This window comes from Chenopodium album, chromosome 10 (genome assembly GCF_948465745.1).
Source record: "Chenopodium album chromosome 10, dcCheAlbu1.1, whole genome shotgun sequence".
Taxonomy (NCBI): domain Eukaryota; kingdom Viridiplantae; phylum Streptophyta; class Magnoliopsida; order Caryophyllales; family Amaranthaceae; genus Chenopodium; species Chenopodium album.
Window position 1 is genome coordinate 41,643,486 of NC_137843.1, and position 72,089 is coordinate 41,715,574.

The window sequence follows — 72,089 nt, forward strand, 5'->3', positions numbered from 1 at the left end:
AGTAATTCCCTATTCTTAACAATAAGGCCGGGAGACTTTTAGGTTCATCATGCTATTGCTTTAGGTTTACATACGACTACATTGATCTTACTAAAAGGTGCTTTAGATGCACACGGTTCAAAGTTAATGCCAGATAAAAAGGATTTAGGTTATAGTTTTCCTTGTGATGGTCCCGGACGAGGAGGTACTTGTGATATTTCGGCTTGGGACGCATTTTATTTGGCAGTTTTCTGGATGTTAAATACCATTGGGTGGGTTACCTTTTATTGGCATTGGAAGCACATCACGTTATGGCAGGGTAATGTTTCACAATTAAATGAATCTTCCACTTATTTGATGGGATGGTTAAGAGATTATCTATGGTTAGACTCCTCACAACTTATAAATGGATATAATCCATTTGGTTTGAATAGTTTATCGGTTTGGGCGTGGATGTTCTTATTTGGGCATCTTGTTTGGGCTACGGGATTTATGTTCTTAATTTCGTGGCATGGATATTGGCAGCAGTTGATTGAAACTTTAGCATGGGCTCATGAACGCACACCTTTGGCCAATTTGATTCGATGGAGAGATAAACCAGTGGCTCTTTCCATTATACAAGCAAGATTAGTTAGATTAGCTCACTTTTCCGTAGGTTATATATTCACATATGCGGCTTTCTTGATTGCCTCTACATCGGGTAAATTTGGTTAATTTTTGTGTTGTCTTCACGAGAATATCATTTCTTTGGATGGAGAAGGCAAACCCCTTTCTTATACACTTTTACATCTAGGATCCGACTTGTATCATTGATACTAATAGGAACTGAACCATTATGGCAAGGAAAAGTTTGATTCAGCACGGGAGAAGAAGAGGAAGAATTTGGAACAAAAATATCATTTGATTCATCGATCCTCAAAAGAAGAAATAAGCAAAGTAGCATCATTGAGTGATAAATGGGAAATTCATGGAAAGTTACATTCTCTACCACGTAATAGTGCACCTACACGTCTCCATCGACGTTGTTTTTTGACCGGAAGACCGAGAGCTAACTATCGAGACTTTGGGTTATCAGGACATATCCTTCGTGAAATGGTTCATACATGTTTGTTGCCAAGGGCAACAAGATTGAGTTGGTAAGCATAATAAAATATTTTCATTTCTATGATCATCATCGATTGTAGATAGACCCTTTACCATTCTGTACAAATGGGGTATTCTATTTGTACAGATAAGGTAGAGGGCACATTCCTTTTTTATTTGTCCATTCGTTCCCAACTTTTTTTTGACGCGGGGTAGAGCAGTTTGGTAGCTCGCAAGGCTCATAACCTTGAGGTCACGGGTTCAAATCCTGTCTCCGCAAAATTTGAATTTTGTCCAAAATTTTAGGTTTGAATCTGTTAACTAGTAAATTAACTAAATAAAATACTACTAAATAAATATTGAAATTCATATTTATTCGGTTTTTTTTTTGGGGAAGTGAGAAAATAAAAGAATGCGAAGGATAGAATCACTACACTATCGGGATCGACTATAACTATAACCAAATTCTTTATCATAGTAAATAAATTTACTTTCCCTTGAGCGGATAGCGGGAATCGAACCCGCATCTTCTCCTTGGCAAAGAGAAATTTTACCATTCAACTATATCCGCATTTTTTCCTTCTTGAGAAGGAATATGTCCCTGCATATACATAGATATATAATATATGTCTCGATGATATTTGTGTAGAGTTGGACCAGATACTCTCTTTAGGTCGATTCCGATTAAATTCTTAATTTCTTTATTTATTTGATTCACTTCATTGAATTTGAAGAAATTTTGGTTTGACCCCTCCCTCTAATTTTGTTGTTTTCGTTATTTGTTTTGTTTGCCTTTTGGGGAACTTTTTAATTTTTTTGTTATATTGATTAAATTTTACTATGTCTCACAACCCGAAAGAATTCAAATTCGGGGGAGGGGTCATTTTTGGATCTGGAACAAATAGGTTCAAGAGATTAGAGAATTAAGCATACCCACCAGAAAGACTAATCCAATCCATAATGATGAACCGGAAAATACAAAATTTTTGTTACTTGACCAACCGTCGGGAGAAGCAAATACAACGGGTACGCTAATTAATAAGATTGATGAAGTAGCAATTAATGCAAAAACAGCCAATTGAAAAGCTATAGTCATACGTATAATCCTCCAAGCTATCAACAAACAAACTATATACCATTTGATCCCTTTATCAGTCATTGTACTATAAAGTAATAAATGTATCACGGAGGGATTTTAGACTATTACCACGAATTCATTGATTCTATATAATATCACTTATTACCGCTTTATTCAAAGATGGAACTGCTGGGAAATTATTAATTAATAATTAAATACTTAAATGGGCATGATAGATCATTTATATATAATATACAGATAACTGGATCACCCTATCAACTTACACCTAAAATTTTTCGACAATTTTGGATGGTATCAGCTCATAGAACCATGTTCTATTCGGAGGAATAAGAATAAAATAGAAATTGACTTATGTTGGAGAGATGGTTGAGTGGTTGATAGCTCCGATCTTGAAAACCGGCATAGTTCTTTGTTCAGAACTATCGAGGGTTCGAATCCCTCTCTCTCCTTTTGTTCATTCAATAGAATTGTTTCCTTCTTTTATTTGTTTTGCTTGGTCTGTTAAAAAAAAGAGAATGGCTCGGCTAGGTGAGATAGCTGAGCCAGAAAAAAAAAGAAATTAAATTACATTGAAATGAGTTGAAAAAAAAACAAGAAAAAAGGAATACTTTTTACGTATGACCTGATCCCTATATGTAATATGTATGATGGAAGCCAATTGATTTATACCTTAAAACGTTGAATTTCTTGTCTCAATTAAGGGGGGTTATTGAAAGAACAGGTTCAAAATCACGATCAATTCCTTTAAAAATCCTGCTGCAGCTGCACGAGCCCTCCCCGCATGCCACAAATGACCTACGAATTGGAAAAATCCTAAAACAAAATGAGAAGTAGCTAACCAACTTCTAGGATAGCATAATTGACTGCATTGATCTCGGTAGCCACCCCACCCACAGAATTTAAAGAACCTAAAGGAGCAAGAGTCATCTATTTTACGGAACGGCGTTCTTGCTAAGGTTGTATGTCTTTTTTCAGCCGACTCAAGTCCAAACCATTTGGACCTCTTAGGGGTTCTAACCAGGGAGCGCGCAAATCCCAATACCTCATAGTTTCTCCCCCAAATATAACTTCTCTAGTCGGAGAACGCATTATATACTTACCTAAACTAGTAGGTCCTTGAGCGGATCCCACGTTAGCCCCAAGACGTTGGTCTCTAACTAAAAAAGTAAATGCTTGAGCTTGAGAAACTTCTGGTCTAGTAGGTCTGTAAAACTCACTAGGATAAAGCAATATTATTGAACCAGACAAAGCAATGAAACCAAAGACAGATAAAGCACCCAAACTATAAGACAAATAAGCCTCTCTAGACCAGACAAGTGCACAGCGAGCCCATGCAAAAGGTTTAGTTAAGATATGCCAGATTCCACTAAGTATATAAATGAAACCTATCCATACATGCCCCCCCAATTATATCTTCCGAATCGTCCACACTAACAATCCACCCTTCTCCTCCAAAAGGCGATTTTAGTAAATAACTGTAGGGAATATTTCAAGCATCCCACACTTGAGCCCCACTGTGATCATACACTTAAGTATGGTGGCGTCCAAAGGGAAGGAAGCTAGAGTAAAAGAGTCGCCAACAAGTTTTAGGAACTTGTAAACCGTTCACAAGGTGAAGGTTACACCCCTTCACGATCCGTGAGATCGCTAACTCCATAGTGGTCTGGAACCATGACTGGATATTCGGGGATGAAGGTACAAATCAAACCTAAAAGAGATTGAACCTGCCCTGAATAGGCCTCTACTTTATTCTTCTCATATTCATGTGCGCTTTCTGAGTAACATACAATCAATAGGTTAACCCTAAACCTGTTTAATCTATGTTGGTTGAATATTAATGCACAAGCAAACCTATTATTGGTGATCACTTGAATTATAATCATATTAGCCTAAACAAGATTATTAATTATCTTATTAAGCGTGATTACAAGTACAAATTCCCTTTAATCCTACAAGAGAGGGCGTGATCAAGCAATAAAAATAATAATATGTATATCAAGCAACATAATAACAATCATCAATCATAATAATCTCAATAAAGTATAATAATATTAGCAAGATCCTAGGCATGATACTAAAAAGATTAATAACAAATCCTAGCATGTCACTAAACAATAAAAATTAAAGCTTTATCCCTAACATGATACTAAAACATGATATAAGGAAAGAATAAGAAGCATCATAGAAACATACATGATATTAGAAATATTAGTTATTACCCTAAACATGATACTAGGAATCATAAAGACATCCTAACATGATACTAGGAATCAAAACAATCAAAGCATGATTTCTATATCAAAATAATAACAATTAAATTACTTAATTGGATGCCTCGTATCTCTTTCTAATAACAAAATACACACGTTAGTAACTTCAAGGAAAATAATAAATCAAACAATTAAATTTAATAATTGAAATAGAGATTTGGGACCAAACCCTCAGAAATTATCAGCCTTTCACGTCTAGGGCGAAGACAACTTCGAACTTGGCTAGGTGTGTCTAGAACTTGTGAATGTGGAATTTTGTAGGAGGGGAAGGTTTAGAAAAAGAATAGAGAGAGAAATAATAGAATTAGATGGTTGTTAATAATTGTTGGTGAATGAAAACGAGGAGATACGACCCCTATTTATAGAAAAATAGTCCGAAAACAATAGAAAATACTTCAAGTTCTATACGGAATAAAACTGGCATCTATCGCCTGGCGCTGGTCGAAAGGTACCAGCGCCAGGCGACAGACATTAGTGCCAGGAGACAGATGTTAGCGCCAGGCGACAGGCTTGTCGTCTTGCGCTGAGCCAGAAATAAGACGCGCTTTGCACGCGGAATCCTCTTCTTAATATGATTAAGCAGCAAATTCCACGTTTATCAAATTAAAATCAGGTTTATCATAAAACACTTATTTTATTCCAAATAAGACTCTTTAAAATAATAATTATCAATCCTAATTCCATTAGAATTTAAAAGAACCTTCTAGATTATTCTAGAAAATTAAAATCAATCCTAATAACTTTAGGAATAATAATTAATAGGCCCTCCTCTAGATCATTGGGCCGCATATAAAATTCATTTCGGGCCCAATTTAGTATTTAGGCCATAACTTCCTCATTATTCATCTAAATTGGGCTTATAATATATCGTTGGAAAGCTCTTTTCGAGCCCGATCCAACTACACTATTATTAGACCCTTATCATGGACCAAACTAAACTGGACTGACTATTTTCATAAATAGAGTATATAAAAAGAAATATTTTCAAAAACAGAAAGAAAGATATTTTTATTAAAACGACCACATCACTAGACTTTCCACACTTTCACTTTATTCAATAATCAAATGACGTGAAAGGTATTCATCACTGGGTTTGGTTTTGGGGAGACACATTTGGGTGTCTACAATAACCAAAGATAATACTCGGACTAAGGGTGGCGTTGGCAATTTTTCTTACATCTCCGCTTCCTAGAGCCTAGGTATCATACATGCCCCCAAAATAAAGAGCCTTGAACACTAGAAGAAAGGCGCTTATACCTAACAAGATAAAGTGAATGCCCAAAATTGTGGTCATTTTATTTCTATCTTTCCACACATAACCGAAGAATGGAAAAGATTCTTCAAGAGTTTCAGGGCCTAAAAGTGCATGATAAATACCCCTAAAGCCCAATACGGCCGACGAAATTAAGTGAAGGACTCCTGATACAAAGTATGGAAAAGTGTCTATAACTTCCCCGCCGAGGCTTACCCCCCAACCTAGAGTAGCTAAGTGGGGAAGTAAAATTAATCCTTGTTCGTACATCGACTTCTCTGGTACGAAATGAGCCACTTCAAACAGGTTCATTGCTCCGGCCCAGAATACAATTAATCCGGCATGGGCTACATGAGCTCCAAGTAGTTTACCAGATAAATTGATAAGTCGAGCATTCCCGGCCCACCAAGTGAAACCGGTGGTTTCTTGGTCACGTTCGGCTATAGTTAAAGTTCCATTAAAGAGCGTTTCCACGGGGTAGAACCTCCACAGGGAATACAAGGTTTTCATGAGGCTGATCTTGAGCCGCCATCCAAGCACGAATACCTTCGTTTAAGAGAATATTTTTGGTGTAGAAAGTTTCAAATTCAAAATCTTCCGTTGCACGGATTTCCTAGGAAACGAAGTCATAGGCACGTAGGTTCAAAGCCAGACCGACTACTCTAAGAGCACTCATCCATAAACCGGTTATTGGTACAAATAACATAAGGAAATGTAACCAACGTTTATTGGAAAAAGCAACCCTAAAAATTTGGGACCAAAAGCAGTTAGCCATGACCATTGAATAAGTTTCTTCAGCTTGGGTTAGGTTAAAAGCCCTTAATGTATTTGCCCCATCACCGTCTTTAAATAAAGTATTTTCTACGGTAGCGCCATGAATAGCGCATAGTAGAGCGACACCCAATACACCGGCAACTCCCATCATATGAAATGGATTCAGTGTCCAATTATGAAACCCTTGAAAAAGAGAATGATTCCCAATTGGACCTAGTGGATATATAGCTGCTACACCAAAACTAGGTGCAAAGAACCAACCAGACTGACCTAGTGGATAAATTAGGAATACAAAAACAAAAACAGCAATTGGACTAGAGAATGCGATTGCATTACAAGGGCGTAATTGAATGGATCGAGCAAGCTCGAATTAACGTAACATAAAACCTATTAGTGTGAAAGCATCATGAAGAGAAACAAAATTCCATAGGCCGCCTAATTGACACCAACGAGTAAAGTCTCCTTGTGCTTCAAGACCCCACAGTAACAATAAAGAGTGGGCTAAACTATTAGCTGGAATAGAAACTGCTGCGGTTAAGAAATTGCAACCTTCCAAATAAGAACTGGCCAATCCATGGGAATACCATGAAGTTACAAAGGTTGTACCTGTAAACCAACCTCCTAAGGCGAAATAAGCACAAGGAAAGAGTAATAGCCCAGACCAACCTACAAAAACAAAACGGTCCCTCCATAACCAGTCATCCATACTATCAAATAATTTTTTTTCGCCTTTAGTAAATTTACCAACGGCTATAGTCATAGTGATCCTCCTATTCAACTACTTCAACCATTTCCGAGCGCCCCATAGCATTTTTTGGAGTCCGAGAATTCGATCATTTAATTTATGGATGGTTTGATTTCTCGTATAAGAATAACCCTTAACTATAAGATTCGAAAAAAAATTATAATTATAATTAAAATAAATTCCGAAATCCAATTATTCCTTAATTTGAACTTATTAGACTCAACTATTAATCTTTGGAAAGAGCTCGTCAAGGAACAACTAATCTACTCGCTCGTTACCGACTGATCTTCAAATCGACCTTTTCTTTTCTTTCTATCAACGAATTCAATAAACATAATTGTTGCATCTTGTTCATAAAACGGAGCAAAAGAAATAAATATCTTTTGAGATTATTCTCGAATAAATATATGTTTAGTTTTTGTCTATTTATAGTTAGTTTTTTCCTTCCGATTAATCGAAAATGTCAGAATATATCGTTTCACTTTCACGGATCGAAGAAAGATACAGAGAATTTTCTATTTTTTACTTAATTTGAATTCCATATGATATTCAATAAACAATAAATTACTAGGAAACTTAAAATGATAACTTCTTTCACGCATACATTCTCTATCCCATTGTCGAAACAAAAATATGGGATGCATGGATATAGAAATAGTTGGTACAGGAAACCACACTATCATCGCAATCTTATTTGATAGATAAGATCGAAATGCATTCCATTTTGGAATCAAAGAAAACCAAGATATGGAAGATGGCTTTTTTAGGTTGTGATTTGAAATAACCACAAAGTTTTCTCCCTTCTAGGTGGAAGAGACTCGCCAATTTATTCCTATGGAATAACTAGGAATACAAAGATTTAATCGAAAATATCGACAAATTCAAGCCGAGTTTAAAGAAAAAAAAGTCAACTGTTCCAATTTAATCTCTATCAAATTTGAATATCAGAATAGTGGGTATATTCATGATTCAATAGGCCAGGTCCACTTACTTTTCATTTGTTGATTTCGAACTTTTCCATTCCAAGAAATTTGATTCAAATAATCAAAAATAGGAATGGTTGCTGATTCGAGAAACCGCTTATCATTATAATATAATGAATATTAGTTCAACTTTATAACTACTACTAATAAGTATAACTTATTATACTTAGAAAGTTGCTTCTTTTGTACTTTCAAAATATCAACAAACAATATTTTTATTCCCTGCTCAAATAGACTGTAGTTTTATGAAAAACCTAAAAAGCCCCTTATCGGATTTGAACCGATGACTTACGCCTTACCATGGCATTACTCTACCACTGAGTTAAAAGGGCCCTTTTAGCCAATTCTTGGCTTAATCATTATGTATATCCACCAAAAATATATCTATGCACATAGATTACATACAATAAGTTATTATATACTATCATTAAGTAACCAGATAGCAGCTAGGGACTCGTTTCGACATGCGTTAATAGGGTTTGTTTAAATTAAACTCCCTTTTTTCTTTCTATTTGACAACGAAAAGTATTCTGTAATTTCATATTATCTCGCGTTCTATATTAGTATTAGATTAATTATTAATATTCTAATTAGTATTAAATAAATTATTAATATTCGATTCATTTTTAATAAACAAATTAGTTTATATAAATATTTAATAATTTTTGATTTTCTAGCGAGTGAATGATTCATAAATGAGATTGAAATGACAAAAAAATTCTATGGAATTGTGTAAGACGGAAAGTTCTTTTGAATCTGATTATTCGATTATATTGACAATTTCAAAAAACAGCTCATATTATGTTCATAGTATGATGGAAGTTTAGTCCGTATGCCTCCATCGTCTAGCGGTTCAGGACATCTCTCTTTTAAGGAGACAACGGGGATTCGACTTCCCCTGGGGGTAGGGTACTACAAAAGGAATTTGATCATAGATTAGCAATAAGCTTCAAATTGAATTGGTTCTTCCTGGGTCGATGCCCGAGCGATTAATGGGGACGGACTGTAAATTCGTTGGCACTATGTCTACGCTGGTTCAAATCCATCTCGGCCCAACAATCCGCTCATCCATTATGAGACGAAGGTTTTTGTCTTCCCAAAACGGCTGATATACGTAAAAAACTAATCTAATTTTCTGTTATACTTTCTTTTTTTCTATTTGTTTGCTTTATTTATTTGTTTCGGTAAATTATAATTTTGATCAGAATAATGATCAAGATTCATATTATGGTATTGTCTTTAAGTTAAAATTGTTAAAGTATAAATAGAAAAAAATAGAAAGAAAAAAAGATAACTCTTTTTCTTTATTTTATCAATAGATTTTGAAATAAGAAAAAGTACTAGCAATTCATGTCGTTCTCACTAAATAAAGTCCATATTCTTTTTCTTTATAGATACTGTATACTTTAGTACCCTAGGATTGTAGTTCAATTGGTTAGAGCACCGCCCTGTCAAGGCGGAAGTTGCGGGTTCGAGACCCGTCAGTCCCGACGGATCCAATAATCAATAAATATATCAATGGATCTTTCCACTTTTTTGGAAAAGAACAGCAATAGAATTTCACTTTTAATAGGAAGTCTTCGGATGATTCTTAGGTCTTTTTTTTTCTTTTTGAGTTTATTTTCTTCTCATTTTCAAACAAATAGAAAAATTTCCATTACTTGAACTAGAACAAATTCCTAAAACGGATATGTGGCTTAGTACTAGAAAATTTTTTGATTGGTAAGATTTTATGTAGGATTTCAAAAGATAACATAGTAGGTCTGGTTTTTTAATTTCTCGCGTCTATCTAATGGAATAGAATTCTAGATGTTTCTCGGGAGTACATGTATAAATAGAATTTGTTTCTTGTACAACACCCAATTTTTTATTAAAATTACATTGACAAAATACTTTTCAGATTGATCCCATTTCCTTCTATTTTTTATTTTTGGATTTTTGTAACCAGCGGAAGTGGAAACGAAAAAGTGAAACTTCATTAGATGATTGATTGTAGAAGAAAGACGTCAGGTTCTGGAAAAAGAGTAAAAAAGAACGATAACTCAAGGGAATTCTTGATTAGCTAACAAATTCCATTTTTCTTTTTTTGGATTTAGTATGGATAAAAGAGCTTCCTATAGTATACTATTCAATTCGTGACCGCGAATTGATATGATAGCTCAGATATTGTTATTCCTGATACTAATCTGATTCAATATCATCAACATGTAAAACTTGGATCATCTCTATGGGATTAAATCCCGAGTTAATGGTACGTAAAAAAAAACGATAAGATTATGGAAGTAAATTTCTCGCATTTATTGCTACTGCACTATTCATTCTAGTTCCTGCTGCTTTTTTACTTATTATCTATGTAAAAATGGTTAGCCAGAATGATTCATTTGAATGAAACTTGATTTCGTAGTTCTTTGACGGATTCCAATTGCGTTTCTTAACTGAAACGAGCAGGCGCAAATCAGCAATATTCGATGAGAGCGAATAGTATGGTATACTATCAATTAGATTAGTCTTTTTTAGTGTAAGACGCTGTACTATAAACTATAATTTATGATAAAGATACAAACTTAATCCCAGTACTTGCCGAAAGAATCAAAGAAAAAAAAAGTAAAGTTTGGTATATATTAAGAAAAAACCAAATTAGTAATTTTTTTTTTATCATTGTCAAGCCAACCCAAGAAGAAAAGTAATTGAATTGATTGGTTGGTGGATAGATGCTCGAAAGAGTTCGATGGGATGAAAACTTCTCTGAATTTTGAATTGAAATATTGAAACAAAAGGGATCCGCTGTTCCCCATTATACTTATAAAACTTATCTAATTGAATTTTGATAAGAGTCCATTCGTGGAAATTTAAGAAAAATTCAATTAGATAAATTTCCTATCATCTATATCTCCTTTAGAAATATAAACATGGGAATTATTGAAATATCTTTTTTATTGACATTATTATCTTTAAATACACTTTGTGAAGCGATCGATAAAACAAATGATAATGATACAATTTTATTCCTCAACTAAATTAAATTAGCATTTCTAGAGTCCACTTCTTCCCCATACTACAAGTGAAAGAGAAAATGTAAAGACTACCATTAAAGCAGCCCAAGCCAGACTTACAATATCCATGTGAAATATGTCCCCTATTTCTATGAATATGAAGGACTTTTTCCATTTTTGTTTCATAATAATAGTGAAATCCCTAGTATAGAGTAAAATTTTTTGGGGATTATTCCTTTAATGAACTAATCCAATACCTGAATACTCAGCTCAAAGACTCTTTTGAGTTTTTATAGAAACTATATTACGCTTTTCTTTATCCAAAATTCGAAATTGGTTAGATATTCCCTCCCGCCGACTTCAAGGCCAAGTCAGTAATCGCATCAATAGGGCTGGAAGGGAATGAAGAGTTTTCGATAGTCCTTCTACTACTTACTAAAATTCAAATCTTTTCTTGAATCCTAGACACAAGAATTTATAGAACTTTCTTTTTTGAGAACCCCACAAGTACGTACCAAGAGACCTCTTCTTCTCCTTCCCCTCGGCCGACGAAGAATTCGGGGAGTTATCGATTATAGCAGTTGATAAGGGAGTTCGAGTCTTTTGTTAATTAATTAGAATCAGGCGACACTCGGATTTGAACTAGGGAACAAGGATTTGCAGTCCTTCGCCTTACCACTCGGCCATGCCGCCAAAACGATACAAAATAGACGATACTTAAATAGTCCCTTTTGGGGGTAGATTACTGCACTTCGTTTTTTATTTATTGGACTTGCATTTTGAATCTGTTTTCCTTGGTTGCCCTTCCACTACTTACTAAAAGAAAAATCTTTCTTTTTTTGTTTGATTCGATTCAGAACAAAAACTACGGACTTTCAGTCAAAATTCATGATAAACACGATCAATTGGAACCATTAACTATTGGCTTGACTGCAGTTTCATGAACGATTCGCAAATTTTGATTTTAAATTATGTTTACCTAATGACATAAGAAATTCCAACGGATAACTAATCAGTATTGCATCTTTTCAAGAAAAAATCGAAAACTCTTTATTTCCTTTTTCTTTTTCACAATTGCAATTATAACAAGAATTATGAGTATATGTAAACCCCGAAACCAGAACAAAAATTACACAGATGACAGTCAAGTATCTTATATATGATATATAGATATTTGCATGTGGTTAAATTGACTATTTAATAGAATAAACATAACCCGCTTTACAATACAACGATATTTTAGTAATTCTACAAATAGAGTACTAAGATAGGTAAAAATATCTCTTTTCTACGCAAATCCCTTTTTTTATGTATTGTTACAAAAAGGCCAAAAATATTGATTAAATAAATGAACTCTTTATTGTTTCTGATTATTATGTCTTTATCTCGGCGGAGGGATCAAATCCTGCATCTGTTTCGTTTTTGGTATCCAATCGGGTTGGAATATGTAATATCATAATAATGGTAGAAATGGAACTGATATTCTATACTAAAACTCAATTTTATAAATCGAATTTAAGTTAAGTATAAGTAGCAGAATTCTTTGTATTAAGAATGTTTTATCAGTTCCTTTTGTATCTGTTACATTTTAAAATTTGAGTAGAAACTTTTCTGTATTCCCCCCTTCATACATATTTCATACATTCCATATATGCTCCTATATGAATATATAGTTTTTGTGTCAAATTTTATGTGATTTAGTAAACAAAATTTAAATTCCATCAGAGATAGCTTGGTCTATATGATTCAATGAAGAATGAGCCAAAAATTGAATTTTTCAATAAATGCGGAATTGCGTGCAAATGCTACAGGATGGAAATGGGGGATGTCTACAAACCCTAGGTTTAATCAGATACAATTTGAAGGATTTTGGAGGTTCATTGATCAGGGTTTAACGGAAGAACTTTATAAGTTTCCAAAAATGGAAGATACAGACCAAAAAATTGAATTTCAAATATTTCTGGAAACATATCAATTAGCAGAGCCCATGATAAAAGAAAAAGATGCTATATATAAATCACTTACATATTCTTCGGAATTTTATGTGTCCGCAGGATTAATTTGGAAAACAAGCAAGGTGATGCAAGAACAAACAATTTTGATTCGAAATATTCCTCTCATGAATTCCCTGGGAACTTTTATAGTAAATGGAATATACAGAATTGTGATCAATCAAATATTGCAAAGCCTGGGTATTTATTACTGATCCAAATTGGACCGTAACGGAATTCCGGTCTATACCGGCACCATAATATCAGATTGGGGAGGAAGATCAGAATTAGAGATTGATAGAAAGGCAAGGATATGGGCCCGGGTGAGTAGGAAACAGAAAATATCTATTTTAGTTTTATCATCATCTATGGGGTCGAATCTCAGCGAAATTCTGGATAATGTTTTCTACTCGGAAATTTTCTTGCCTAATCTGAATGATAAGGACAATAAAAAAAAAATTGAGTCAAAAGAAAATGCTATTTTGGAGTTTTATCAACAATTTTCTTGTGTGGATGGGGATCCGGTATTTTCGAAATCCCTATGTAAGGATTTACAAAAAAAAAATTCTTTCAACAAAGATGCGAATTAGGAAGGATTGGTCGACGAAATATGAACTGGCGACTGAACTTGTAACGAGTTGAGCATAAAGCTGTTCGAGTTGGGCTCATTTACTTAATGAGCCTCAAATTTATGTTTGAACTCTTTCAATACTCAATAAACAAGCTTTGACAGAGCTTTGACCGAGCTTGTTCGCGAGTTATTTACAAACGTATCAGCTCATTTGCACCCCTACACATATCGTTCTCTTCGTTAAAATATTTTAAAATTGGTACTTATTAACAATCCCAACTTCCATTATTTTACTTTTAATAATCTCAACTATCAAATATTATTTAATAATCCGAACTTTAAAGGGTATTTGCTTTCATTGGTCACAACCGGTCACCGAACCTTTTTTTACAGGTTACGGGACACATGTCACCACGTGATTGGTTGGAAATTTTTTTAAAACATTAATAAAAAAAAATTAGCCCCCCACCCTCCTTCTCCGACAAACAACCCCCCCCCCCCGAAACCCCCCTATCACTCCGGGGAATGCCGATTTGGCGACCCCCACCCTCAAAACCCTCCCCCGTCCCCTAACCGCCACCATCAAAACAACCCCTTCCCCTAACTGCCACCCTTGAAACGGCCCCCCACCCTTCCCCCACCCTTGAGACCGGTCATCTGAGACCAGTGAAAGCAAATTGTAATACTCCGTATTATAATTATATTTATATTTATGTATATATAAATTAATTATTTTATTTATTAAAATGATTTGTTTCATTTTAAAAAGAAATTATTTATTAATAAATTTTAAGTGTGTATAAATTAAATGGATTATGAATTAAGGCAACAAAGGTATTTTAGATTGGGTCAATCCTATTTAAATGAGTGGACCAACTTATTGGGAATTTAGGGGCCCAATAAGTTTGTAATACCCCTGTAGACACCCAAATGTGTCTCCCCAAAACCAAACCCAGAGATGAATACCTTTCACGTCATTTGATTGTCAAACGAGGTGAAAGTGTGAAAAGTCTAGTGATGTGGTTGTCTTTATTAAAATATCTCTCTTTCTGTTTTTGAAAACATTTCTTTTCTTACTCTATTATGAAAATAGCCAGTCCAATTTAGTTTGGTTCATGATAAGGGTCCAATAATGGTGTAGTTGGGTCGGGCTCGAAAAGAGCTTTCCAACTATATATTATAAGCCCAATTCCAATAAATAATGAGGAAGTTATGGCCTAAATATTAAATTGGGCCCGAAATGATTTTTATATGTGGCCCAATGATCTAGAGGAGGGCCTATTAATTATTATTCCTAAAGTTGTTAGTATTGATTTTAATCTTCTAGATTATTTAGAAGGTTCTTTTAATTCTAATGGAATTGGGATTGATAATTATATTTTAAAGAGTTTTATTTGGATTAAAATAAGTGTTTTATGATAAACCTGATTTTAATTTGATAAACACGGAATTTGCTGCTTAATCATATTAAGAAGAGGATTCTGTACAAAAGCGCGTTTTATCTTTTAATTAGCGCCAAACGACAATGTCTGTCGCCAGGCGCTAATAGCTGTCGCCTGGTGCTAATCTTGTCGCCTGGCGTTGATGTCTGTCGCCTGGCGACAGATGCTAGTTTTATTCCGAATAGGACTTGATTTGTTTCCGGAATATTTTTCTATAAGTAGGGTCCTAGACCTCCGTTTTCATTCATTAACAATCATCAAGAATCATCTCTCTCTAAAAGCTAGAAGCTTTCTCTCTCTCTATTCTTTTTCTAAACCTTCCCGCTTACAAAATTCCTCATACATTAGTTCTAGACACACCTAGCCAATTTCTAAGTTGCCTTCGCCCTAAACGTGAAAGGTTAATAATTTCTGAGGGTTTGGTCCCAAATCCTATTTCAATTCTTTAATTAGATTTATTGTTTATTATTTTCCTTGAAGTTACTAACGCGTGTATTTTGTTATTAGAAAGAGATACGAGGCATCCAAGTAAGTAATTTAATTGTTATTTTGATATAGAAATCATGCTTTAATTATTTTAATTCCTAGTATCATGTTAGGATGTCTTTATGATTCCTAGTATCATGTTTAGGGTAATAACTAAGATTTCTGATGTTATGTATGCTTATGATGCTTCCTATTTCTTTCTAATATCATGTTAGTATCATGTTAGGGTTAAAGCTTTGATCTTTTAATGTTTAGTGACATGCTAGGGTTTGTTATTAATCTTGTTAGTATCATGCCTAGAATCTTGCTAATATTATTATGCTTTGAGATTGAGATTATTATTATGATGATGATAATTGTTATTATGTTGCTTGATATATATTATATTATTGTTGTTGGTTGATCACGCGCTCTCTTGCAGGTTTAAAGGGAATTTGTACTTGTAATCACGCTTAATAAGATAATTAATAATCTTGTTTCAGCTAATATGATTATAATTCAAGTGATCTCCAATAATAGTTTTGTTTGTGCATTAAATTCAACCAACATAGATTAAACAGGTTTAGGGTTAATCTAATGGTTGTATGTTAGTCAGAAAGCGCACATGAATACGAGAAGAATAAAGTAGAGGCCTATTTAGGGCAGGTTCAATCTCTTTTAGGTTGGATTTGTACGTTCATCCCCGAATATCTAGTCATGGTTCCAAACCTATTGGAGTTAACGATCTCCTGGATCGTTAAGGGGTGTAACCTTCACCCTGTGAACGGTTTACAAGTTCCTAAAACTTGTTGGCGACTCTTTTACTCTAGCTTCCTTCCCTTTGGAAGCCACCATGCTTAAGTGTATGATCACAGTGGGCTCAAGTGTGGGATGCTTGAAATATTCCCTACAACCTCGTATTTTTATATGTATTTTTAATTTAAATAGTATTTCTTGAAGTATTTAAAGAAGTTGAAAGTAATTATTTACGAGGTTTTATATATTTAAAGAGTTTTATTAAAGATCCAATTTATTTATTTATTTAATATTTTTGAAATACTTTATTTTATAATTTAAAAATATTGGGGCATATGATTTTATAAAAGGTAATTTTTAAAGTCAATGGTATTTAAAGGAAAGTCAAATTGTAGTTGGAATAGAAAAGGGATCATTAGGGTAGGAAAGGAATTTTAGGTAGGAGGGTTTTTGAGAGAGGGTATAAATACCCATCATATGAGCAAAAATCAAACTTTGCCCAAGGTGGAGAATACCCAAAGGTAACTCTCATTCTCTCTCCTTTTATTTTCCTTTTCTTTCTTTTTTTCCCCTTCCCCTTTCTTCTTCCCCTTGCACACACGACGACCACCACCACTGCACATCGCCGGTGTGCCACCGCACAACCAGCGAAGCCAGCGACAGCAGCAGCGGCAACACCAGCGGGCGCGGCAGTAGCCCTGCTGTGGTATTGGGGCTGTGCGAGGCTTAAAAAATAATAAAAAAAATAAATTCTTTTTATTTTAATACTAAACTAGCCTTTAATTAATTGATGTTTTTGGGTATTTGTGATGATTTTTAATTATAAGTATGATGCATATAAATTTTCAGATTTGGTTTTGAATTAAAAAGCCCCAAATTGAAAACCCTACGTTTCTAAATTATTGTATATTGATGGAAATTGATTATGGGTGGTTTAAATTATTGAATTAGGTGTTTTAAAACATATTTACAGCAAGTTTTAATGATTTAATAAAGCTGGAAATTTTGTTAGTAAGTCATAATTAAGTTTCTTAAAGGGATTTTTGACGATCCATTAATTGGGATTAAAGTAAGGGATTTTAAATGATTTATGAGTGATTTAAGGAGTGTTTATATTGCTGGAAATTTGGATCTAATAGGTATTAATGCCTCTTTCTAATTTTGGATTGTAGGATATTTCCAAGTGAGTGACTTTGTGTAGTTGTGACGATTTTGAGATTGTATTCAAGGTACGTTCGTATACTTGGTATTAATTTGATGATGTAGGAACATGTTAGGCTTGAATAATTAATTCCAAGTAGTATTATGATAGGTATTAATTGGGATTTGTTATTTGGTTGATGTTGGTAATTGAATTATGAATCATGGATTATTTGTGATGGTTTGGTGATTGGAAATAATTACGTGTTTGACAAGAGGAAAATGTAGGTCGTTATCTACCTCTCCCTAGAGCCAAACTTAATTTGTAAACACTTGACCAACCCTAATACAAGTATATGGTAAGTCAAGGATCGAACCCAAAGGAATGAGTAGGAACGATGCTATAGCCTATGTCAAGCTAAATCGAAGAATATAAATGGTAGTGGTTGGTAACTAAAATGTCAAAAAGCTAACAAATCGAAGAATTCAATATGCTAAACACTAGGGATATAGGTTCCACATGCAAGCTCAATGATTATGCTAATTGAAGGATCACTTAATCAATTCAAACATTACAAAGGATACGCAATAGTTGCAATCAAAGGAATCCAAAAACTATCTCCTATAAGCCAAGATAGGGTTCACTATGAATGGCTAACTAGGAAAATCACAATCTCAATTAAAGCAATTTTCAAATCAAGGGTTCATGTCATTGAAATTTGCAATGCAATCTAGATTAATCTTATAGGTTGATCACTCCTAGTCTAATTAATCACATGCACAACTATGTCAACCAATTTAATTGCAACATTCAAATCAATTTAACCAATTTAATTGCAACATTCAAATCAATTTAGCATCATCAACTAGCAAAAATCATCAATCAAGCATGCTTCCCCTTCTCCCTAGCAACTAATCTACTCACTAAACATGGTGAAATTAAGAAACAAAACAAATTCAATCAAATTCATATTCATTTAAAGCTTAATCAAAAGAAAATCAATCAATCAACAAATTCTAGAGCAAGGAATGTAATCTCAATCAAAATTCAAGAAACTAGAAGGAATTGCATTAAAAGTAAATCAAAGGAAAGAAATCTTACAAACATTCATTGAATTGAAGAAGGAATTTCAAGATCAAATTGAAATCTAAGATCAAATTCAAGTACAAACAAGTAAATCTTAAGCTTCTCCCTCTACTTTCTCTCTCTACTATTTCTGGAAAAATTCTCTCTCTAGTACAAAGTTAAGTCGTCATAAAAAGGAAAGTCAAAAGCTATAAATAGGAAAATCGAGCGAAGGGGGCCGCACAGGCCGTGCGCATGCACAGACCAGCCGCACGCGCATAGCTGGGTCCGCACACACCCCTGTGCCGCGTGAGCGCACCCTTGTGTGGTGCACGAGGCCTTGGCTCCTTTGCTTGCTTGATCAAACTCCGCGCTCCCGAGCATCCCCATCATCAGTGCACTGGAGATGATGCTCGCGAACAAGGCAGTCCCAAAATGAGCAAATTGACTTGATTATTCACCTACAAAACACAAATAAAACAAAGAGAGAAAGCATAACAAAGTAAAACTAAAACTAAAACTATGAATTATCAATTAAAAATATGAAAAACTCATATAAACCAATTTAGAACCAAAGTGAATTATAAAAATGGAAAATCAAATAAAACTAAGAGAATTATATGAAAATGATGAAAGAAAATAAAGAAAATGAACCTAATTCTTATTCTTTTGAGCGCCATAAACGACGCTCATCAAATTCCCCCAAGCTAAACTTTTGCTCGTCCTCGAGCAAAACAAAATCAAACCCAAGGGAAAATGATGACACTACTCAAGCAAAGAAAGAAACAAGAAAATTAGAGAAGATAAGAATATACACTAACTCACTTTCGTAGGAATCACGGTCAATTTTAGTAACTAAAGACAAGCCGTTTAAACAACTAGATCGCTCTAGAGGACGAGTGATGCTCTCGTAAAGGTTTCCAAAGAGGTTAACCTATAACTCTTTTTATTAAAAAGGAGGCAAAGCAAAAAGAAAAGAAAAGAAAAAGTTTAAAACCTCGAAAAGAAAAGAAATGCTTATACAATGGATTTTTGCACATGATCAAGGCACGAAGGATATCAAACTTTATAAAACAACAATGGTAAGCACGCTCTAGGATATCGAGGGTTGATTGAAACATAGGGTATGCTAAGCGTAGAGAACTAATGAGGTGCAATCCACTTTCATCCCAACCAATCTAACCGCGTTCTCTCTAATGGCTTCAAATCTTCCCTTAGTAAGCGTCTCTATGGTTCCACGAAGGAACCGGAAAAGAATAGAATTTGAGGGTTCTCGACATCTTGACCTTGCATCCTTTTTCCTTAGGCTTTAACTCATAATGCCCTCCCTCGGTATATGACTCAACCACTAGGTCGAAAGGACTTTCCCAAAGGTTGTAACGTAAGGGCAAAAGGTTAGGGGTAGACTTAAAATTTAGAATTTGGTGGTACACCTAGGTTATGAAGCAAAGGTTGGCCACACCTCGACACCAAAACCTAGAAGTCACCAAACAAAAACAAACTAATACCCCCAAGCTTATTCAAAGCTATATCCACAAGCATATATACAAAAAGCGTAAACGCTTCTCCCCCAAGCGAAAAGGAAGCATTGTTCTCAATGCTTGAAAAGGGAAAAGAATCACATCAAATTGTTTTTTTTTTCACTCTTTTTTATGTAATATTCACTTTATCAAAGCAATTGTCCTTGCCTCTTTTAACTTTGGACGACTTTTTCATTATGCATTTATTAAGTCCTTACCTTTTTAAAACTTTGGACGACTTTTTCATTTATTCATTTGCCATTATTCACAATATATACAAAAGACGAGTTTGCTTACAAATAAACCAATATCCAACTTTACGAACCACAAACACCAAAAGCATGACCAATTGTTTCACAAAAACCAAAAATGGAACACAAAAAAAAACAAAAGGCTCAAAGTTCTAAATATGTGGCTTGAAAAGAAGGGGAAAGGCTCAAATGGTTAGCAAGACGGTAAATGTAAACCCAATGAACTAAAAAGAAAGAAGAAAATCCTAGAAATAAAAAATTACCACCCCAAAAAATGGCCTTTGTCCTTCCTAGTTGGTTCGGTCTCGTGTTTGAGAATTATGAGTCAAGATTCAAGATTAGGAATGCAAAGGTGAAGGATCCACGCCGCACAATAAAAAATGATGAAGGCTTGAAAAATAGAAATCCTCACACGGTTGTAGCAAAAACTTACAAAAGGTGTCAAATCCACCAAAGGAAGCAACTCCGTCTTACCACAAACCAAAAGAATCCGGCTTCAAGGCCCCAAAAGGTCTAAACTTCTACCTTAGCATACCCTATCCTAGAGTCAACCAAAGATACTCTCAAACCGTGCAAACCATTGTATTTAGGAAGAAAAATAGCCAATGTGCAAGTTCAAGTGGTACTAAGTCCAAAGTAAAAGCAAAAAAAAAAAAAAAAAAAACGAAGAAATAAAAGCAATGCCTTAAAAACATTTTATTCATATTCACAAAAACAAGTTTTGCTTTTTTTTTTTGTTTTTTTATTATATATTTTTTTATTTATAATATTTTTTTTATTTATAATATTTTTTTTTTGAGAATTTAAATAAAGGGACTAAAAACAAAATAAAGAGAACAAGGGATAAAAAGAAAAGAAAAGAATAGGAAAAAGAGAAAAGGAAAACATGAAGGAAGAAGAAAACAAAAGAAAAAGAAAAAGAAAAAGAAGAAAAGGAAAATGAAATGAAAAATAGAAAAGGAAAGGAGAAGTAGAAAGCAAGAAGGAAGTAATGCTAACACACATAAATCCCAATCAACAAACAAGTGAACATTCGGCCACAACGCCAATGTTCCCAAACACACTAGGGTGTTAAAAAGCAAACAATCTCGAACCATTCAACTTCTCCTAGAACTAATCCTAGACTAAGAAACCAAGAAAAGAAAAAGAAAAGAAATAGAAAGATCTCACCGGGCGCCAAAGCTATTGCACATTAAACAAGGCGAAAGAGCACCTTTATGAATCGTCAAAATCCAAAGCATAAGCAATAGAGCAAGGTGAGAAATAAAAAACTATATACAAAGAAAATTGTTAGTAACTTCAATACAAAAGGAAAGAAGAAAATAGAAAACAAAATGTTGGAAAATAAAGAAAAAGTAAGTAATAGTAGCAGTAAGGGTCAGAATCATAAAACTAAAATAGTATCAGGAGACAAGAAATCAGACAGTCATCATCAGGAATCATCATAACAAAGACACAGAGAAAATGTAGCGGACAACGATCAGCGAAACAAGCAACAAACCAATAACCGGGCAGAGAAATCAGCAGAATTACAACAGTATCGTCATAAAACCAAACGACACAGAGATCAATACCAGAAGCATAGGAGACCAGGAATGAACTACAAAAGTAGGGGGATATGGTGAAGCATAGAAACAAATGGCATAAAGCACCCCCAAGCTTAAACTGGACTACCCCCTAACTCTAAACCTAAAGACATATAGGCAATCGAGAAACATCATATAAAGCACATAAGAAGGGGGGGGGGTAGCCATGGTAGTATCACTCCGCACTATGGTAAGGGGTAGAATGAGAACTCCCCTCACCGGTCTCCATCACATGACTAGAGCTAGCCATCTCGCTCACGTCCATGGGAGCCTTACCCCTTAACCTACCTTCCCTCCTAGCTCTATCAACCTCAAAATAATGAGACCAATCATCTAAGACCGGCTCACCCGACCTACCCCACCTTCCAAAAGTCTCAGGGTCTGGAAAGGGCGAAGGATTAGCCAGATCATATGTATAATCACAACCACCAGGTCGCCGATAGTCGTAAGTGGCCGGGGTGGTGCCTATGATAGAACTAGGGTGAATATGAGGGCCCTCCCAATAAGGGTAGCAAGGCCGAGGACCAATGGTAGGATCAAAAGGTTCCCATTGAGGAATAGGTCCATGTTGGACCGGGAGATACGGGTAATTAGGGCTCGATCTCCCCCCTCCGAACATGCAAATCGTACAATTGATTTGTATGATAGTTATAACAAAGATTAGGGGTTTGCATAGAAGGCATAGAATATAACACATTAGCAATAGAATCAAGCCTAGCATGAATAGTTGACAAATCAAAAGTAGAAGGAGTAGGAGAGGGGGAAGGAATAGGTGTACCTTCCGGTTCAACCGTGGGAATAGTTTGAACATTCGATGAGAAAGCATTGGTCGAGCGGCCTCTTGTATGATTCGTCCTACGTCAAATAGAAGGATCAATATCTCGCATCGGAGGCCTCCAAGATAAGGAATCTTTCTCTTTTGGTCGGGTAGTTGCCTCTTTGCATGGGATTAAGAACCATTCTTTAACCCAGGAAACTTTCCAAATGAAGACATCATCCTTTCTAGTACGATCGAGGAACTTTTGGTTCACAAGGGTGGAGATGTTGAGGAAACGAGAAGAATATTTTTCTCGAGGATTAATAATTGGGGGAAGCTCATTTAACAAAGTCTTATAGTCGTCATTGATGCAAAGAGCTAGGATAGAAATCATCCCTCCCAACTGGATGCTCCCCGATAGGCTAACTCCATAAAGGATATCCAAGAATCGATTGATCAAGTGCTCCGTGAAATCCACTAGCTCAATCTCAAAGTCATTTTGGTCGGCTATCCACAACCAACAAAGCTCCTCTCGAGAGGTAGCTCCCAAAGAGTTCTTGGAGCAAAGAGCGTAAGTGAGGAGACGGTTGAAATACCGCATAGCTGGATGAATCATGGAGGCGGTCTTGGAATTTTGAGTCTCATACTTCCCTTCCTCCGAGATACTTCTCCACCAACGTTGCTCATTATATCCATGGTCATCTGCCATTCTACCATGCGCCGGATAGATACAATGTTCCGCGCCCGCGGCCCATGGAAACTTGAAGTATGAACATAGTTGAGAATCCGTGAATGAGTGATCATGATTGAAAAGTTGGAAAGTCAAAATCCTTGAGGAATCGTCACTCGATTCTCGGACTACTTCAAGAGAAGAAAGAAATTCATAGGTCACCCTAGCATAAGTAGGGGCGCTCAAATCCAAGAACTCTAAAAGATCAAGGCCCTTTGCAAGAAGCCGAACGTCCTCATCTATGCCGAGAAACTTGGTTGTTGCTTGATCGTAGAATCTTGTTGGTCTTAGCTTTCTCTTGGATAGACGCTTGAAACGATCCCAATGCGATTCTTTAGAAAATTCAATGCCGAATGTCTCTTCTACCTCGGGTGGAGGTGGAACAACATGCCTAGGTTTGCTTGAACTTGATCTTGCCCACTTCTTGTGACGGATTGGAGCCATCTACAAGAAGGAAAACAACTCATGAGCAAATCTTACATTTGTCATATTTCAATAATAAGCATAAGTAATTGCTCAAGAATCAAGCACACATGCAATATCTCAAAATAGAAACAAGAGATGGCTACATATGAACAATGCCATTAATACAGAATCATGAATTTGAAGCAAGTAAGCATGAATTAAAGGAAAAAATGAACATAAGAGACCAAATTATGAATCAAATTGAGCAAAATAATCTCAAACATTGAATTATCAAAGCAATAAAACCATAATAAAGAATACCCATGAGAGAGAAAATGACCAACAATGGTGAATCAAGGAAACAAGCAAATTATACAAATTCATCGTGAAAAAGCTTCAATTTAACACTCAATGATATCATTCAACACAAATTACAAGTTAAAAGAACCAACAATGGAGTTCTACCATGAAAGCAAAAACAAGGTTTCAAGCTTGAACAATGAGGAAGAAGATGACTAGAAAATTAGAAATTATACCTCAATGAAGCCTTGAATTACTTGCAAATTGCACAAAATGAAGATTTAAGAACAAATAGAACACCCAAAGACAAGTTCCAAACCTCAACACAAATCCTCAAAATTTTGAAAAAACCCCAAAATTTTCGAAATTTGGGTTCGAAAATCTGGAATTTTTAGTAAAATTCGAAAATGAGATGAGTTTAATGTAATTTGATCTTAGAATGAAATAAAAGAGGTGAAATTGATATGATTTTGTAAGAAAAATAACAGGGTTTGATGAGAGAATGAAGTTGGGAAAATTGGGCAAAAGTCGGGGAGAGAGAAAGGAGAAATAAGGTTGGTGCGTTTTGGGGGTGATAAGGGGGTGCTGAACGCACTGGTAGCTGGCGACGGTGCGTGTGCGCAGGCGACAGCGGGGGGGATCTGATTCTTGCTTGGGGCTGCGATGCTTGGCTAAAAATCTCTGCCTACCTGGTGCGTGCGTGTAGCCAGGAGGTGCGTGCGCACCAGGTAGGGGCTGGTTTGGTTCAAAAAATCAGGCCAAACTCTGAACCGTGTGGTGCGCGCGCGCAGGGATGGGGTGCGTGCGCACCAAGGGGGTACGGGGATGGTTAAAAAACCGTCAATTTTTTGTTAAAGTTAGCGAAAAATTTCTGACACCTTTGGTGCGCGCGCGCGATCTTTGGTGCGCGTGCACCAAGCAAGAATATTTCGGCCATGAATTTACTCTCGTGTTTGCATAATTAGATATTTGAAAGCGCATTCGAAAAAGAGTAGAAAATCAATAAAAATGCAAATATGAGAGCATAAAACCCCAACAAGCTTTCCACCTAAACTTAACCAAACCTCGAGAAAGCTTGAAATAACACCAAAATTGTTGGAAATTTTCTTCGATCCAATCTCATGGTACCTAAAATTAAGAAAAAAAAAAGAGGAATAGGAAAAATTCTCAAGGATAAAAGAAGTATAGAAAATCGTGAAATCAAAGGAAAAAGGTTAGAAAACAAGGTTGCCTCCCGGGTAGCGCTTGTTTAACGTTATAGCTCGACGTCCTCCACCAGTTAAGGTGGTTGTCGGGAAAGCAATGAGTGAACAAGGCCAACAAAAGCACCGTCGAAATACTTCTTGAGACGATGGCCATTGACCTTAAATGGACAAGAAGAATCCATCATTGAGACCTCTACAACACCACTTGGAAAAACATTCTTGACCAAATAGGGACCGCTCCATCTTAACATGAGCTTTCCGGGAAACAACTTCATTTTTGAATTGTAGAGAAGAACCTTATCGCCAACACAAAAATCTTTCTTCTCAATAAGCTTGTCATGCGTTTCCTTGGAATGAGCTTTGTACACCTAGCACAATCATAAGCATCAAACTGAAGCTCCTCTAGCTCATGAAGATCCAACCACCTTTTCTCCCCCGCATTGCCAAGTCAAAATTTATCTTCTTGATTGCCCACAAAGCACGGTGTTCAATTTCAACTGGGAGATGGCATGACTTGCCATAGACTAGGCGGTATGGAGTGGTACCTATAGGGGTCTTAAAAGCCGTTCGATAGGCCCAAAGAGCATCATCCAACTTATCCGACCAATCCTTTCGATTTCTTGCAACCGTCTTTTCAAGGATAAGTTTGATTTGACGATTAGAGACTTCCACTTGACCGCTCGATTGAGGATGATATGGGAGGCCGAATCTTTGATGGACTCCATGCTTCCTCAACATCTTTTGGAAGGCATGGTGGATAAAATGAGAACCGTTGTAGCTTATCACCGCCTTTGGTACCCCAAATCTTGGAAAGATTATCTTCTTAAACAACTTCATAACCACCTTGTGGTCATTAGTTGGGGAGGCAATGGCCTCAACCCACTTAGACACGTAACCAACCGCCACAAGAATATATTGATTTCCGAAAGATGAGGGAAATGGCCCCATAAAATCAATACCCCACACATCAAACACTTCCAACTCAAGTATGGGTTGTTGAGGCATTTCATTTCTCTTGGAGATGTTCCCAACTCTTTGACATCGGTCACATGTCTTGACAAAGCCCCATGAGTCCTTAAAGAGATATGGCCACCATAAATCGCATTGAAGGACCTTAGTGGCGGTCTTAGAGACACCCATATGGCCCCCGCTTGGATCCGAATGACACATTTTCAAAACACTAGGCACCTCTTCGTTTGGCACACAATGTCTAACTAAGCCATCGACCCCCCGCTTGTATAAGATGGGATCATCCCACACATAATGCCTTGCCTATCTCTTGAGCCTCTTTCATTGGTTCTTAGAAAAGGAAGGAGGAACTCCCCACATGCAAGAAAGTTCACTAAATCGGCAAACCATGGGAACTCCTTTGCTTCAATAGCATATAAGAAATCATCAAGCATCCTATCCTCAATTGGAGAACCATCATCATGAGTTTGAGAATCTTCTAAACGAGAAAGATGATCCGCCACAACATTTTCCGCTCCTCTTTTATCCCTAATCTCAATGTCAAAGGTTTGGAGCTCAAGAACCCACCGAATCAACCTTGGCTTGGACTCTTTCTTGGCAAAAAAAAACTTGAGAGCCACATGATCCGTGAAGACAATGGTTTTGGAACCCAATAGATAACAACGGAACTTCTCAAAAGCATGAACTATAGCCAAGAATTCCTTTTCCATTGCAGTGTAATTCCGTTGAGCTCCATTTAGAGTCTTGGACATATAATAGATCACATGAAGTTTCTTGTCCACTCTTTGACCCAAGACACATCCTATTGCCGAATCACTTGCATCACACATCAACTCAAATGGTAAATCCCATCTTGGAGCTTGAACAATAGGAGTAGAGATTAAAGCTTTCTTCAACTTATTGAATGCCTCCAAACACTTATCATCAAACACAAACTCGACATCTTTTTGAAGAAGATCATTGAGGGGCTTTGCAATGAGCGAGAAATCCTTGATGAATCTTCTATAAAACCCGGTATGCCCTAAGAAAGATCTCACTCCCTTTACATTCACCGGAGGTGGAAGCTTTTCAATGACTTCAATTTTAGCTTTACCCACCTCTATCCCCTTGTGAGAGATCTTGTGGCCAAGGACTATGCCTTCCTCCACCATGAAGTGACATTTCTCCCAATTCAAGACCAAGTTCACCTTCTCACACCTTGCAAGACATTTTTCAAGGTTTTCAAGGCATGCCTCAAATGAAACACCTCCTACGGAGAAGTTGTCCATAAAAACCTCCATCTCCTCTTCCAACATATCTCCAAATATATTCATCATGCATCTTTGAAATGTCGCGGGAGCATTGCAAGGGCCGAAGGGCATTCACTTATAAGCAAATGTACCATATGGACAAGTGAAGGTTGTTTTCTCTTGGTCATCCGGGTGGATAGGGATTTGGAAAACTCCCGAATAACCATCATGAAAACAATAGAACTTGTGCCTTGTTAGTCTTTCAAGCATTTGATCAATAAAAGGAAGGGGGAAATGATCTTTCTTTGTAGATGTGTTTAGACGTCTATAATCTATACACATCCTCCATCCCGTGACCGTCCTCGTCGGAATGAGCTCACCTTTCTCATTCTCAACGACAGTCATACCCCCCTTCTTTGGACAACGTGAAAGAGAGAGACCCACCTAGAACTAGAAATGGGGAATGTGATTCCCGAATCCAAAAGTTTGGTGATCTCCTTTTCCACTACCTCTCCCATTTGGGGGTGTAGCTTTCGTTGCCTCTCAATAAAAGGTAAAGCACCCTCCTCAAGAGTTATGTGATGTGTACATAAAGCGGGGCTTATACCTTTGACGTCATCAATGGTATAACCCAAAGCACTTTGGTGTTTTTTCAAAACACCACACAACTTTTGAGCTTGATGCTCACTCAAAGAAGAGCTAACAATCAAGGGAAAAGTGGAGTTGGGTCCCAAAAATTCATACCTAAGGTGTGATGGAAGAGGTTTGAGCTCAACCATTGGAGCACCTTTACCTTCCTTCGATGTTGCCACTTGCAACGCTTCTTGGCTAGAAATGCTCAAACACATTTGCTCTTCAACATCCTCAAAGCTTCCATTGAGCAAATCTTCATACAAACCCTTCTCCTTGTTAAGAGTACCTATCTTTTCCTTATTCAACAAAACATTCTCAAGAGCATCGTTAGAAGTGAGCAATTGCTCATGCATAGAAGACACAACATGATCAAGAGAATCAATCAACATACAATTTCTAAATAAGAACTTGGATACTTCATGCTATCATTCAAGTCAAATTCTATAACCTCATCCCCTACTTTGAGCGAAATTTTAGCACTTTTCACATCTATCAAAGCACCCGAAGTAGCAACGAATGGTCTCCCTAGAATGATAGGAATATTAGCATCTTCATCCATCTCAAGCACAACAAAATCAACCGGAATAACAAATTATCTAACCCTCAAAGGAACATCCTTTACCTTACCCTTAGGAAACTTAATTGACCTATAGGCCAATTGCAAAGTGATGTTAGTAGGTAAGATTTCCCCTAGATCAAGTCTTTGGTACACCGAGTATGGCATGAGGCTAACATTAGCTCCTAGGTCACACAAGGCATTCTCAATTTGCATTTTATAAATGTCACAAGGGATGGAAAAGTTTCTGGGGTCTTTTAGCTTAGGTGGCATCTTGTTCATTATGATAGCACTACAATTCTCGATCAAGTTCACCGTCTCTACACCATCACATGTCCTCCTACCACTCAAAATGTCTTTGAGGAATTTTGCGTAGTTGGGCATTTGGGTGACAACTTCGGTAAATGGTAGAGAAAGGTGAAGTTGCTTAAGCATGTCAATGAATCTTCCAAATTGTTCATCTAACATGTGTCTCATGAATTTTTTTGGATAAGGAAGCTTGGGTTTCACAATACCTTTCTCCACTCTCACCTCACTAGGCTTCTCAATCTCAACCTCACTCAAAGATGCACCATCTCTCTCATCTTCAACCAAAACCTCTTTTGTGCCCTCTTTGGTCTCACTCTTCCTAGGCAAACTCTCCTCAAGAATCTTACCACTCCTTGTGACAATAGCATTAACCGGTCTCTTGGGATCTAGGCCTTGGGAAGGTAAAGAAGAAGGACTAGCATGATCTTTCAAAGCATTAGCAAGTTGAGAAATTTGGTTTTCAAGCATCTTATTATGAGTCATCATTTCATTAAGTTTCTTATCACTTACGGTCATGTAAGTGTTCAACAACTTTGTTTGATTTTCAATGATTTCTTCCAAATTTGTTCTATGTGAAGAAGAAAAGGATTGAACATAGGAATTATCATTTTGGGCCTTTGGAGCAAATCCGGGTGGAGGGCCTCTTTGAGCGTTGTTTTGAAAATTGCCTCTACCTTGATTGTTCCAATTACCCCTATTTTGATTTTGAACATAACCTTGATTATGGTTACCACTACCTTGATTATGATTCCCATAACCTTGGTTTTAACTACCATAATTTTGGTTTTGATTTTGGCTACTATAACCTTGATTGTTATAGTTACCTCGAGAACCTTGGTTCCTATAACCACCACCTTGGTTATAGTTGTCAAAATTGCCATGATTGTTGTAATTCCTATTCCATTGACCTCTTTGATTCTCAAACCTAGAATCATGATTATTTGACACATAGTTCACATGCTCATTCACATTTCCATCTTGATCATCACAAACATCCATACATGCATGAGGGCAACTAGAAACATCATGATCATACAACTCACAATCATCACAAAACAAGCATCCACTAGGCATGTTATTAGAAGACGGAAGGGGTTGAGAATTAGAAGACGTACCTCTCCCCTTAGATTGGGAGGGAAGACTTGAAACTTGGTAGGTAGCACTTTCCAACTTTGCCTTGATAGCGGACATCTCCTTCCCCAAGTTTGTCATTTGTGAGGATAGATTGTTGATTGCATTTAGATGATCAACCGAGTACACCGAAGAGCTACTCTTGCTAGTTAACTCTCTTTCTCCACCTTGCCAATCTCTATAATACCTCACTACGTCTTCAATTATGTCCACCACTTCCTCTTCCGTTTTGTTCATGATAGGACCTCTGGCTCCTCCATCTAAACATGATTTTCCTTGAGGGCTAAGGACTCCATAGAAGATTTGAATGATTTGATAGGTTGGAATTCCGTGATGAGGACATTCTCTTTGATAATCTTTGTATCTCTCCCATGCTTCATAGAGGCTCCCACTTGGCTTTTGCTTGAAACCTTGAATCAAAGCTCTAGCCTCCGCCGTTTTCTTTTGAGGATAGAAACGGGATAGAAATTCCTTGGTAACCTCGTCCCATGTCCTTAGAGAATTTGGCTTAACCTCCTTGTCTAGCAATTCCAATACACGCCCCATGAGAGAAAAGGGAAAGAGCTTGAGGCGGATGAATTCTTGGGAGATTCCGTTCACCTTGATAGTATTGCAATATTTCTCGAACTCCTTGAGATGGTTTAGTGGGCTTTCATGCTTGGCCCCACTAAATTGTCGCCTCTCTATCAAAGTGATCATTGCCGGTCTTATTTCAAAATCATTTTCCGGTGTTGTAGGTGGAGCAATCCCACTCTCAAATCTATATGCACCGGGAATCCCCAATTCTTTCAATGCCACTCTCGGATTTTCTCCCATTCTTGCTTGTTCTTCTTGTTGTGGTTCTTCTTCACTTGAAATTCTAGGTCTCAAAGATCGTCTAGCACCCCTCAACCTTGCAATAGTTCTCTCAATTTCCGAATCAAATGGCACTAGTGAATGACCACGTGCTCTATGCACAAAACCTCAAAAGAAATGGTCAGAGCACGGCTACAAATGTAGCCTAAAAGAAAATCTTTTTGTATTTTCAATTAAAGGTGAAATAGACTCAACAACTATAATAAAGCACCAATATCACTCCCCGGCAACGGCGCCAATTTTGACTAGAGGAAAATGTAGGTCGTTATCTACCTCTCCCTAGAGCCAAACTGAATTTGTAAAAACTCAACCAACCCTAATACAAGTATATGGTAAGTCAAGGATCAAACCCAAAGGAATGAGTAGGAACGATGCTATAGCCTATGTCAAGATAAATCGAAGAATATAAATGGTAGTGGTTGGTAACTAAAATGTCAAAAAGCTAACAAATCGAAGAATTCAATATGCTAAACACTAGGGATATAGGTTCCACAAGCAAGCTCAATGATCATGCTAATTGAAGGATCACTTAATCAATTCAAACATTACAAAGGATAAGCAATAGTTGCAATCAAAGGAATCCAAAAGCTATCTCCTATAAGCCAAGATAGGGTTCACTATGAATGGCTAACTAGGAAAATCACAATTAAATTCAATCAATTAAAGAAATTCTCAAATCAAGGATTCATGTCATTGAAATTTGAAATGCAATCTAGATTAATCTTGTAGGTTGATCACTCCCAGTCTAATTAATTACATGCACAACTATGTCAACCAATTTAATTGCAACATTCAAATCAATTTAGCATCATCAACTAGCAAAAATCATCAATAAAGCATGCTTCCCCTTCTCCCTAGCAACTGATCTACTCACTAAACATGGTGAAATGAAGAAACTAAACAAATTCAATCAAATTCATATTCATTTAAAGCTTAATCAAAAGAAAATCAATCAATCAACAAATTCTAGAGCAAGAAATGTAATCTCAATCAAAATTCAAGAAACTAGAAGGAATTGCATTAAAAGTAAATCAAACGAAAGAAATCTTACAAACATTCATTGAATTGGAGAAGGAATTTCAAGATCAAATTGAAATCTAAGATCAAATTCTAGTACAAACAAGTAACTCTTAAGCTTCTCTCTCTACTTTCTCTCTCTACTATTTCTGGAAAAATTCTCTCTCTAGTACAAAGTTAAGTCGTCATAAAAAGGAAAGTCAAAAGCTATAAATAGGAAAATCGAGCGAAGGGGGCCGCACAGGCCGTGCGCACGCACAGACCAGCCTCGCGCGCATAGCTGGGTCCGCACACACCCCTGTGCCACGTGCGCGCACCCCTGTGTGGTGCACGAGGCCTTGGCTCCTTTGCTTGCTTGATCAAACTCCGCGCTCCTGAGCATCCCCATCATCAGTGCACTCGAGATGATGCCAGCGAACAATGCAGTCCCAAAATGAGCAAATTGACTTGATTATTCACCAACAGAACACAAATAAAACAAAGAGAGAAAGCATAACAAAGTAAAACTAAAACTAAAATTATGAATTATCAACTAAAAATATGAAAAACTCGTAAAAACCAATCGAGAACCAAAGTGAATTATAAAAATGGAAAATCAAATAAAACTAAGAGAATTATATGAAAATGATGAAAGAAAATAAAGAAAATGAACCTAAATCTTATTCTTTTGAGCGCCATAAACGACGCTCATCAGTGTTGAATATGAACCACACTTTTATTATTGGTATGATTGGAAGCATGTTTAATTAAACTAAATGTTTAATTTAGCTTGGAATATTGAAAGAGAATCTTATTATGGTTCATATAATTTTTAATGATGCTTTAAGCATGATGTTTCTGGGTTTTTTGTGTCTTGCAGGAGAGTTACAACACCAAGACTGGTCCGAGGCCGCCTGTACTTGCAAAAATACGGAAGCTACGGTTGGTCGGAGTTCTGCCTCCGTCGCTCAAGTTAGGATACGTTCGGAGTAAAAACGTGCGGAAAGTAAATATCTTCTTGGATTCCGAGATCAGGTGTTTAACTCTGTTTCCGAGAATAATAAATGATGTAATGATTGTAAGGTGCCCTAATTATTGGGGGAATCTCCCTATTTATAGGGTCCTAGAAAGGTGTGCCCTTGCCCTAGGGTTTGATGACCTAGGGATTTGGGCTGCGCCATTTTGCGGCGACCTCGGGAATTGGGCCCTGAAGGTCGCCAATTCTTGATGGGGTATCTGCCCGCCACGTGTCTTCCCCTGGTTGTTCCATTTTGAGGCTTTCCTAGGGTGACATGTGTCAGGCTTGGAGTAGACCACGTGGTAGGGTAAAATACCCAAAACATTTGTCCCTCTAAGGGGTGACGTGGCATGCCACGTGATGCTTGTGACATGTGTTAGGCAGGCATTGGTTCGATTTTTACTGTCTTATCTGGAGTAAAAATTAGGGTTTTCACCCTAGATTATTACCCCTCTATAGATAAGAGTTGAACCCCCCCTTCATTTTCACACATTGGTGAAAAAATCTTTGAGAGAGAATCTTTGACTTTTGAGAGCGTTTATCTTTTTTTGAGAATCTTCCTGACCGTTTGTTACTTGACCGCCTGTTTCTACAAACAACCGAGGACTTTCCAAGCGTCTTTTTTTAACCGGCTACAAGGTAACCGCCTGATTTCTTCTCTCTTTTTCTTTGTTTTCTTTACTTTTTCTTTTTCGAAAATGGTTTCCCAAACGCGCACGGCACGGCTTAGGTTAGCGATCAGCCAGTCACCGGGGACGGATGAATCTAGAACTAGGAGTGCCGACTGCTCCTTATTGGAATTCCCTTCGAAAACTTCCCTAAGTCCGACTGACTCTATGTCTGTGCAGGACACAATGGCCAGAACAAAGAGGACTGCCAAGCTTCAGAACTCTAACGGCTCCTTTAGGGCACCTATAAGCGAAATTTCAGACCGCTCGCCTGGTACTCCAAGTACCCCTAGCTCCTCGATTTTGGAGGAGTTTGGGGATAAAATAGAACAGAGAAATTTCGGGTCGATTGATCTGGCTTTCGTAAGAGGAGCTAAGGGAGGACCCTACTGGCCCTAGCCATTAGGCTCCTTATTCGGACTCAAAGTCCAAGAGTTCTGACGGCGATTCCGAGCTGTCCACCTCTGAAAGAGCCTCCATGAACTCAGACGAAGCGCGCTCTCGGCTGGAGACAGCGAGGGAGTCCCTGTCAGTTGACAAGGGCGAGGGCTGGGCCGAGCCGTCTTCCTCGCACCGAATGGAGTTCGCCTCCTACTACCAGCATGTTCCTAAGGGCAGGAGGAAGGCCTTGGTGGATAAATTTGGGGAGTTTATCTCGAAGCATGTCATGGGACATGGCTTTCTCCTCAGCGTCCAAATGTTGAAGATACAGTAGTCTGGCCAGAAGGGTCCAGCTACCAGGACGAATGTTTTGTCTGTTATGAGGCGACCATCCAAATAGGTCATCGTTTTCCTCTCCATCCGGCTGTGGAGAGGATTTTAGATGGGTACTAACTGGGCATCTGGCAACTTGTCCCTAACTCTTGGGTCAACATCATGGGCTTCGTTGCCGCCTGTGAGATTCTCGAGGTAGAGCCAAGCTTCGAGGCCTTTGCCCAAATGCACTACCTCAGCCGGACTCCAAAATCAAGTGGAACCAGATGGTTCACCCTTACAAGCCATAAGGGTTATATGATGGCAGTTGGGAAAGAGTCTAAGTGGAAGGATTGGAGGAGAAAGTTTTACATCGTCTCCTACCCCGACCGTCTGCAGAACAAAAAATACAATTGGTGGAACCGAAACCCTCCTTTGCTTTCTTGAGGTGCTGCCCTGCCGCCTATCCCTAGGAAGGCGAAGGAGCAAATTTTTGACCGAAGTCTTTTCTCAGTGACTGTTCGGTCCAATGAAAGAACAGGGGAGAAAGAAGTAAACCCCCAAAGCCACATTCCCCGCCACGAGTGGCTATCTGATGGGATTTATTTGGCCGCTTGCGGTATGAGTTCTGAGAGGTCGAGAGGTAGTCGAGTCGTATGTTTATTCAATTATTCTATTAGTCTTGACTTTATTTAATTTCTAATCAATTGACTTGTTGTGCAGACAAAGCTATGGAGAAACTGTCGCCCTTTAAGAAATCGACTGCTCACTCAGCCACTTATTACCATTCGTCCATTATAAATGGAAGAATGATGATCCGGGTGCAGAACGAACGCCCAAGGTGAGCTTAAACTTGGGTACTTATGATGAACAAGTAGATTCAAACTTTTCGCCTGCTTTTTTAATTCTTTAATTTTGTGCAGGGCAGGTCCTCCAAACCATCCCCCTCCTCTCAGAAAGACCCGAAACTTTAGAAGAGGACGGATGGTGACGTGGGTATTTCTAGCAAGTCTAGAAAGCACGTTGCCCACAAGCCTGGCAAAAAGGAAGATGACGGCTCCCACCCCCTAACCGGTAGATCACCAACCAAGCCGGATGTCCATAAGGCGTCGAAGAGTGGCTTCAAGCCACTCAAAACTGCTGGCGGCTCAGCAGTGGGTGGGAGCAAATCTCTGGCGGAGGAGGCGGAAGGTATTACTGTTTTTAACCCTTTACCATATCCTTGTGGGGTAATGTTGAATCAACAGTCGTCCAGCGACTCTTAAGAAAATCGGTCCTTCGGCCGGATTTACAACATTATTTACAAAATGTTGAATGTGCAGATTTCCCCCAGAGGCCGGATGTCCAGCAACTGGCTAAGACGATGCTGAGGGCGATTAACCCTGAGGACAAAGCATCCGTTAAAGGAGTCGGCTCCCTCAACCTTGACGCCATCTTGGCGCTTCTTTGTGAGGTACAACACTTCTGAAATATTTCTAACTTGTACAATGTATGTGGCCGTTTGATTCTAACCTTTTCTTCATTTGGCCGAATGCAGGCTATGCTGCGAGTAAACGGCCTTAAGAGGCCGATTCTTGACAAGACCAAAGAGGTAAAGGCTGCGAAAGCTCGAGCTGCCTTCTCTCTAGATACGACAAATTTTGAGATTGTTGAAAACGAGCTTCTGACACTTGATATGATGTATTCCTAGGCGTCGGCCAACCTACAGGTCAAGACCGATTTGGACGCAGCGAGGAGGCGGATAACAAAGCTCCAAGATGAGGTCAAGGATCTCAAGGCCAAGCTCGAGCCCCTCCAAGAGATGGACATGAAGGTTGATGGGCTTAAGGAAACCGTCCGCAAGCTGAAGAGCCGGCTATCGAACAAGGAGGTGTAACTTGGGAAAAATACAAGTCTTGGGGCTGAGCAAGAGAAGGAAGACCTGGTCAAACAAATGATGGAGGATTATAACACCATCATGCAGATGACCTGGGAATCCATTCATTAGGGTTCCGACTACAAAAGTTGGAAGGACAAGTTTGATGCGGCCAATGATGAATTCAATGCCCAACTTTTAAAGCAAGCCCAGGAGGAGGCGGCAGTTGAGGCCAGGGTTGAGTTATCCGACTCTACTAGGGAGTCGTCCTCTGGGGAAGATCAGGAGGAGGAGGATAAGGAAAATGATGAGCATCCGCTTGGGGGCAACAAGGATAATGCGATTGCAAATGCTGAAAACCTCTCTCCTAATACTTAAGCTTTTCTGTTATTTCTGCGGCCGTATGGCCATATGTTATCACTTCTGGCCTGTGTGCCGAGTAACTTTGTCTTTTTACCGACCAAGGGGTTGGGTAATTTAAGAATTTCAGCTGGTTGTACTGGTTAACTTTTACAGTCGTCCATAGGAACGACTGGTTAATTAATGAATCATCCGGCTATGTGGCCCGCTTTTTATCATATTAATCATTTTTGCCTTAAATTTTTTTTAAAGCTTTAGAATTTTTTGGTGGTATGCATAGATTTAAGCTAAGTGTTTAAGTTGTATACTATGTGATTGTATACTATGTCATTGTGACTGTACCTGATGTCTTTGCCCCTAGCGGGATGTGTGCTTGGTTTCAAAGGTGAATTGATTAACTTAGAAATTATTTATACTTAAAAGGTATGATTGGTTTCTAAGTTAATCAATCACTATGGTGATTGCACCAAACCAAGTAGATAGTCGACCACTGAGCAGACGAGTAAGTTCTAGTATTATCCGCCCATTAGCCTCACTAAGTTGTTTAGAAATAAACTCTAAGCTTCTAAGTTTTATGACTTAGCTTAAAATTATTAAGTAGAATTTAGTTGTCTACATTGTCCTAGAGTTACAGCAGACGGTTTATCGGTACTTGTATCAAAGCTTCTAATCGAAAAAGTAGCCGTTTACCGCTTGTTATATAACAGCTGATAATTTAAGTTTTTTAGGTTTCAATTTAGATTAATTCAAACATCTGCGAGCTTATCTTAATCCAGACAGTCGGTAGAGCCGTTTATTTCAGGTTTATATAGCAATGTACCACCCAAGTGGTAAATGCTCTCTGCGACGAATTCACCCGGATGGGCGTCGCCGGATGTCAAACTCATATTGGAGCAGACGTTTATTAATTAATATCATCTGGCCTTCAGGCCTCGTTAGGCATCCTTTCAAGAATGCGCATTCATTAAGTTTTTGAAATTAACTTATCTCCAATATGTGAAATCGGTCCGTCTACACGTTTGTACAGACGACATTTTATCCGGCTATTGGCCTCATATTGTAGTTGTTTAGTTTTTTTATTTTTAGCTCAAGTATTCGCATGTAGTGTAGCTGCTTGTGCGTTTTACATGCGGTATTCTCAATGGGAGATGTTTGCAATAAACGAAATAGACAACATAAGAGAAAATAAAAAGCAAGTTTTTCATTGATAGGCTTTTCATTTAACAAAAATTTACTAGTCTCAGAACTAGTACTTTTTTAAGTTGTCTACATTCCAAGTTCTGGCTAGGTGCCTGCCATCTGGTGTTTCCAGTCGGTAGGTACCGCCTCTTACTTCATCACGGATCCGGTAGGGGCCTTCCCAATTGGGTGTTAGCTTGCCTTGCGCATTGGTCCTACCGGTTGCCTCCATCTTTCCTAACACAAAGTCCCCTACTTTCTCATACCGTTTGTGTACTCTTCTGTTGTAGGCTCTCGTCATTCTCAGACGGTAGATCTCATGACTCAAGGCGACATTGCCCTTGTGTTCTGGGAGTGAGTCCAGTGCTAGCCGCATGGCCTCCTAGTTTGCCTCTTCATCATATAGAATGACTCGAAGGGTCGGTTCACAATGCTCAATAGGCAAAATGGCCTTTGCACCATACACCATGAGATATGGGGTCTCACTAGTTGCCCCTTTTTCAGTTTTTCTGATGGCCCATAGGACATGAGTTAACTCCTCTGCCCATAGGCTGCCAGCTCTTTCAATTTTCTCCTTAATGCCGAATGAGATTTGTTTGTTGAAGGCTTCAACTTGGCTGTTTGCTTGGGTCGGCCGACTGATGCAAAACAATGTGAGATCCCTTGATCTCCCAATAAATTCTTAAGCTGAGGCGTCTCAAATTGAGGACCATTGTCAAAAATCATAGACATAGGTACCCCAAACCGGGTGATGATATTCTTCCAGATGAAGGAGATGACATTCTTTGTCTTGATGTTTTTTACTGCCTCTGCCTCTACCCATTTGGTGAAGTAGTCGACAGCAACTAAGATATACCGCCGTCCGCCTGACACAAGAGTATATGGTCCTAGGATATTCATGCCCCATTTGGCGAATGGAATTGGACTATGAATGGCCGTCAGATCAGTGGCCGGACGGTGGATTAACTTGCCAAGCCGTTGACACTTATCACACTTCTTCACCATTGCCATGGCGTCTGCCTCGAGAGTGGGCCAAAAGTAGCCCTGCCACCTGGCCTTAGCTGGTAGGGACCTGCCGTCTATATGAGAGGCACAATAGCCCGAATGTAGTGATAGGAATAGTGTCCTTCGAAAAAGTGTATTATTCTGATAGAGGGTTCGGAATTATTAGATGCTAATTATTCCGTGAGGTCAAGTGATTGGAATGCCTAGTTGGAGGCCACTTCCGATCAGTAATATTAATCCATAATTAATATTACAGCTTAATCTTGACTGAACCCTTCGGGTCACACCCAAGCAACTAACGATTCGACACGATGAATTAATTCGGAAGGAATTAATGAGTCGCTCGAGTATTAAATATTTAGACATCGGAAATTAAGCTAGCAGCGTCGAAACCGAGCGTCACAAGTCGAGTCGAATCAATAAAAAAACGAGACGGTAAAATCAAACTAATTAATCGACAATTACCAAAATACCCCTAGCATCGGAATGCCCCGAGCAAACCAAGTGCTAGGGGAAATTGGTATTAGCATGTGCACCACACCTAGGCAATGGTGCTAGGTGCACATGGCTAGCATGCATCAGCCGCGCACAAGGTAGCAGCAGCTCGCATTTGCGTGCATGGCTTGCTGTGCATGTGCGGGCTTGGTGCGAGGCCAACACTGGTAGCGTGACAATGCTAGCAAGGCACACCGTAGCAGCAGCAGCTATGGCGCGCCAGCATGCTAGCATGGCACGCGCATAGTAGCAGTCCTCCTTGGTCCTTTCTTAGCTCTATCACCTCCTTTTTTCTCCAGTAAATTGGTTTCTTCTCCATGAATCTTCCTTAAAAGAATTTCTAGCAAGTTGAGGTCAGCTTCTATGTGACTTTTTTGGGAATTAGGTACAAAGAGATTACATGATGTTAAAGTCAGTTTTAGAAGGTATCATTCGGCTTACCTAGGTACCCATCAATCTCAAAGTCAGTGTAATCCACACACATGTGCCAGGTACCACTCGGCTTCTTTACAAGCGCAACATTTGCAACCCAATCGGGGAAGTTACATGGCCGAATGAACCTAGCGTCTAACAACTTTTTGACCTTGGCAACTGCCGCCTAACTTCTCTCCTCATCGTGATTTCTTTTCTTTTGCCGGATGGGCTTCTTTTTAGGATCCACGGCGAGTTTGTGGACAACGAGATCCGGGCTGATGCCTGGCATCTCTTCCACTTCAAAGGCAAAGATGTCTTTGAATTTCTTCAGCAGAAGGTGCAAGTCTGCACCCATTTTTTCCAAAGCAGCCGTACCCACCTTAATAGTTCGCTCTGGACAGCTGTCATCCAGAGGAGTATCAACATGATCGCCAGCCAGCTGGGGACGGAGTTCATTTGACCGTACCCCGGTAAGTGATTGCTATTTCTTCTCTTTCTTCACCTCCACCAGCTGATCAACTTTTCTTTTCTTCCCGGCTGCTGGTGGGGCTGGGTCAAAGTCCATGACATCGTCAAGGTCTATTGGCTCCTTCACATGACCGGCTGCAGTAGCCGTTGGTTTGACGTCTAAGAGGTAGCACTCTCTAGCCGTCTTTTGATCCCCGTTTAGGGAGCCAACAGAGCTATCATCCTTTTTATATTTTAGCGACATGAGAGCTGGGATGATGACGGCCTTGCACTCATTCAGAGTGGGACGACCCAGGATAATGTTGTAGGCGGTCAGCTCCTGAATCACCAAAAATTGGACGATCATATGTCGCCCTTTTCCCTTCTCCCCTAGCCGGACGGGTAAGTCAGTTTGTCCGACTGGGTGCATGACCCATCCCCCAAAACCAACAAGAGGGTGAGAGACGTCGTGTAGGTTGTCCAACTTGTACTTTAGCTTGGACAGACACTTGTAGTTGATGAGGTATGAGGAGCTACTGGTGTCTATAAGGATCCGACCAACCAGTTGGTTGGCGAACTTACATTCAATGACGATCGGGTCGTCATGTGGTCGGCGGACTTTGCCCCGATCCTTCTCAATGATGAGGATGTTTGGGAAGGTTCCTCTAGCAGACGCTTGCCCCTCGTCAACATCATGGATCATCTTTTTCAGATGATCCTTGGTGCCCCGTGGATGGTCGGACCACCACTTGCAAATCCGCCTGCTATGGACAATCGCTTTAGACTTTAAGATGTAAGCTTTCAGCACCCCCTTGTCATCCAGACGGTCCAACGTCCGCTTGAGGCTATAACAGTCGTTGGTGTCATGGCCGACTTTTTCATGGAAGTGGCAGTATTTATTTTTGTTCCGTGACTGGACGAAACTCTTCATGGGATTCGACTTCTCAATGGTCAGCCGGTCCTTTATCTCCATGAGGATGGATTAGCAGTCTTTATTAAACTCGTACCTTGGGACGTACGGTTTGAATTCTTTCTTTTTCTTCTAGGTGGACTGATCAAATTCATCAACCGTCCAGAGTTCTTTTCTCTTTTTGCTCTCTTCATCTTCTGAGCCGGCTGAGCAGACCGGCTCTCTTTTTGTTTGTTAGACTTTTTTGAGTTTGACTGATGGCTGGACGAGCAGAGGTCGGTGGCTTGAATAAAGCTCTTCGCCTCTATCAACACCTCTTGGAGGGTGAAGACCCTCTTCTGGCGAGGTCAAACTTAAAGGTTGACCTATCCTTCAAACGCTTGAAGAAGTCTGTGTATGCTACCTCGTCAGACAGCCCTTGAATCTGGATTCCCACCAGATTGAACCGCCTGACGTAGGTGTAGAGTCCTTTTCTCTCTCCCTGCCGTATGGTCCTCAAGTCGAGACTTGTTTTCTTAGCAGGGATGTTCATCGAGAAGCTGGGAGCAAATAGGAAGGCAAGCCTCCTAAAGCTATCAATGCATCCGACTGGCAAGTTTCCAAACCATTATTGGGCTATACCCTTAATGGTAGCCGGGAAGCATCGGCACCACATAGCATCTTCCAACCCCTGCATGTGCATAAGGTTGGTGTAGGCCATGAGGTGGTTCTCAGGGTTGGTGGTACCATCATAGGCACCAACCAAGACATTCTTAACCTTGGCCGGCTGTGCTGCCTCGGTTATTTCCTTGGTGAACGCAAAGGTTTGTTTACCAAGTCTGAGTAGACAGAGCTTCCAGTCTAGGGGCTGGACATTGTGTGCCACCTGACCTCCGAAGAGGGCGGGTTGCATGAATGGTGTTACATATTGCCCGTACGGCATCTAGGGCACATCCGGGATTTGTCTAATCATCTAAGGCCAGCATGTGCAGACTTGCCGCTTGTATGGCTCTCATGCAAGGATTGAGAATTCCTTGTAGATGTATTTTTGAAGCTTTCTGGAAAGCTTGATGTAGAGGCTGACTCAGACAACTGCTGGCTCTAGTTGTGCTCGATGATGTGTGAAGCACCGGAGATGGTTTTCTTGCTGCCATCCAGCTGAACAGCTCGGATGACCTTCCGTTTGCCCGTCTAGGGCAGAAGGATCTTGGACCAGTCAATGGCAGGCGTAGTCTTCTCATTTGGATGTGGAGTAGGCTGCCTGTCTCAAACTGACTTTCTCCTTTCAGCTTGAGGAGTCTTTTTGGCCGACTGACCCTTGCTAGAGCCAACCGTCCTCTTGTTGATCAAGTCCTTGATTTCACCCTTGAAGCTTGTCATGAATTTCATGAGTTCATCTCGGGTGACTGGAGCTTGACCCTGTGTCGCCTGGGTGTTCTCAGGCAGTGGTCCAACAGACCTACTTGTACCAGCTTCATTGTTGCCCCGTTCAAGCCTATCTCTAGGACAGAGGTGCTTTGAGATGAGTGACTCATCAGGGCCACATAAGTTTCGACCTTGCAGTCGTTATTTGAATCATGGTTCGTGTGGACCTCCCCGTCGGCCGTAGGCCGGTTGGGTTTAGGTGGCGGTACAGAATCTTGAACCATCTTAGAGGTACTCTCCCCACAGACGGCGCCAAATATTTCAGGTATTATTGTCCCTCGGGAGAGTTACAGCTCGAAGATTGGTCCGGCGCGCTCTGTACCTGCAAAACACGAAGACTCCGGTTGGTAGGAGCTCCGCCTCAAACGATCAAGTTAGTATCAGTCGAAGAATAAAAAAAGGTGCGAAAAGGGTAAAAGTGAGGTCTTCTCGGTTTCCGAGATTAGGTGTTTTCTCTAATGTGAGAGAATGTAGGGTTGTTGTAATAAATGAACTGTAGGTGTCCCTAAAATAGGGGGAATCTCCCTATTTATAGGGTTATTGGTAAATGTGCCCCTGATTAGGTCACTCTAACCTAATCCTGATGGGCTGCGCCGTATTACGGCTTTTTCGGGATTAGGGCCCTAAAGGCCGTCTTTTCTCCCGAATTTTGGGAGTGCCACGTGTCAAATAGGGATAGGCCAACTTTGGCCCTATCTTGGGTTGACACATGTCGTCTACTGACTAGTCCACGTGGCATGGGTAATTTTTACCCAAAACACTTAGCATGTATTTATACGGCTCGGGCGACTTGAGAGGCCGTTTCGAGAGTTTACCCGACGCGGTAAAGGAGGGGGTGGAGCTTTCGGGGATCAGCCCCTAGTCGGTAGCTCTTCGGGATTTGTCGAGTCAGCCTGCATCGTCAGCTTTCCTTCGTGGGTTGTTGGAGTTTTGGTGGGATTCCACCTAGGGGTGGCAATATCATCCAAACCCGATGGATAACCATCCACCCGATCTAAATATATGGATGAAAACCCGAACTTAAGCGGATGACGGATGGATGATGGATGATGGATGGGTCGGGTGACGGATCGGGTCGGATACGGATGATGATACATCCAACCCATCACCTGATCCATCACCCGACCCATCCATCCACCTGTTAAATTTATGTATAAAAAAATAAAAATAAGTATCTTTTTTAATAATTTAATGTCTATTGTAGTGTTAGGAATTGACATTTGTTTTTAATTTAGTAAAAAGGAACAAGTATTAGAAAGATGTATCAAAGTTATAATAAAATTGATCACTTTTTTTTTCAAATCTTGATTTTAATTATGAAAATGCAAAGTTATATTTATATATTTATTTCACCTGAATTATCACCCGATCCACCCGATTCATCCATGGATGACGGATGGATCGGATGTGGATGAAAGAAAATTAGGTGATGGATGGGTCAGGTGATGGATGGATCGGTGGTGGATGGAGGCGGATGAAGCATCACTCGACCCACCTCTGATCCATTTCCATCTCTTATTCCACCAACACTTTCCACTTCCCATGGGGAGAGATGACGGTTACCCCTTTCGACTTCTCTATGATCACGCGTTTTCCTTTCGGAGGTGAGCCTGTGGTTATGGAGACCGTGAAGGGGTCAGACGAGAGGCTGCACGACCTCGTGGGGAATTGTCTTGCGGCGGCTCTTTATATGTACGCGTAGTCTTGTCCGTACTCGTTTCTTGCCGACGAGTTGTCGACTGACGAGGTAGATCGGCAGCGTAAACCTGAGCAGCTAGCTCGGATATATATTGCCCACGTTCTTTCCGTCACTATTCTGAGTGATTGGGGAGAGCATTTCGCTATTGGGTTACTCGTTTGCCTCAGTGATTTGGGACAAGTGAGTAACCTGAGTTGGGCGGAGGTGTCGTATGCCCGTATGCTTACAACTATGGGCAAGGCGACCCGGGTGAAGGATTTCACTGCAGCTACTGAGGTGCCTCGGATCTTCATTTCGTGGCATGGTCGTATCCTCGAGGTGCGTATCTTAATCCTTGTATATTTTTTCATCACCACTTTGGCTTTTGATTAATTAATTAATTGTATTCTTTCCTCAGGCTTGGGGGTATTCGTACCTGCCTTTTCTAGCCCCCAAGATACTTGGGGAGCTCGTTTTCCTATCGGCCATCATCTGGTCACGATTAGGAAAAGACGAGCAACTTCAGCCGGCGACTTTCGCCAAAGGATTCTTTCGGCGACGTCTTTTCATGTATATATTTTTTGAATGATTTTCTCATGTGGTCGTGTTTTGTAGATAGATCTCCGTCCTTGGAGTTTGATCGTCGGGGTCCCTGAGGCTGTCCGGCCAGGTATAGTTCGCTGCCGTTTCCGGGCCCTTTATCAGGGACTCTCTGTGCTCTAGAGGACGGACGCTTGGTTCTTAGGCGAGCGCGTCTTCTGGTAGTCTTTGTCCGAGGAGCCTTTGGTTCCTGTGGACCCTCTGATCCGGATGCTGCGTCCGTACCTGTTGTCTACCGAGGATCGAGCTCAAGCAATCCTTGGTTATCCAGCGGAGCAGCTGGTGCTACCGGGTGCATCTTACCCGACGTTCGTTGCATCCAGGCTAACTCCTTGTCCAGCTTTCGTTCCAGTTAGTATTTTTCTTTTCTTTTCTTTTTCTTTATTTATCGTTCAGAACTTTGACTCCTTTATTATTGTATTTTTAGCGAGTCGAGCTGGGTGGTTGGGTGCCTCCCACGGCGGAGATTACGTATACCGACACTTTCGGGTCAGTAATTCGTGACATCCTTCTAGCGGCGGAGGATGAGGACATACCGTTCGTACCGGAGACGGTTGAGTCAGTATGTTTATTTTGCATATGTTATAATATATATATATATATATATATATATATATATATATATATATTTTATATATCATATACATTTGTTTTATAACCGTCCTTTATATTTATTTTTTGGAACAGGTTCTGCGGGAGACCGTGAACGGCTTGGTGAGGACTATGCGTGCTTTTCGAGTTGCTTGTCGGAGAGCCCTCATGGCTTTGTCATGCCGTGATCATCGGATGGTCGCGGTAAGTTTGTTTTCTGCTTTTTTTTGTTTTTCAAAGTTATTACACATTTTGTGTATTAAGTTTTGTTTTGGATTTTGCAGGATGTACAGCAGCCTTTCAGGAGTCGCCGAGCATCCTGACTTCCACTTTTATTATTATTATTTTTTTTGGCTTATGGACAATGTACATATACATTTTTTATTTTTACTGTTGTAATGACACACATTTTTTGTATATATCATATTTTATTTCCATAAGTGTTAAAAAGCGAAAAAAATTTTCGAGGGAGGGAAAGTGTTCCCGACTTACCCCCCTTGAAAAAATAACAAAAAAGAAAAGGAAAGGAAAAAACAAAAAGAAAACCAAAGGGGAAAGAAAAAAGGTGAAAGGAAAAAAAAAGAACATAAAATAAAATAAAATAAAGGAAAAAAAAAGAACATAAAATAAAATAAAATAAAATGAAAAAGAAAATAAAAAGGAAGTTAGAAACAAAAATGAAAAAGAAAAAAATAAAATTAAAAAGAATGAAGAAAGGAAACAAAACTAACGAAGGTAAGCGTATAGATTAGTCATAAGATTTCGTTGATATTCCATTATTTGGTAGTCTGAAATACGGAAATAAACCAAACAACATGTCGCGACAAAACAGGGCGCGCGCAACTGGATGGGTTGCGCGCATGTAATTTGGTTGCGTGCGACAGGCGTGCACAACTCGTGAGGTGCGCGTGCCACCTTCGGGTGAACTTTCTTTTGGGCTAAAATTGCCGAAAAATTACCCCCTTTGGGTCTATTTAAACGTGATTTCGTGTAGGCTTTTGATCACATTCATTCGTATTATAAAGGAAAATTATTGCTCTCTTTCTCCACATTGTTTTTCTTTTTCTTTGGTTTAAACAATGGCAAAAACATTTGAGCAACGTTTGAAACAATGGGTCACTTCCCTTTCAACTGAGGATAAATTAGCTTTTAAAATATACCACCTTGACCCCCTATTAAGCTATATGCAGCTTAATATAAATTTTGATTTCCTCCATGCTGTAGTTAATAATTGGGACTCGAACCACTATCTTTTCCTCTTTAAAGGGGATGAAATTGTCCCATTACCTGGCGAGTTTGAGGCTCTATTAGGCTTCCTTGCAAATACTCTCCCCATGACATATGCCCCTACCTTGTCAGATTCTAAACCTGTGTTTCAACAATTTTTTAGCTTGAATGACAATGATATGGCCAAAATTGGGACAGAAGAATGCGTGAATTTAATTCAATTTATAGAACATTTTGTCGCCCCTCGTGACAATTTGACTAAACAACGTTTTAAAATTCGTGCTTTGTGTTTTTGTCTTGTTGTCAATTATTGTTTGCTTAGGACAGGTAAAGCATATGGAGATTATTCTATGGTGTCCATAGTGGAGCAAATAGAGGAATGCCATTCACCCGCTCTCTTAGCTCTGGCGGAAACCGTACTTTGCTTGAATCACCTTAGAGGAGACTAAACCGAGAATAATTTCACGGGAAATCCACTCCTATTACACGTACGGTGTTTTTTTTTCTATTTTTTTGTTTTTGTTTCTTTTGTTTTTTGTTTTTTTTACGTCGTATCTCAGCGCAGCCTTGAAAGTTACACTGGTCTAAACAGCGCAATCTTCCAAGATGCGCGCGGGTCGCGCTCGCGACTGATTGTTATACGCGCGCCACCTGCTGGTGTAATGTTGCAAAATATTTTTTTTTCTTTTTTCAGATTTGGCTCATGGAGCGTTTGCGAATTGTTGATCAGCCACAAAATCTTGAGGCTAACGGAGTGAGAACGTTCCCTGGTCGTCGCATTCTTTACAAACATAAGAATGAGGAAGAATGGACATCTTTTTTCTGTCATGGGGTTCCTAACATACGCTTTGTGATTCCTTGGTGGAACATAAGTAGTATGATTGGGAATAGTTTTAATTGTCCTTACATTAGGATTTTAAGCCTCTTTAGTACTACTTACGTCTTTCCTTGCAGGGTGATGAGACAGTATGGGATGAAACAAATTATTCCCTCACAGGATTGTGATGCCCCTAAAGATGTGAATTTTAAACCTGAAAGGATTCCTCGTTGGATGGAATATTGGTCTAGCCTTCATAAGTGGGTGGTGCAAAATCCCATGGCGAGATAGTGCTATCTTCCTTTTACAAAGCTTGGATGAATGCGGCGGACAAGGGAGAGTTAAATAAGGCCTGTCAACAAAATCAAGCCGCCTCGGCTCGCAATCCACCCAAGCCTTCGATGCATTCGACCACTACTACTCCTTCTAATGGCCAAAACAAAGGAGTGAGAAGAAAGTTAGACTTCTCCTCATCACCTAAGGCTCGTTCAAGGGAACACAAAAGGAAGGCTCCTCCTAAACCCGCGCAACAAGGCTTGAAGATTAAGGAACCTTCACCAAATCCTCGCAAGAAGGCTCCAACAAATGCTAAGGATAAGGGAAAAAGAGTTGAAAAGGCCCCTATTCCTAAGTTGAAGAATAACATTTGGGTCAAAAAGAAAGGCGAAGGGGAAAGCTCTAAAGGTCGCTGAGAGTACTGCAATGGAAACTACTCCTCCGTCAACTGTGACGATTGAGGACATAGTAAAACCTTAGAGTGATACACAATATTAGTAGTATAATAATTTTTTGAGTAAAGTGTAATCACTACTATGTTTTTTTTTGAATTACTTATTATCTAGTTCTATGATGTCTACTTTTGAATTTTGTTTGGAATAAAAATGAGCTTTTTTTTTTTTTTTTTTTTTTTTTTTTTATGTGACCCAATCATAAAGATTGCCTACATATTCGTATTACGAAATCAGGTCTTTGTGTAGTTCTTTGCAAAAAGAGTTATTTATTTATTTATTATTTTTTTTAATTTTTCTTTAATCCTACTTGTAGAAATTAAATGAAAAATTAATCAAACTTTGTTTTATAATTCAAATCAAAGTTTAATTTTGCTGTTTTCCGAGTATACATAATGTTTGAAAAACGCCCTTATTTTATCGCTAGTAAAAATCAAAATTCTATTCAAGCGTAAAATTCTGGGTTCGTAGTTCGTTATAGGGCGCGTGCAACTAATTTTGTTGCGCGTTACATCTGCGCGCAACTGATTTAGTTGCGCGTGACACCTGTGCTACGAGTGTTTAATTTTTTTAATCATTATTACTCCCCAAGTGTGAAGAGTTTTTTCGTGATGTTCGAAAAAAATCTGAACACTTTGAACGATATATATTTTTTTACTATCCCCCCAAGTGTTATGAACTTTACCATGTGATTCGGAAAAGCGCATAACACTTAGAATCTTTATTTGAATGCTAAGAAACATGATTGTTAATTATGAACGAATGAGCTTATCCAGATTTTTATAGGTAATACTTTTTAAGTCGATAAATGTTTATTAATTGGCGGATTTCATCGCCACCAATATCCATTAATCGAACGGCTCCTCCTGGTAGAATTTTAATTATGCGGTATGGTCCTATCAAATTAGGTTTGAATTTCCCTCTTGGATCGGTTGGTGGACCCCTAACCTCTTTTAGTACAAAGTCACCTTCTTTAATATTACGGGGTCGTAGCCTTTTATTAAAAAATCGCGTGATGCGTCATTGGTAGACTTGTACATGATGCAAAGCTTTTAATCGTCGTTCATCAAGGAATAAAAGCTCTTATACTTTGCTCGTACCCATTCAGCTTCTGGTAGATTACTTTCGAGTACGATGCGTAGGGATAGTATTTCTAGTTTAACTGGTTGAATTGCGTCCATGCCGAAAACTAAGGAGTATGGAGTTACTCTTATTAATGTTCGTATGGATTTTCTATAACCCCATAGAGCAAAGTGTAGTTTGTTTGGCTAGTCCTTATAGTTTTTATCCATTTTCATAATGATGGCTGTTATGTTTTTATTTGCCGATTCTACTGCTTCGTTCATTTGGGGTCTATATGGAGACCAATGATGATGTTTTACTTTATAACAATCTAAGAGGGTCTAAATTTCTGCTTTGAATTGATATCCCTGGTCACTAATTAGTTCATGTCAAACTCCATATCTACAAAATATGTTTAGTTCAAGAAACTTTGCAACATGTTTAGAAGTGATATTAATGTAAGAAGCGGCCTCGATCCACTTAGTAAAGTAATCGATGGCTACTAGTATGTACTCGTGTCCTCCTGCTCTTGTTGGATAAACTTTACCAATTATGTCAATTCCCCAAGTCGAAAAGGGCCAAGGGGAAGTGAGATTATATAGTTCAGATGGTGGGAGGTGTTGTAAATTAGCGAACATTAGGCACTCTGGACATTTCTTGACATAGTGTATGCAATCATGTTCCATGGTGGACCAAAAGTACCCTTGTCGTGAGATTATTTTAGTAAGCATTTTTCCATTCATGTGAGGTCCACAAACACCTTTGTGAGTATTATCCATAAGCCGCGTGGATTTAGGGTGGTCTATACACAATAAGCTTTCACCATTGGATCCTTTTTTGCATAATTGACCATTTAATAAACCATATTGGGCTGCGAGTGTTCTCAAAGCTCATTGGTCTTTTGATGATGTATTTGCAGGATATGTCCCATGAGTAATGTATTGGAGGATATGATTGTACCAAGGACTTTCTCCTTCGATGTCATTTATTTCCTCTATTGCGTTGCAATAAGCTGGTTCGTCTCTTCTATCAACGCACAATGGCATCATATTTAAGTGATTTGGAATGTTGATCATTGAGGCTAATTTTGCTAGAGCATCGGCAAATTGATTCTCATCCCCTGGGAGGTATTTGAAGTCAATATAATCAAAATGCTCGATGAGTTGCTCTAGGTGTGCTTGGTATAATATCATTGTGGAGTTCTTAATTTTCCATTTTTATGTATATGATTCATTATCAAGCTAGAATCTCCATATACCTCTAATTTTTGCACACCTATGCTAGCTGCTGCTTCTAGTCCAATAATGCACGCTTCACATTCCGCGGCATTATTAGTAGCCTCAAAGTCTAGTTTGGTAGAGATTGGAGTATGTGCTCCCTCTGGACTTATGAGTAACACTCTATTATTTTAGATGATATACTACAAGAGGGGGGGGGTGAATTGTAGTAAGTTCCTAGTGCCTAATTTTCGCGGAATATAAAATAGTTATAGTTAGGAATTTAAAGAGTGCAAAGCAGATTTTACGAGGAAACCTTCCAGGGCCCAACTGGAAGTAAAACCTCGACCCACCAAGGGATTTTCAACACAACCATTTCACTATAATAGGGCTAAACACCTAGTTACATCCATTTATACACGGACCTTTCTCACAAGTTCCACCAAGGACAATTGCTACATGATAGGAACCTATCCTACCAGACCCAAGACACACTCAAGTTCCTTTCACTTGACCCAAGACACACTCAGGATCCTTTCACTTGACCCAAGACACACTCAGGTTCCTTTCACTTGACTCAAGACATACTTAGGTTCCTTTCACTCACTATGCACTCACAGCTACCACTTGAATTTTAGAGAATTCAAACTCATCACACCCCAATACCCAAAATACTCAAACCCTTTTTCCCATTACAAGATCTCATTGAATAACTCTAAATACATACATATGAATAAAGAGATAAAACTAATATGTTGGACACTCGAGATCTGTCTAGAACTCACTGGACGTACTGTAACCAAAACCCTAATAGGAACTTTGATAAGGAGGACTGACTTAGCTTCGTGGTGAAGGATAAAACCATTAAGCACGACCACTACACTTCGTCAGCCTCAACTTTGAATGAATACATATCAGCATATTTATAGTACACTCGAATTATTCATTTCATCTTGAAAAAGATAGGTTTTATGAAAAGATAAGTTTAAAATATATTTTCTAAAAATAAGTTTTCCGAAAATATATCTTTTTGTTAAGAATAAAATCTGCCATTAATAGTAAAGATATAATTAACATAAAATCGGATTTTATTCCAATCTTATCTTTTTGTTTAAAAATACTTTTTAAACAAAATTATCTTTTTCCAAAAAGGGATTTATTAGAAAATAAATATCTTTATTCAGTAAAACCAAATCCCTAAAAGATATGCACGTATTAGGTAAATATATATCATTAAAACCGACTTTTAAAGACGTGCATACTTAAGTTCCTATTAGGTTCGGAACTCTGACAGTCTCTGAGTTCCTGACAAGTCAATAACTCTAATTTCATTGACTGTCTGGAGTTCACCTTGGTTCTATATAAACTTGTTCCAGACCGACTTTTATGTCCAACATACTTACATGAATCCTAGAGCAATATACTTCTATTTCTCCGTCTTCATGTTGCTTCTCTAAGACTCTTATTCTGGAATCCTGTAGTCTTGATGTATTTTGGATCTCAGGTTTTGCCCCAGCATTAAACTGGAACCAGGTCATTACAACCCGTTGATATGTTCCCGTCAGGACACACCTTTGCCCCAGCATTACACCGGAACCAGGTTATTACTACCCGTTGATATGTTCCTGTCAGGGAACACCTTGAAGTTCCATTTCTGGAACTCTTCTTCTGCTTTACTTTCCATCCTTAGTCTTCTAAGGTTCCTCTGTTTCAGTCCTCACTTCAACTCCCAAAGTTTACTTATCCTGCAAACATCAAAACACTAAGAGACTCTTATTAGATAGAAGTTTGCTCAATCATTAACATCATCATCAAGACCTAATCAGGGTAAAAAATTTCCCCCTTTTTGATGATGACAAACTGAGTAAACTTTTGAGGATAACAGAATAAAACAGAAGGTTATTTTTATTTATAAAAACAATAAATAAAACTAAACTAAATTAAAAGACTCCTACACATACGTGACCTATATATGCATAGGATACTTACCTCGTGAAGCTAACATATGCAAACACCTATTTACATAGTTACCTTCATGGTTCCTTAGCCATCATCATACTTATCAACCATAACACTCATCATTGTTCTTGTTCCTTTATTGCTTATCCTACATTGCTTAAGTTCCTGATATATACCTGTCATTACTCAGGTTCCTTGTACCCTATTCCGAGCACAACTTGTTCTTTCTATGCACAACTAAACATACATGTTAGATAGATAATCATCATTAGTTTATAATCATCAAAACCTGATTACTCAACACACTCCCACACCACATCCTTTTCAATTGGATGCACCGTCAAAGTACATTACCCACTTGTCATCTTGTGTCATGAGAATATCTTCATCCGGAAGATGAGTAGTTTCTGCATGACTTGTTTGAATAGGATGTTGGGCCAAAAAATTGGATATTACTTTTCCTTTTATTGATTTTTCAAGAATATATTTTAGTTCGAATTCGGCCAACATTACAACCATTTGGATATTCTTCCTTGTATGGGTTGTTGTTCAAACAAATACTTTATCGGATTTTGTTGTGAAATCACATGAGTGGTGTGGGGTAGCATATAATGTCGTAATTTTTTGGTTTCCCACACTAATGCTAAACTTGTTTTTTCCAAGGTGCTATATTTTGTTTCATATTAGATGAATTTTTTGGTTATATAATATATTGCACGCTGTAGGGAATATTTCAAGCATCCCACACTTGAGCCCCACTGTGATCATACACTTAAGCATGGTGGCGTCCAAAGGGAAGGAAGCTAGAGTAAAAGAGTCGCCAACAAGTTTTGGGAACTTGTAAACCGTTCACAGGGTGAAGGTTACACCCCTTAACGATCAGGAGATCGTTAACTCCAATAGGTCTGGAACCACGACTGGATATTCGGGGATGAAGGTACAAATCCAACCTGAAAGAGATTGAACCTGCCCTAATAATAGGCCTCTACTTTATTCTTCTCGTATTCATGTGCGCTTTCTGACTAACATACAACCATTAGATTAACCTAAAACCTGCTTAGTCTATGTTGGTTGAATATTAATGCACAAACAAATCTATTATTGGCGATCACTTAAATTATAATCATATTAGCCTAAACAAGATTATTAATTATCTTATTAAGCGTGATTACAAGTACAAATTCCCTTTAATCCTGCAAGAGAGGATGTGATCAAGCAATAACAACAATATATAACATCAAGCAACATAATAACAATCATCATCACAATCTCAATCTCAATCTCAATAAAGCATAATAACAATAACAAGATCCTAGGCATAATACTAACAAGATTAATAACAAGCCCTAGCATGTCACTAAACCATAAAAATCAAAGCTTTATCCCTGGCATGATACTAACATGATATAAAGAAAGAAATAGGAAGTATCATAATAATATCAGAAATATTAGTTAATCCTAAACATAATACTAGGAATCAAAATAATCTAAGCATGATTTCTATATCGAAATAACAACAATTAAAGCAATTACTTCGAGGCCTCGTATCTCTTTCTAATAACAAAATACACGAGTTAGTAACTTCAAGGAAAATATTAAATCAAACAATTAAATTAAATAATTGAAATAGAGATTAGGGACCAAACCCTCAGAAATGATAAACCTTTCACGTCTAAGGAGAAGGAAACTTCGAACTTGGCTAGGTGTGTCTAGAACTAATGAATGCGGTATGGTGTTTGTGAAAAAGCTAGTTTAGAAAGCTAGAGAGAGAAAGAATAAGCTATCGCTTAAGAGAGAGAAGAGAGATGATTAGAGAATTCTGTGTCCTTTGAAAACGGAGGTCTAGGACTCTATTTACAAGAAAACAGTCCGAAAACCAATAGAAAGAGTAAGAATTTGAATTGGAATAAAACTGGCTTCTGTCACCAGACGACAGACATCAGCGCTAGGCGACAAGACCAGCGCCAGGCGACAGATGTTAGCGCTAGGCGACAGACTTTGTCGTTTGGCGCTAATTAAAAGATAAAACGCGCTTTTGTACGGAATCCTCTTCTTAATATGATTAAGCAGCAAATTCCGTGTTTATCAAATTAAAATCAGGTTTATCATAAAACACCTATTTTATTCCAAATAAAACTCTTTAAAATATAATTATCAATCCTAATACTATTAGAATTTAAAAGAAACTTCTAGATATTCTATAAGATTAAAATCAATCCTAATAACTTTAGGAATAATAATTAATAGGCCCTCCTCCAGATCATTGGGCCACATATAAAATTCATTTTGGGCCCAACTTAGTATTTTGGCCATAACTTCTTCATTATTCATTGGAATTGGGCTTATAATATCTCGTTGGAAAGCTCTTTTCGAGCCTAATCCAACTACACTATTATTGGACCCTCATTATGGACCAAACTAGATTGGATTGGCTATTTTCATTAATAGAGTAAGAAAAAAAATGTTTTCAAAAACAAAAAAAGAGATATTTTAATAAAAACAACCACATCACTAGACTTTTCACACTTTCACCTTGTTCGACAATCAAATGACGTGAAAGGTATTCATCACTGGGTTTAGTTTTAGGGAGACACATTTGGGTGTCTACAGAAGCCCCCCCCATTTGACTGAGTTTGGAGAAACGCAAGTTTTGAAAACAAAAGTCAAAGTAGCGATAGGGACGGAGAATGATTTAGAACGTTCTGCGATCCTAAATCATTCTTGTAACGCTGATACCTGCAAACTAGCGTTAGTTAAACAGATAAAAGAGTTAAGAAACGCGTATCTTGCACCGTCGAGTACACGCCTCTAGAGTAACCGATTTTGTTACTGTATTTGGTTTGACGACCTCTACAGTGCCTCGTGAACGCCATCTGAAGGTAACAGTGCCTCGCTATCTTCATTTGTTTGTGAAAATCCTCCACAGTGCCTCGGGAACATCGTCGAAGGTGACTTTGCCTCGCCATCTTCAGGGTTGTGGTAGTATCTCGCCACGACATTGCCTCACCGCTATAGACAATCTCCTCCCTGCTTTGGGACATCGTCGAAGACCGCTGCTTGTAGCCATATTTAGTTCTATAATGATAACCTTCCCAGGAAAGTTATCGAAGACCATCGCTTGTTGATCCTCATAGCTTTACTTCGCTATTTTCTTGTTGTATTGATGCCTTGGGGGTGATGACAATCCTCTCTTCTTTAGGAATAGTTGCCAACACAACTCTTGAATGATGTACGACAATTCGATTTAGAGAATGTTGTCAATGCCACGTAACAATCTATCCTAGGAAATGTTGCCACGATGAAGCGACAATCCGTATCTCGGAAATTTTGCACAAAATCCAATTTTGGGAAAAGTTGCCAATGTTTCGTAACAATCTATCATAAGAACCTTGCTACGATCGACAATCCATGTCTTGGAATATAACTCTTGAAAGCAATCCACCTTGGAAATTTGTCAATATTATGCGACAATCCTTTTGGGGAAATATTGCCACAATTGACAATCTACGTCTTGGAACATTTGCAAAAAAAGAGTCGATCGACAATCCACTTTGGGAAAATTTGCCACGTACTGGAATGAGTGACAATCCACGTTGGGGAAACTTTGCCGAAATGTTAAGATGAATAGCGACCTACGACAATCCTTTGGGAATTTTTGCCATAGGGAACTAGGTGTATGACAAACCAATCTCGGAAATATTGTCACGATTTGATGAATGTATGACAATCCGAACTTGGAAAAACTTGCCAAATAGAGAAGGAGTACGACAATCCATGCTTGGAAACATTGCCAGTTTGAGATGACAATCCAATCTTGGAAAATTTGTCGTTGAAGAATGATGCTCGGCGATTCACTTTTGGAAATATTGTCAGTTTGAGATGACAATCCAATCTTAGAAAATTGTCGTCTTGGTGATGTGCTTCTTTGTGAACCATTACTTCGGTGCTTGCGATGAGCCAATACTTAGGCGCTTTAAGCTAAGTGAGACGATCATTTGTCAGGTCGATCACTTACTACGATCGTGATCGAGCTGATTACTCAATCATGTCAAATTGCTTATAGGGGCTAACTGGCGTACCAAGGAACCCAAAATCGCTGCATAAGGTCCGCATAATCATTTATGGGGGCCACGCATCTTGTCGTTGCACCAGCGCATGCTGCTACGTTCTGTCACCAGGATTCTGTTCCGTCGCCAGGCGAAAGAGACCAGCGCCAGGCGATAATCTTGTTGTTTGGCGACAGAGTCGGGTTTTTGAAATAAAAACCCCTTTCTTTTCCATTTCCGCTGTTGCTGCTGTTCGTTGCTCGGTTTCGCTCTGAACCTTCAACTTGGTTGTTTCCTTTCAACCAAATATACTCAAATCCTTTGCAAATTAAAGCTCTTCATCTCTAATTTACCGATCCATGTAAGTTTTTCTCAAACTCCTCTTATCTTGGAAGAATTTCATTCGTTTATATTCTCGATTTTTCACAAAATCCGGGAATGTTCTTGCTCGGTTGTTCTTTGAAGTGACAACTTCCCATGCCTTCAAACTCTGTCGAAAACCCCATCCTTCAAGATTTTACCGAGTCCAAGTTAATTTCCGTAGAGATCTTTCATCTTGGGAAATTCGCGATTATGACCAATTACTATTTGATCAAAATCCGGATGTGCTCAATTAATCAGGCTGATCGTCAATCTAACTGCGATCAGGCCGACTCTAGTTTATTTGCTAAGCCATTTGCGTCCTTTTGCTTCAAATCTTTTGTAAAGGTTGCTCGTACCTTCCTTTATATTTTGGACTATAGGACTTTACTCATCTTTTTTATTTTTAGGGTTAACTTAAGGCTTAGTGTTGCTTGACTCATTGCATAATACACATATGACTTGTCATGACTCGACTCAAAGCGTTTTGACATACATGGCTTGACATGACTCAAGGTATAAACTTGACTTAATGATGACTCATTTCGTGTGACTCGTGTGTGCAAAGTGTTGACTCATGACTCAATGTGCGACTTGAAAATGCAGAAAAACAAAAATTTCCATCATTTTTGTGGAGGGTACTGACTTTCTGCCGAAAAAGAAAGACGCAAAAAAGGAAGAAGTGAAGTTTTGAAGGTTCATGTTGAATGAGATTTAACAAATGTATGTGTTGATGTCGTATCTTAGGGTGTGTAACATCCTAGGCTATCTCCATGGTTGATTTTGGATGAAAGTGTTTAGGTAACTTAGGCACGGAGGCTAAGCACTTCATACTTCGTGATGCAATGATGACAAGGTATGCTTCCACGTTATGTTAAGATTATGTGACAAAAGGTTCCTAAGGAAATTACTATTTGGGCATGTATCTGTGACGTGTGTGAAAGTGATACTAAATTTAGGCTGCAAAGGCTAACGGTATGGAAAAATATTATTTCGAGAGGAGTCAAGTGACGGTGACTCTTAGGCTAGGTAAGCTAATTATGTAGGGATGAAGCCCCCAAGTCTAGATCTAAATGGAAAGGGATGAGCATCGGAGATCTCTTGATATGATCATGCATGAATGTATCAATGAATGCATTTTATTACGACCGCACCTCGATGTGAGGTTGCCTACGTATCCGTTAGGAATTAGGCCGAACGTAGCTCTAGCCGAACCTTGCACAAGTGTGTGTATACCTCAAAGAGGTCTTTTAAGGGTTGTAACGTGGTTAGGAAGAAGAAGGGGATAAAGGCTCAAGACCCTAGATAAGCCCCCAAGGTGTGCAACCTTGCTTTTGAATCTTAGTATTTGTACGCTTGAGATTTTTCACTTTTGAACTCTCTTTTGTTTATATTTTGCTCTTTCTTTTTTTGCTTTTGCATTTTTTTATTTTGAACCTTTTTTGATAAGTGTGGGCAATCCCGATCATGCGGTCTATCACTCACTTGGCATTCATATTTCTCAGGCACGGTACCGAGCACTCGATAAGAGACGTAATCTGAGACGTGTTCTTATAGATCAAAGATATGTTCATATCAAAGACATTGGAACACTTGCCCTTTTGTACACTTTTTATTATCTTTATTTTATTCTTTTGAAATTTTTATAGAATCACTCAAGCTTTTAAATTTAGAACTTGCATAAGTTGCACACTATCCCATCCCAAGGTTAGGTAGATGTGGGTTGAAGAAAGAAAGGTCTATCGTTAGACGAGGGTCGAAGTGGTTTATCAAGAAAGGATTATATATTTGAAGGGAGGAAGGTAATATGATATGGCTACAAGGGGTGCCTCCAATCATAAGTATACCTTGTGCTTAGTTCGACATGGATTTTTTTATTTTTTTTATTTATTTTTTTTATGCAATGCAATGCGATAATCATATGCAAGAAAATAAATTCTCATTTTATTAAAGGGAAAAGAAAGATCCTAAAAAATAAATCTAATAAAAAATAAAAGGTGCCTATGCTAGACTTAATGGGGATAGAAAAAAAAGAAAAAGAAAAAACAGGTCATGAGATCTTGTCGTTGAAGCTCGCCTTGTGTCGTTTGCTTGATCATCACCCGATCTTCTTGTTATCTAGAGGCAATGGGATCTTGTTTGCTTCTATGAGATCTTGAATGAGATTTTGAAATTTGTAACATTTATCCGTGGTATGACCATTTCCTTGATGGTACTTACAATAAGAGTTGGGATTCCATCTCAAAGATCGCTTTTCTGGCATTGGATCTTTAGTAGGGCCAATAAGTTTGATTAATCCTCGATCATAGAGACGATCGAAAGCAACATCATAGGTCATTCCAATGGGTGTGAACTCTCTTTTGGGTTTCTTTTTAGATCCTTGATTATCCATGGCTAAGACACCGATATGGTCAAAGGTACTAACATTGTTACTAGAGTAGGTGTTTTCGGAAGAAGAAGGATTGTCGTTCTTCTTTCCTTTCCAGCCACTCTTGTTACTACTGTTAGTAGCTTTCTGTTTTGCAAGGTCATCTTCGATTTCAATACCTATGTCGTAGACGGCCTTGAAAATATTCAAATTATGTTGATATTTCAAATGTTTCGAATACTTGTTTTGAAGGTTCTTGATGAACATCCTTACAGATTCCTTTTCAGTAGGAACTTCAATCATATTAGCGGAAGTTTCCCTCCACTTGTTGAAGAAAGAAGTGAACCCTTCGTTTTCTTTTTGCTTTAACATCTCAAGTTGTCTATGGTCCGTGTCAACTTGAATGTTACATTTGTATCTATCAATGAAAGCGTTTACTATTCCATCCCAAGTAAAGGTTTTTTCTTTGTCAAGGGAAAAGAACCATTGTTGACAAATGGTTTCAAGAGATAAAGAAAACAAAGAATGAAAGACTTTCCTATCAATCCCTTTAATATTCAATATGGTTTCAAAAGCCCTTAAGTGAAAACAAGGATTGTCTGTTGGCTTGAATTTAGGGATTTCGTTGGCGTTGAACTTCTGCGGAAGAAGCTCTTGTCCATTGAGACCCGTTGTGAGCTAATGCCCTGGAATATATAGTCACTGGTGAGTTAATGACCATGGTTTCAAGAGATAAAGAAAACAAAGAATGAAAGACTTTCCTATCAATCCCTTTAATATTCAATATGGTTTCAAAAGCCCTTAAGTGAAAACAAGGATTGTCTGTTGGCTTGAATTTAGGGATTTCGTTGGCGTTGAACTTCTGCGGAAGAAGCTCTTGTCCATTGAGACCCGTTGTGAGCTAATGCCCTGGAATATATAGTCACTGGAGAGTTTGCTTAGTCTTTCTTGCATGAGCTTCATTTGTTGTTGCTTCACAGGGTCATTGATTTGAAGAGCCATGGTCTTTATTAATTCAGTTAAGTTGGCCATGTCCTTCCTAACTTCGTTAACTTCTTCTTGAGACGCCATTATCTTCTTTGCTTTTCTATTCCGACTAATTGGTTTGTCAAAAAGTAGTACTTGAACAAAGTGTTGTCCTTGATTAATCTCCCTTGTCTCCTTGACCAAGTGTTGTGAAAAGAGAAGTTATGGATACTTTTTGTTAATTATTTGACTCAAACTCTATTCAACATGCAGTAGATGGAAGGAGGTAGGAAGAATGAAGGTTGTGATATGGAGAAAGCATGTAGAGAATGGAAAGATGATGTAGATGGAGAGATATGAAAGAATCAGGAATAGAATGTACCCCCAACTCAAATGACGGAAAAATCGACTCATGCATGAAACTAAGACATGGTCATGATAACTTATACACAAAGTGTATGCTAGAACTAGTGAGTGTAGGTGACATGTTTGACTCGTGGCATGACCATGTGACTAGACTATGTGACTAGAATCAATATGACTATTTTCATTAATAAACTGGTTAAACCGATTAAGCAAACTGATTAATTAGACTCGTCGTGAAGACTCGAGCAGAAAACTTGACTGTCGTTGGAGCAACAGGACTGTCGCCAAATGCTAATCACTAGCGCGTGGCGCTATAGTCTAAACCTTTGCGCCATTGCTGGAACATTGGTCTGGGACTGTTTCCAGTATTTTTACTCTAAAGGGACAAGCCTAAAGTCGTACTAAGTCAAGTTTGATCAATTTATTTAGACTTTAATCATTTATTAATTAATTAATTAATTTAGCAAAGTCCTTTAGTCATTAATTAGTTCATTTAAACTCATTCACAAGTCATACAAACGGTTAGTGGAAACACATATAGGTTATGCACAAACAAATGATGCACAAGTAGTCAAATAGTCACAATATGATGCAATGAGTTTGCAACCTAACCATGGCTCTAATTCTCTAAAGTTTGGGATATGGGTTAGTCAAAGAGGGTCCATGGTTATGAGTCCAGGTGCACCGTGTGGAAGCCTTACCTTTGGAAGGGTTGGTGCGAGTGGATGGGACCCCGAAAGTTAAACTCGCTACCACAGTTTGGTGAATTCAACAAACTTGGATGTACCCTTCGTTGCCAGGAACGTTCGATTGGGTAGATGGAGCGTGAATCTCCAGAGGGTTATGGCCTATGTAGAACACATATGGGTTTTAGAAAAAAGGGAAAAACTCAATTAGGAAGTAAAATCGAGCAAACAGTACTAGAAACTAATCGAAACAAGAAGGTAGATTTTTGGCTCGGTATTAGAAGAATTCAACGCGAGAAAATAGCGTCTGTCGCCAGACGATGCCTCTGTCACCAGACGACAAGTACTGTCGCCAGGCGACAGAGCCATCGCTCGGCAATGCTAATTCCTACATGCCTCGGCAACTTTCTGTTCTTGAATTTTCCAACTTTTTCGTAGCATTATTTCGATTTTGGTTGTGGAAGATATTTCCCTAATTTCCTACGTGTAAAAATCCTATGTTTTTGACGCATTTCGGATGGTCTTTCCAAAGCGGACCTTTTTATGCATATGCCACAATATTAATCAAAATTACGCACATGAAATACTTAGAACTTTTCGAGTCTCATCCACTCATTCTAAATTATTGCCAAAATAAATTTCAGGAATAAAATAGAAATCCTCCCCAGCGGAGTCGCCAAAAAACTGTAGGGAATATTTCAAGCATCCCACACTTGAGCCCCATTGTGATCATACACTTAAGCATGGTGGCGTCTAAAGGGAAGGAAGCTAGAGTAAAAGAGTCGCCAATAAGTTTTAGGAACTTGTAAACCGTTCACAGGATGAAGGTTACACCCCTTAACGATCCAGGAGATCGTTAACTCCAATAGGTTTGGAACCACGATTGGATATTCGGGGATGAAGATACAAATCCAACCTAAAAGAGATTGAACCTGCCCTAATAATAGGCCTCTACTTTAATCTTCTCATATTCATGTGCGCTTTCTGACTAACATACAACCACTAGATTAACCCTAAACCTGCTTAGTCTATGTTGGTTGAATATGAATGCACAAACAAATCTATTATTGGCGATCACTTGAATTATAATCATATTAGCCTAAACAAGATTATTAATTATCTTATTAAGCGTGATTATAAGTACAAATTCCCTTTAATCCTGCAAGAGAGGACGTGATCAAGCAATAACAACAATACATAACATTAAGCAACATAATAACAATCATCATCATAATCTCAATCTCAATAAAGCATAATAACAGTAGCAAGATCCTAGGCATGATACTAACAAGATTAATAACAAACCCTAGCATGTGATAAGTGACATTTATGTCACTCCTAGGGGTAGTGTTTAGGTTATTTTCGTGTTTATTTTCCCTTATTTTACCTTTTATTCTCTTGTTTTCTCTTTAATAAAGCTTCTAGTTTATTTTAGTAATTTTGGAGTGTTTTAGTTTATTTTCTTTATTTTATTAGTTTTAGTTTATTTTTGTATTTTATTTTATTTTATTTGCTTGCGTAGTTTTAATTATTTTTTAGTTTAGTTTTATGTCCCTTATTTTCTATTTTATTTATTTTATTTTATTTGTCGTGGTTTTGTTTTATTTCGTCCTTTGTTTATTTTCATTTTATTTTATTTTATCTTTGTCCCGATTCTCCCTTGTGTTTATTTGGTTGTGTACGTTCGTGCTCGGAGGTCGGAGGTTCGAGTCAAAGGTGTCAATCCAAGAAGCTTTCAAGCCACAAAGTTGCTGCCCAACCTTATCCATCACCCCACCTTTCCCTTATCCTCCACCACACCAACAAAGCACCAAGCTCCCCTGTTCCAATCCACCGAGCTGCTGCGCCCCCTCACAACACCACTCACCACCAACAACCACCAGCAATCACTCACGCAACATCAATTACAACAGCAGCAACAACCAGCCGAACCACCAAATCTCCTGCTCTCACGACCCCGCAACAATCACCACAACAAACCACCAAAACGCCTCGCGCAACCCCACAGCAACCACCAGCAATCACAACCGCATCAATCAAACCACCAACAACACCAGCAGCAACAACAACGAACACAACCCACAGCGCCAGCCCCCTGCAGCCGCACCTAGCAGCGCAACCAACACCACAGCCACCGCCAAAACCGCCAACAATCACCACCAAACCACCTCCGATCATACTAATTTCTAGCCACGCATTCCCACAAATTAACCCCTGCTTCACCTTGCACCAATTACAGCAGCCACCACCTCCAATCACCACCACTGAACCACCATCAACAACCACCGCAACAGAGCAGCCCGCAGCCAGTCGCAAACTCCAATTCAGCTCCATTTTCGATACCCTTCAGAGCGGGCGCTCACTCCTCTAAAGCGGCCGCTCCATTCTTGGTTCAATTTCACCAATTTGAGGCAGAAGCTCAGAGCGGACGCTCCAATGGGTATGAGCGACCGCTCCATCTTTATCGAGCTTAATTGTACGGATTAATGAGCTTCAACGGTCATGATTGCTTCGACTAATCCAAGGGCCACGATTGAAGGTGATCGATGGTGATGATTTGAAGGTTCATGCTTGAATGGTGAGGATGAGAATTCAGAGCAGCCAAGAAGATCGAAGAAGGAGGTTCGGGAACTGATATGTTTTGGGGGATTTGGGGTTTTTATTATTTTCTTTTTCTTTTAGTTTTACTTTTGTTTACTTTCCTTTCCTTATTTCTTTCTTTTATTTTACTTTCTTTATTTCTTTATTTTTCTTTTTCTCTTTTATTTTATTAGCTTAGTATATATACCCATATTTGGGGTAATTAGAAGGGGGATCATCATCCATCATTTTATTCTATTCTCTAATTAGTTTTAGAAGAGCTTCTCTCTCTAGGTTTAGTTTAGGATTAGGGTAGTTTAGAGAGAGAAAGTGAGGGTTTCACCATTGTTGAACTTGGATTTTGAAGAAGGAATTGATCATCTTTTCTATAGATTTACATTTTCAATCAATGAGAATCTCTAACTCTCTCTCCTCTATTTTTATTGCTTTCTTTTTATTATTGTTTAGTTGTTGGTATTACTTGTTAATCATGTTGATTCTTGGTTATTTGTTAATTAATCTTGTTATTATCATGATTAGTGAGTAATTTCTCCATTAAGGGGATGGTTGTGGTGTAGTTGGATCTTGAGCATGTTCTAGGTTTAGAGTTGATTTATTTGTGATTAAAGTCTTTATATGCTTGATATTCTTTAATATTCTTGTAAGTGCACATTGTTGGTTGATTAAAGGTGAATCTTTGCTAACAAGGAACGGAAGTTGACTTAGTTAAGGTTCATTATTATCGATTGTTATTTAATAGTACCTCCTAGTATATGGTTCTAATGTGGAAACATAGAGGCTATGTTAGGATAAGCCAATTGACCCCGGAAGGCGGCTAGATTGGACCCTTTATTTCGATATTTGAGCATGTTTAGTTCATAATTAATTCAATTTCTATGCCTTTGTTTATGTTCAAGTGAATGTTATACCTAAACCATTTCCCTTAATGTTTTATTTCTTGTTTTAGCATATTTAAACTTTAGTTTATTTATCTCCTATTCCAGACTAGCTTAATTGTCGATAACATTGGGTGGTGTTTATCCGTTCTCTGTGGTTCGACCCCTATGCTTGCCTTATACTCGTATTAGGTTTGTTTAGGTTGTATAAATTGTATTTGATCTAGGGATAGACAATTGACGACGCGTTTATTCCCTTGTCAGCATGTCACTAAACCATAAAAATCAAAGCTCTATCCCTGACATGATACTAACATGATATAAAGAAAGAAATAAGAAGCATCAAAATAATATCAGAAATATTAGATAATCCTAAACATAATACTAGGAATCAAAATAATCTAAGCATGATTTCTATATGGCTTTGAAAACGGAGGCCTAGGACCCTATTTATAAGAAAACAGTCCGGAAACCGATAGAAAGAGTAAGAATTCGAATTGGAATAAAACTGGCTTCTATCGCCAGGCGACAAACATCAGCGCCAGGCGACAGATGTTAGCACCAGGCGACAGAATTTGTCGTTTGGCTAATTAAAAGATAAAACGCGCTCTTGTACATAATCCTCTTCTTAATATGATTAAGAAGCAAATTCCGTGTTTATCAAATTAAAATCAGATTTATCATAAAACACCTATTCTATTCCAAATAAAACTCTTTAAAATATAATTATCAATCCTAATACTATTAGAATTTAAAAGAACCTTCTAGATATTCTAGAAGATTAAAATGAATCCTAATAACTTTAGTTTTAATAATTAATAGGCCATCCTCTAGATCATTAGGCCACATATAAAATTCATTTTGGGCCCAATTTAGTATTTTAGCCGAAACTTCCTCATTATTCATCGGAATTGGGCTTATAATATATCGTTGGAAAACTCTTTTCGAGCCTAATCCAACTACACTATTATTGGACCCTCATCATGAACCAAACTAAATTGGACTTGCTATTTTCATAAATAGAGTAAGAAAAGAAATGTTTTCAAAAACAGAAGGAGAGATATTTTAATGAAAACAACCACATCACTAGACTTTTCACACTTTCACCTCGTTTGAAAATCAAATGACGTGAAAGGTATTCATCACTGGGTTTGGTTTTGGGGAGACACATTTGGGTGTCTACACACACTCTACTTTTTCTACCTCTTGTGCTAACATGGCTCTTGTGGTTGTATATGTAACGGTGATGTATAGCCTAAGAAGTAGTTTTGGTACTAGTGGTGCTAAAACTGGTGGACTTTTGAGATAATCTTTGATTTTCTCAAAGGCCTCTTGGCATTGATCGTCCCATTCTTGTTTTTCTTCTTTATTCAATTGTTTAAATATTGGCTCACTCACAAGTCATTTTTCAAGTTTTTGATAAATCGACTAATGTACTGTAGTTTGCCAAGGAGCCCCCTAATTTCTTTTTCTGTTTGAGGGGGAGGCATATCAACAATTGCCTCTGTTTTAGAGGGATCGATCTCAATACCTGATGCGTGCCATTTATGGCACTCTTAGGCTAGGTTTTATTCTTATTTTAATACTCGTTTTTAATCTTTTATGTCGTGTTTTTAGGGAATAATGCTTGATTTGTGTGTTTGTGTGTTAGTTTAGAGAAATGCGTGCTTTTAATGGTTTTCTTATTATTTTATTCATTTCTCGGGTATTTCTCTCGCTTCTACATTTCTTTGACTTGTTTTGTAGGTGTGCCGAGTTTCCCGGGATTTAATTATTGTGGAGGAGGGGTGCGCGCGCGCAGCATAGTGGTGCGTGCGCGCAGACCCTGCTGTGCGCGCGCGCGGCCTGGGTTTTGTGAGCGCACAGAATTTCTGTGGCCTGTTGTGCGTGCCCACAGAAAAGTGGTGCGTGTGCACGGTTTGCCCTGTTTCCCTTTGCTCGTTTTATTATAAATTAGCCTTGTCATTTCTATTTGAGGAGACGATTTTTTAGATTAGTTTGGTGACTTTCTCTCTCATATCTTATGTTAGGTTGAGAGCTTCTCTCTCTAGTTTTTAGGGATAGTTTAGGAGTAGTTTTAAAGAGAGAAAGTGAGAGATTTCAATGGTGGTTTAAGAGTTTGAAGATCCAATGGTGAAAATTATATTGAAGATCTATCTCATCCTTATTTCTTTGTTCAATTTCATGTTTGTTTGGTTTAATCTTGATGTTTGATTCTTTATAGTGTAATTGTTCTTGATATTTTGTTGATTCTTGATTTCCTTATTTGTTTGTTGATAGATAATGATTCTTGAGTAGTTGTTTGGCTAGGAATTGGGTGAAACTTGTATGATTGATTGATTGTGATTAATTTGGGAATTGTGTTGATTGATTGTTGAGATTAAAGTGATTAATGAAGGTTTGCATGTGTGTAATTCGATTAGGCCTTGAGAATTATGCTAGATTGCATTGTAATTGCTAATGACACGACCAATTGATTTAGGAATTGCAATTATCGATTGGTTTGGATTGTGATTCTCTTAGTTTGTTATTCATAGTGAACCCTAGCTTAACGATTAGGAGATAGGTATTTGATTCCAATTGATAGCTCTTATCATTAGTCTTCACAACCTTTGATTGGCATGATCTTCCCAAGTTGTTGCAATTATCATGATTACTTGTTGATCCCCATTCCTAGTGTTTAATTTGTTTGATTGTTAGTTTGTTAGTTGTTACTATTCCTTCTTTACCTTCGATTTCGACTTAGCTTAGGTGCATAATTGAGAGTGCTTGAACATTACCGTTCCTAGAGGTTCGACCCTTGACTTACCTCTATACTCGTATTTAGGTTTGTTAAGTGTTTATAAATTTAGTTTGACTTAGGGAGGATTAATAAACGACCTAGTTTTCCCCTAGTCAATACCACGTGTGCTTACTACGTATCCGAATAACTTGCCAGAAGTCACTCCAAAGGCGCATTTTTTTTTATTCAATCGCATTTTATATTCTTTTATGCGAGTGAAGAATTTCCGTAAAGCTTTTATGTGTCCCATTCTATCTTTGGACTTCACGATCATGTCATCCACATACACTTCTATTTCGTTATGCATCATATCGTGGAAGAGAGTCGTAGCTGTTCTTTGGTACGTAGCTCCCGCATTTTTTAAACCAAATGGCATGACTGTATAGCAATATGTACCCCAAGGGTTAAAGCATGTCTTTTTTTCGTCTTCTTTTTCCACTAGGATTTGGTTGTAACCTGTGTATCCATCCTTAAAGGATAACATCGCATGTTCAGCCGTGTTATCTACCAATATGTTAATATGAGGTTGAGAAAAATCTTCTTTAGGGCTAGCCTTGTTGAGGTACCTAAAATCGACACACATGCGAACTCGTCCATCCTTTTTAGGGATTAGGACGATGTTTGCTACCCATTTTGGGTAATTACATACGCGAATAAAGTCTGCGTCTAATTGCTTTTGTACTTCCTCTTCTATTTTTACAGCGACGTCAGGTTTCATTCATCGAAGTTTTTGTTTCATTGGTTTAGAGGTAGGGTTCAAGGGAATGGTATGTTCCGCGATTTCCCTATCTATTCCAAGCATGTCCTTGTATGACCAAGCGAACACATCTTCGAATTCTTTGAGTGTCGATATGAGGATCGATCGTTCTTTTAGATTTAATGTTAAGCCAATTTTGACTTCCTTTTTGTTTTCATTGGTTCCTATATTGATTGTTTTAGTTTCTTCAATTACAGGATTCTTTTGTTTTTGTTCATTCATTACTTCAACCAGTTTGTTAATGTTATCATCTTCATTAGATTGATTATTATAGCATTCAAAAGATTCAAGAGAAGGCATATACTCGGAAATAGAGCTCATATTATCAAAATCAAAAGAAAGTACATCGAGAGGAGAATCCTTTTTGGGATCCTTATCCTCAGTAATGGCCACAAGGCCTAAATTTTCAGCTTCCTTAAAATCTAGACTAGACTCATCGTTATATTCTTCGAACATCTCCTCTTGGCCTGTGATGATCTCCAGCTTGTCACCTTTATGGTTAATCCACTTGAAAGTCTTTCTCCATCCATGCTCAAAGGTTTCATTGAAAGGGGTAATCAATGAGGTTGGGTCAAAAGCTTCATCTTGGATGGCATTTTGATTAGTCATTGTAGTAACATGGTTTTTCTCTAGTCCAAATGGCAAGTTAAATGCTTGCCTATCATAGCACCCTGGAGTTGGGTATTTAGATTGAACGATTTCGAAATCGTCATTCAAGAAGTAGCAATTGTGGAATATTTTGAATCCAGGCTTCTTGATACCTTATAGAACTAGTGGTTTTGGAAAGTCATAACATGGGTAATCTTCTCCCTCTCTAGCAAATTGTCCATTGTGAGTTTTATTGTAGGATGGGAGTAAAGAGATTATCCCTTTCTTGTTGTTGTCTCTACGTGCTTTGATCTTAGCATCATGAGACTTGAGTTCTTCTTTGGTTGGCTCATATCCCAATCCAAAAGAAAAGCTTTTCTTTGGGATAGGAAGTAAAAGAGATTTCTTTATTCCTATTCCCAAAGGCATCCAGGAAAGTAACTACTCTTGAATAAGATTTTGTTTACTATTGGGGTGGAATATGGATCAAGCTTGAATAGTTCTTAAAGGCTTTCCGCCAATTTTACTGTGTAAATTGCCTCCGCGGCGAATTCCCACATGTCCTCTTCATCATTATCATGGTTTATTTCCAAAAGTGATTGATTATTTATTGCTATTTTAAGAGGAGAAGCGTGTATAGACATAGGAAGAGCAATAGTTCAACCTAATCATTTGGTGGAGCGAAGATGGTATTGCTCCAAGCTTATGTATCCAAGGACGTCCGAGAATAAGGTTGAATGTAGGCTTAATGTCCATGACATGGAATTCAACCATCTTTTGTATTGGGCTTGTGGTAATTGGTAGCTTAACAGTCCCACACACCGATCTCCTTGAATTGTCATAGGCCCTAATACTTTGTGTTGTTGATTGAAAGTCTTTTTCTGGATTAAGGCCTAAATATTTTGCAGTTTGTAATGGGCATACATTTACGGCAAACCCATTGTCAACTAAAGTAAGAGGGATGTTGTATCCCTTGCACCCCATAGTTAGATATAGTGCATTATTGTGGGTAATGTCTTTTGGGGGCAAATCATCACTAGTAAAGGTGATTGATTTTTCGAGTTTTTTGCTAGTAAGTTAGCTAACGAGATCCTTTGGAATTGTGTCTTTACTTATAGACAAAGCAGTTAGAGCATTCATAAGAGAATTCCTATGTTTTTTAGAAGTACTTAGGAGTTCCCAAATGCTAACATTCGACTTAGATTGGCGAAGTTGTTTAACCAATGGATCTTCTACCTCAGGTGGAGGTGGTACTGGATTTTGAACTTGATTTTGAGTGGTCGAAGATCCATTTGGTTGCGTTTGATAAACTCTTCTAGAACGAGTTAGATGATCTCTCTCGTTTGAGTTAGTTGTAGGACTCGTGAACCAACTTTCTTCTAGAGGCTTTGAATGTGCCTTCATTTCAAGCTGCTCCATGAGTTGTGCTTAATGTCATTGTTCATCCAAGGAGAGATTTGATAAATCTTATGACTTCCTCAAGAAATGATCCCAATTAAGCGCTCCACTTGTTTCGTTTTGGAGACAAGATGGAGGTGGGACGGTGGCATACATATAAGTCTTGGAAGTCATTGTCCCATAACCCACACACTTCATTAGTTTCCCCTATGAGTGTTGTGGTTAGTGGGTTCCCTATTGGAGTGATATAATTCAAAGGATTGAATGTGTCGCTTTCCATATGATCCTCATCAATGTGAAATGTCCCTAATGGGGATACATTGTTGTTGGGTTTAGGCGTGGGAATTCTCCATTATCTACTAGATCTTGAATTTTGTGCTTTAGGACAAAGCAACTTTCAGTATCATGTCCAACACCTCTATGATAAGCAAAATAGGGATTGCCATCCCATTGAGAGTTTCTTTTTTCTGGATGAGTGGGTGGCGTTAGCCTTGTTGGTGCGAGCAATCCATTTTCATTTAAATTTTCTAGCAACTCTTTATAGCTCACAGGAAATTGCGTGAATCTTCATTCTTTTGTCCATGTTTTTCGAGGGTCATTATATCGCATTGTGCTATTATATTGCGTGGAAGTCGCAAATACATCAATAGAGGATGAAGTGTTACCATTCCCCTTTTTGTAGTTGTTCTTAGGTTGATGATGATGAGGCTTATTTGCCTTTTCTTTAGCAAGATGATCTTCAATTCTAGGAGCCAAAGAATAGACCTTTTGAAAAGGGTCTAAACCAAGGTAACGTAGATGTTTGTTGTACTTTTCATGACAATTGTCAATGAACTTTTGTACCAACTCGAGTTTAGGTGGCCTTTGGGCAAGGTGGGCCACCTTTTCTCGCCATCTACCGTAGAAAGCAAGGAAACCTTCATCGTCACCTTGCTTAAGCATTTCAAGTTCACGCAAAGTTGATTTGAACTCTACGTTACTCTCATATTGGGTAATGAAAGCCTAAACTACATCTTCCCATGATGTTTTGCACTTAGCATCTAGCTCATAGTACCACTCTCTCGCGGCTGGGTCTAGAGATAAAGGGAAAGTCAAAGCAAAAAGCTCAAGATCAACTCCCTTTAAAGCCATGGTGCTAGTAAAACTCATTAAATGATTTTTTGGATTATTGGTCACCTTGAATATTGGCAAGTCCGTAGCTACGAACGTTTCTTGTAAAGTGAGTCTTGTAGGAGGAGGAATTGTTCCCCATTGTGGACGAAGAACAAGCTTTTCCAACGACTTCTCTTTTATGGATAGTTCATCCATCTTTTGTTGCGAAGCCAAAGCTTCGGCATTTTTCTTTTCAGCTTTTTCAAGTTTCTTAATTATTCTCTTTTCGGCCTCTTGAGCCTTTTCCTCTCTCAAACGAACAATCTGTTCTTGGAGTTGCTCTATGGCTGACATCGTTGTTGGACTAGAGTAAGTTGTTGAAGGAAGGTGGTTTGAAAGGGGTGAATTGTTTGATGGTAAACGTAGAATGTGAGCGCCCGGGAGTCTTCATTCCCAAGCTTGGAAACCGGCCCTAAAGGAAGTACGAGAGTTTAAGGAAATCGATACGCTTGTTTAGAAGACAAAAAGAAGAAAAAAAAGGAAAAAAGGAAAAAGACGTAAAATGCATTCGAGTGGATATCATCGCCTTTAAACAATTCATAATAATGATATTGTTTGTACGAGTCAATTGTCTTTGAGGAATCAAAAGGATCTTGTAACAATAGGCGCGCGCAAGTAACTAGGCTGCGCGCGGAAGGCACGCGCATCTCTGGCTCTTGCGCTGGTCATGGTCGTGCAATTGCGTGAGTTGCGTGCGCCACCTGCTCGTGCGATTTTTTTTACGAGTAGTTTTTTTAATATTTGCGTTTTATATTTTTTAACAATTTTTTAATGAT

At 38.5% G+C, this 72,089-nt stretch overlaps 4 non-coding genes across 4 annotated transcripts; 2 read left to right on the forward strand and 2 right to left on the reverse strand.

The window, feature by feature from the left end:
- The first annotated feature begins 1,268 nt into the window (after positions 1-1,268).
- Positions 1,269-1,342, forward strand: TRNAM-CAU (transfer RNA methionine (anticodon CAU)). Its single transcript has one exon. It is a non-coding gene; the product is annotated as a tRNA-Met (tRNA).
- A 220-nt stretch (positions 1,343-1,562) lies between these two features.
- Positions 1,563-1,633, reverse strand: TRNAG-GCC (transfer RNA glycine (anticodon GCC)). The gene has a single exon. It is a non-coding gene; the product is annotated as a tRNA-Gly (tRNA).
- A 10,167-nt stretch (positions 1,634-11,800) lies between these two features.
- Positions 11,801-11,871, reverse strand: TRNAC-GCA (transfer RNA cysteine (anticodon GCA)). Its single transcript has one exon. It is a non-coding gene; the product is annotated as a tRNA-Cys (tRNA).
- Positions 11,872-30,515: 18,644 nt separating this feature from the next.
- Positions 30,516-30,621, forward strand: LOC145565730 (small nucleolar RNA R71). Its single transcript, XR_014095111.1, has one exon. It is a non-coding gene; the product is annotated as a small nucleolar RNA R71 (small nucleolar RNA).
- The last annotated feature ends 41,468 nt before the right edge of the window (positions 30,622-72,089 follow it).